Source organism: Triticum aestivum, chromosome 5A, assembly GCF_018294505.1.
Source record: "Triticum aestivum cultivar Chinese Spring chromosome 5A, IWGSC CS RefSeq v2.1, whole genome shotgun sequence".
NCBI classification, from domain to species: Eukaryota; Viridiplantae; Streptophyta; class Magnoliopsida; order Poales; family Poaceae; genus Triticum; species Triticum aestivum.
In genome coordinates, this window is record NC_057806.1 from 126,520,058 (window position 1) to 126,592,146 (window position 72,089).

General features: G+C 45.6%; 1 protein-coding gene and 1 pseudogene across 1 annotated transcript; one reads left to right on the forward strand and one right to left on the reverse strand.

Annotated features, from left to right (window-relative positions):
• Positions 1–31,675: 31,675 nt before the first annotated feature.
• On the reverse strand, positions 31,676–35,344 carry LOC123101251 (protein SOSEKI 5-like; annotated as a pseudogene).
• An 83-nt stretch (positions 35,345–35,427) lies between these two features.
• Positions 35,428–40,287, forward strand: LOC123101252 (uncharacterized). Its single transcript, XM_044522785.1, has 5 exons — positions 35,428–35,434; positions 37,451–38,070; positions 38,501–38,571; positions 39,021–39,131; positions 39,522–40,287. Coding segments are annotated over exons 1-5 (810 nt in total). The 3' UTR covers positions 39,523–40,287.
• Positions 40,288–72,089: the final 31,802 nt, after the last annotated feature.

A 72,089-nucleotide genomic window follows, 5' to 3' on the forward strand; every position in this document is an offset into this window, starting at 1 on the left:
CAAGAAACTAAAAGACTCGATTGCAAGATCTAAAGATATACCTTCAAGCGCTAACCTCCCCGGCAACGGCGCCAGAAAAGAGCTTGATGTCTACTACACAACCTTCTTCTTGTAGACGTTGTTGGGCCTACAAGTGCAGAGGTTTGTAGGACAGTAGCAAATTTCCCTCAAGTGGATGACCTAAGGTTTATCAATCCGTAGGAGGCGTAGGATGAAGATGGTCTCTCTCAAGCAACCCTGCAACCAAATAACAAAGAGTCTCTTGTGTCCCCAACACACCCAATACAATGGTAAATTGTATAGGTGCACTAGTTCGGCGAAGAGATGGTGATACAAGTGGTAATATGGATAGTAGATAATAGTTTTTGTAATCTGAAAATATAAAAACAGCAAGGTAACTAATGATAAAAGTGAGCGTAAACGGTATTGCAATGCTAGGAAACAGGCCTAGGGTTCATACTTTCACTAGTGTAAGTCCTCTCAACAATAACATAATTGGATCATAAAACTATCCCTCAACATGCAACAAAGAGTCACTCCAAAGTCACTAATAGCAGAGAACGAACGAAGAGATTATGGTAGGGTAGGAAACCACCTCAAAGTTATTCTTTCCAATCAATCCGTTGGGCTATTCCTATAAGTGTCACAAACACCCTAGAGTTCGTACTAGAATAACACCTTAAGACACAAATCAACCAAAACCCTAATGTCACCTAGATACTCCAATGTCACCTCAAGTATCCGTGGGCATGATTATATGATATGCATCACACAATCTCAGATTCATCTATTCAACCAACACAAAGGACCTCAAAGAGTGCCCCAAAGTTTCTACCGGAGAATCACGACGAAAACGTGTGCCAACCCCTATGCATAGGTTCCCAATGTCACGAAACCCGCAAGTTGATCACCTTAACATACATCAAGTGGCACGTGATATCCCATTGTCACCACAGATATTCACGGCAAGACATACATCAAGTGTTCTCAAGTCTTTAAAGACTCAATCCGATCAGATTACTTCAAAGGGGAAACTCGATTCATTACAAGAGAGTAGAGGGGGGAAGAAACATCATAGGATCCAAATATAATAGCAAAGCTCGCGATACATCAAGATCGTATCACCTCAAGAACACGAGAGAGAGAGAGAGAGAGAGAGAGATAGAGAGAGATCAAACACATAGCTACTGGTACATACCCTCAGCCCCGAGGGAGAACTACTCCCTCCTCGTCATGGAGAGCACCGGGATGAAGAAGATGGCCATCAGAGAAGGATTGCACCCTCCGGCAGGGTGCCGGAACGGGTCTAGATTGGTTTTCGGTGGCTACAGAGGCTTCTGGCGGCGGAACTCCCGATCTATTGTGGGTGCCTTGGGCATCCCCAAGCTTAGGCTCTTGCCACTCCTTATTCCATAGTCCATCGAATCCTTACCCAAAACTTGAAAACTTCACAACACAAAACTTAAAGTAGAAAACTCGTAAGCTCCGTTAGTGTAAGAAAATAAATCACCACTTCGAGGTACTGTAATGAACTCATTATTAATTTATATTGGTGTTGAACCTACTGTATTCCAACTTATCTATGGTTTATAAACTATTTTACTAGCCATAGATTCATCAAAATAAGTAAACAACACATGAAAAACAGAATCTGTCAAAAACAGAATAGTCTGTGGTAATCTGGATCAAACGTATACTTCTGGAACTCATAAAATTCTCAAATAAATTTCTGGACCTGAGGAATTTATCTATTAATAATCTTGAAAAAGAATTAACTAAATATCACTCTCCAAATAAAAATGGCAGCAATTCTTGTGAGCGCTAAAGTTTCTGTTTTTTACAGCATGATCAACAAGACTTTCCCCAAGTCTTCCCAAAGGTTCTACTTGGCACAAACACTAATTAAAAGCATAAAACCACATCTAAACAGAGGCTATATGAATTATTTATTACTAAACAGGAGCAAAAATCAAGTAATAAAAATAAAATTGGGTTGCCTCCCAACAAGCGCTATCGTTTAACGCCCCTAGCTAGGCATGATGATTTCAATGATGCTCACATAAAGGATAAGAACTGAAACATAAAGAGAGCATCATAAAGACTATTACTAGCACATTTAAGTCTAACATACTTCCTATGCATAGGGATTTTGTGAGAAACAACTTGTGGGAACAAGAATCAACTTGCATAGGAAGGTAAAACAAGCATAACTTCAAAACTTTAAGCACATAGAGAGGAATCTTGATATTATTGCAATTCCTACAAGCATATATTCCTCCCCCATAATAATTTTCAGTAGATTCATGAATGAATTCAACAATATAACCAGCACCTAAAGTATTCTTTTCATGATCTACAAGCATAGAAATTTTATTGCTCTCCACATAAGCAAAATTCTTCTCATTCGGGATAGTGGGAGTATCATAAGAGACTCGAATACTATAAATTGTTTCCACATTAAAAGAGTAATGTTCAGTGAAGGGGTAATCATACTCATGACAAGTTTTATAAATATAATCACTACTTTTTATAGCATAAGTATCATCACGATAATCATCATAGGTAGGAGGCATGCTATCATCATTATAAATTTGCATATCAAAACTTGGGAGACTAAAAATATCATCTTCATTAAGCGTAGCTTTCCCAAGCTTGGGACAAACATTAATTGCAGCAAATATATTCTCAAATATGTCATCCTCATCAAACATAGCTTCCCCAAGCTTGGGCCTTTTCATATCATAAGCATAATCACTCTCATCATTAATAGTATAGATAGCACCGATAGTATAGCAATTATTATATTCTTCCAAGCAAGTACCAAAAAGATTTTCAAGATCATAATAAGTATCATTATCTTCCCAATCAAAATCATCACAACAAACAATAGGCATAACGAGATCATCATCAAGTGTATCATCTTCATTTTCATGAGGCACAGCAATAATAGGAGCAACTTTATTTGGGAGAGATACCTTTTTACCTCTCTTCCTTTTTCTTTTCTTCTTCTTCACCACATCATGTGTGGGTTCAATCCTCTTTTTGGAGCTCCTTATTAATGAGATTGGTTGAGTAGAAGGCTCCTCCTCGTTACCTGATTCATCATAAGAAATAATAGGAGGATATTGGGAAGTCTCTTCCCTTTCATTAGTATTCTCTTCATCTTCTATTTGTTTTCTTTTCTTTATATAATTGGCAATATAAGGATTTTCAATGCAATTCACCACACAATACATATAAATATTCTCTAGATCAAAATCAAGAACTCTATCAAGATTAAACTTCGGAATACCCTCAGTTATACGTTTCATTTCTTCATAACCCAAAAGGAGGCTAAGCTCTTTATGATGCTCAAGGGTAATCAAATTATCACAATGTTTGGACACGACTTGATCATGAAACAAATAGTATTGGAGCTTTAAATGACCATGTTCATTGCAAAGTTCACAAGGGGCACGAAAAATATTGAATCTTTCAGCACATTCATCTAGCTCTTCTTGCAACAATTTGGTTTCTAAGTACTTATGCCTCTTGCAATATCTATCTTCCCTATTTGGTGTGTACTTGCAAACCCAGTCTACTCCACAAAAATTGACATGTTTATAGGAGGTATTTTCATCATAACTAGTGCAATCATCACTAGCATCATGGATATTCAAAGAATTCGTACTAACAACATTGCAGTCATGCTCATCATTCAAATATTTAGTGCCGAACATTTTAGAGATCTCTTCTTCTAGCACTTGAGCACAATTATCCTTTCCATCATACTCATGAAAGATATTAAAAAGATGAAGCGTATGAGACAAACTCAATTCCATTTTTTTGTAGTTTTTTTATAAACTAAACTAGTGATAAAACAAGAAACTAAAAGACTCGATTGCAAGATCTAAAGATATACCTTCAAGCGCTAACCTCCCCGGCAACGGCGCCAGAAAAGAGCTTGATGTCTACTACACAACCTTCTTCTTGTAGACGTTGTTGGGCCTACAAGTGCAGAGGTTTGTAGGACAGTAGCAAATTTCTCTCAAGTGGATGACCTAAGGTTTATCAATCCGCAGGAGGCGTAGGATGAAGATGGTCTCTCTCAAGCAACCCTGCAACCAAATAACAAAGAGTCTCTTGTGTCCCCAACACACCCAATACAATGGTAAATTGTATAGATGCACTAGTTCGGCGAAGAGATGGTGATACAAGTGCAATATGGATAGTAGATAATAGTTTTTGTAATCTGAAAATATAAAAACAGCAAGGTAACTAATAATAAAAGTGAGCGTAAACGGTATTGCAATGCTAGGAAACAGGGCCTGGGGTTCATACTTTCACTAGTGTAAGTCCTCTCAACAATAACATAATTGGATCATAAAACTATCCCTCAACATGCAACAAAGAGTCACTCCAAAGTCACTAATAGCAGAGAACGAACGAAGAGATTATGATAGGGTAGGAAACCACCTCAAAGTTATTCTTTCCAATCAATCCGTTGGGCTATTCCTATAAGTGTCACAAACATCCCTAGAGTTCGTACTAGAATAACACCTTAAGACACAAATCAACCAAAACCCTAATGTCGCCTAGATACTCCAATGTCACCTCAAGTATCCGTGGGCATGATTATATGATATGCATCACACAATCTCAGATTCATCTATTCAACCAACACAAAGGACCTCAAAGAGTGCCCCAAAGTTTCTACCGGAGAATCACGACGAAAACGTGTGCCAACCCCTATGCATAGGTTCCCAATGTCACGAAACCCGCAAGTTGATCACCTTAACATACATCAAGTGGCACGTGATATCCCATTGTCACCACAGATATTCACGGCAAGACATACATCAAGTGTTCTCAAGTCTTTAAAGACTCAATCCGATAAGATTACTTCAAAGGGGAAACTCGATTCATTACAAGAGAGTAGAGGGGGGAAGAAACATCATAGGATCCAAATATAATAGCAAAGCTCGCGATACATCAAGATCGTATCACCTCAAGAACACGAGAGAGAGAGAGAGAGAGAGAGAGAGAGAGAGAGAGAGAGATTAAACACATAGCTACTGGTACATACCCTCAGCCCCGAGGGAGAACTACTCCCTCCTCGTCATGGAGAGCACCGGGATGAAGAAGATGGCCATCGGAGAAGGATTGCACCCTCCGGCAGGGTGCCGGAACGGGTCTAGATTGGTTTTCGGTGGCTACGGAGGCTTCTGGCGGCGGAACTCCCGATCTATTGTGGGTGCCTTGGGCATCCCCAAGCTTAGGCTCTTGCCACTCCTTATTCCATAGTCCATCGAATCCTTACCCAAAACTTGAAAACTTCACAACACAAAACTTAAAGCAGAAAACTCGTAAGCTCCGTTAGTGTAAGAAAATAAATCACCACTTCGAGGTACTGTAATGAACTCATTCTTAATTTATATTGGTGTTAAACCTACTGTATTCCAACTTATCTATGGTTTATAAACTATTTTACTAGCCATAGATTCATCAAAATAAGTAAACAACACATGAAAAACAGAATCTGTCAAAAACAGAATAGTCTGTGCTAATCTGGATCAAACGTATACTTCTGGAACTCATAAAATTCTCAAATAAATTTCTGGACCTGAGGAATTTCTCTGTTAATAATCTCGAAAAAGAATTAACTAAATAGCACTCTCCAAATAAAAATGGAAGCAATTCTTGTGAGCGCTAAAGTTTCTGTTTTTTACAGCATGATCAACAAGACTTTCCCCAAGTCTTCCCAAAGGTTCTACTTGGCATAAACACTAATTAAAAGCATAAAACCACATCTAAACAGAGGCTATATGAATTATTTATTACTAAACAGGAGAAAAAAGCAAGAAATAAAAATAAAATTGGGTTGCCTCCCAACAAGCGCTATCGTTTAACGCCCCTAGCTAGGCATGATGATTTCAATGATGCTCACATAAAGGATAAGAATTGAAACATAAAGAGAGCATCATAAAGAATATGACTAGCACATTTAAGTCTAACATACTTCCTATGCATATGGATTTTGTGAGAAAACAACTTGTGGGAACAAGAATCAACTTGCATAGGAAGGTAAAACAAGCATAACTTCAAAACTTTAAGCACATAGAGAGGAATCTTGATATTATTGCAATTCCTACAAGCATATATTCCTCCCCCATAATAATTTTCAGTAGCATCATGAATGAATTCAACAATATAACCAGCACCTAAAGTATTCTTTTCATGATCTACAAGCATAGAAATTTTATTGCTCTCCACATAAGCAAAATTCTTCTCATTCGGGATAGTGGGAGTATCATAAGAGACTCGAATACTATAAATTGTTTCCACATTAAAAGAGTAATGTTCAGTGAAGGGGTAATCATACTCATGACAAGTTTTATAAATATCATCACTACTTTTAATAGCATAAGTATCATCACGATAATCATCATAGGTAGGAGGCATGCTATCATCATTATAAATTTGCATATCAAAACTTGGGAGACTAAAAATATCATCTTCATTAAGTGTAGCTTCCCCAGGCTTGGGACAAACATTAATTGCAGCAAATATATTCTCAAATATGTCATCCTCATCAAACATAGCTTCCCCAAGCTTGGGCCTTTTCATATCATAAGCATAATCACTCTCATCATTAATAGTATAGATAGCACCGATAGTATAGCAATTATTATATTCTTCCAAGCAAGTACCAAAAAGATTTTCAAGATCATAAGAAGTATCATTATCTTCCCAATCATAATCATCACAACAAACAATAGGCATAACGAGATCATTATCAAGTGTATCATCTTCATTTTCATGAGGCACAACAATAATAGGAGCAACTTTATTTGGGAGAGATACCTTTTTACCTCTCTTCCTTTTTCTTTTCTTCTTCTTCACCACATCATGTGTGGGTTCAATCCTCTTTTTGGAGCTCCTTATTAATGAGATTGGTTGAGTAGAAGGCTCCTCCTCATTACCTGATTCATCATAAAAAATAATAGGAGGATATTGGGAAGTCTCTTCCCTTTCATTAGTATTCTCTTCATCTTCTATTTGTTTTCTTTTCTTTATGTAATTGGCAATATAAGGATTTTCAATGCAATTCACCACACAATACATATAAATATTCTCTAGATCAAAATCAAGAACTCTATCAAGATTAAACTTCGGAATACCCTCAGTTATACGCTTCATTTCTTCATAACCCAAAAGGAGCTAAGCTCTTTATGATGCTCAAGGGTAATCAAATTATCACAATGTTTGGACACGACTTGATCATGAAACAAATAGCATTGGAGCTTTAAATGACCGTGTTCATTGCAAAGTTCACAAGGGGCACGAAAAATATTGAATCTTTCAACACATTCATCTAACTCTTCTTGCAACAATTTGGTTTCTAAGTACTTATGCCTCTTGCAATATCTATCTTCCCTATTTGGTGTGTACTTGCAAACCCAGTCTACTCCATAAAAATTGACATGTTTATAGGAGGTATTTTCATCATAACTAGTGCAATCATCACTAGCATCATGGATATTCAAAGAATTCGTACTAACAACATTGCAATCATGCTCATCATTCAAATATTTAGTGCCGAACATTTTAGAGATCTCTTCTTCTAGCACCTGAGCACAATTATCCTTTCCATCATACTCACGAAAGATATTAAAAAGATGAAGCGTATGAGACAAACTCAATTCCATTTTTTTGTAGTTTTTTTTATAAACTAAACTAGTGATAAAACAAGAAACTAAAAGACTCGATTGCAAGATCTAAAGATATACCTTCAAGCGCTAACCTCCCCGGCAACGGCGCCAGAAAAGAGCTTGATGTCTACTACACAACCTTCTTCTTGTAGACGTTGTTGGGCCTACAAGTGCAGAGGTTTGTAGGACAGTAGCAAATTTCCCTCAAGTGGATGACCTAAGGTTTATCAATCCGCAGGAGGCGTAGGATGAAGATGGTCTCTCTCAAGCAACCCTGCAACCAAATAACAAAGAGTCTCTTGTGTCCCCAACACACCCAATACAATGGTAAATTGTATAGATGCACTAGTTCGGCGAAGAGATGGTGATACAAGTGCAATATGGATAGTAGATAATAGTTTTTGTAATCTGAAAATATAAAAACAGCAAGGTAACTAATAATAAAAGTGAGCGTAAACGGTATTGCAATGCTAGGAAACAGGGCCTAGGGTTCATACTTTCACTAGTGTAAGTCCTCTCAACAATACTAACATAATTGGATCATAAAACTATCCCTCAACATGCAACAAAGAGTCACTCCAAAGTCACTAATAGCGGAGAACGAACAAAGAGATTATGGTAGGGTACGAAACCACCGCAAAGTTATTCTTTCCAATCAATCCGTTGGGCTATTCCTATAAGTGTCACAAACATCCCTAGAGTTCGTACTAGAATAACACCTTAAGACACAAATCAACCAAAACCCTAATGTCACCTAGATACTCCAATGTCACCTCAAGTATCCGTGGGCATGATTATACGATATGCATCACACAATCTCAGATTCATCTATTCAACCAACACAAAGGACCTCAAAGAGTGCCCCAAAGTTTCTACCGGAGAATCACGACGAAAACGTGTGCCAACCCCTATGCATAGATTCCCAATGTCACGAAACCTGCAAGTTGATCACCTTAACATACATCAAGTGGCACGTGATATACCATTGTCACCACATATATTCACGACAAGACATACATCAAGTGTTCTCAAGTCTTTAAAGACTCAATCCGATAAGATTACTTCAAAGGGGAAACTCGATTCATTACAAGAGAGTAGAGGGGGGAAGAAACATCATAGGATTCAAATATAATAGCAAAGCTCGCGATACATCAAGATCGTATCACCTCAAGAACACGAGAGAGAGAGAGAGAGATCAAACACATAGCTACTGGTACATACCCTCAGCCCCGAGGGAGAACTACTCCCTCCTCGTCATGGAGAGCACCGGGATGATGAAGATGGCCATCGGAGAAGGATTGCCCCCTCCGGCAGGGTGCCGGAACGGGTCTAGATTGGTTTTCGGTGGCTACGGAGGCTTCTGGCGGCGGAACTCCCGATCTATTATGCATTTTGGAAGTTTATGGTATATGGAGTTATATAGGCAGAAGAAGCACGTCAGGGGAGCCACGGGGGCCCCATGAGGCAGGGGGCGCGCCCTAGGGGGTGGGCGCGCCCCCCACCCTCGTGGGCAACTCCAGTATCTTCTGACGTGGGGTCCAAGTCCATCAGGTGTGTTTCCTTCCAAAAATAACTTCTCTAGTTGATTTCGTTCTATTTCAACTCTGTCTGATATTCCTTTTCTTCAAAACACTGAAATAGGCATAAAACAGCAAATCTGGGCTGGGCCTCCGGTTAATAGGTTAGTCCCAAAAATAATATAAAAGTGGATAATAAATCCCAATGTTGCCCAAAACAGTAGATAATATAGCATGGAGCAATCAAAAATTATAGATACGTTGGAGACATATCATTGTCAAGCCGGTCGATGATGACTTGGTCACCGAGTGCGTCGGCCACCCCCTCCAGGGTCCAGAGATGCATGGGCAGCTTCTCGAGGACGACGCGCACGTGCATCATCCAGGTGGCGTGCACCACGTGTGTGTCTTCCCGCCAAGGCTCCCGGAGGAACTGAACGCCGTCCACCGAGATCGCGCCCCGGTGCACAACCAGATCCTTGTGGGCGGGCAGGAGGAAGTGGACGAAGAAGTCTTCTGGGTCGTGGCTGGTGACGCCGAGGAGGTGCGCAAGGATCTGGAACTCCTTCCTGATTGCACGGCCGATGGAGAAAGGGCTGGCGGCGTGGACCTTGCTGACGGCGGCCACCACCACTGCATGCTGCTACAGGAGGAAGGCTTGCTGCTCCAGGGACGGCATGGAAGCGATCACCTTGTGGCTGGATCGGGGCCGGCGCATGTGGCCGACGCCGAGGGCATTGTCGTAGGCCATGGGTGGCGTGGCGAAACGGTCGGGGAAGACAAGCCGCTCGCGAACAGGGCGCGAGGCGGCGCCCGAGCCCAGGCGGTCGCGCACCGAGCCGTCGCCTCTCCCATTCCTATTGTTCTGGGGAACTCTCTACCGTAGTGGCCAGGCCTTCTACAGATGATGCAGTGGAGAGGGTCGTGGCAATCGACACGGCGGTGGCTGGAGCTCAGGTAGCGGAAACAGAGCGCTTAAATCTGCTCAGGAAGGCCTCGCGCCCCGGGGAGGAGCCGCGGCCGGACCACGGTCCGAGGGGGGCCCGCGGCGGGGGCGGCACATGGACCATTGAGGCTTTGAGGGCCTGCTTGCTCTTGCGGGAAAGGTGCAGCTCCCATCCCTCTTGATTGTCGTCGGTGGGTTCATCAATGTTGTTGGGGGCTAGATCTGGCAAGGGAGACGGCGCTACTATGATGGATCGAAGGCGTTGTTGCTCAGACGGTGGGCGGCAGGCATGGCCTCCTGGTCCGAAGGGGGGCGTCCTCGGGGACCGCCCCACGTTGCAGGATTTGCGGCGGTGAACCCTCCTCCTGCGCGGCCATGGGAGAGGGGGTGTCAGCCACCTCGGATTGGCCCGGCGAATAGATCCAGACCCGCAGGGGAGAGGCATTGATGTCTGGCCGGTGGGGACCCGGGATCCCGGGGAGAGGCGGGGGAAGGCATGGGAGGGGGAGGCATCCCCGGGGATGGGGGCAGCTGCGGCAGGTGGCCGCCGCAGCCGGAGTGGTCAGCGGCGCGGGCTTGGGGGAGGAGGCGCTCTCGCTCACGCTCTCGCTCTCCAAAGAGAAAGAAGTTCCCCGCGAATAATTGGAGATCGATTATACACATTGATGTCACACGTAAATAACAAATATTGGTACTAAAAATAGGTCTTGTTACATATTTTGTTTAAGTGCACAACTCCAACATTAGCTCTTTGCTTTCCATTGTGGATCCATATATGCTCCACAAGATCATTGAGTAGTTGCGCGTGCACCTGATGATCTCGAAGATTCTTATGCATCTGGAGAAAGTTTATAAGCTGAGCTACATCTTGATCTTTCGGAATTTGAACTTGTTCTTCAGGTGCTTGGAAATCATTGGTTTGGACAACACCATCACCCTCATCCTCGACAATCATAGTATGCAAAATAACACAACATGTCACGAGCTGCCACAAAGTTTCTGATTCCCACGTCATGGTAGCTCCACGAACAATTCCCTAACGAGCTTGTGGCACTTCGAATGCCCTCTCCACATCCTATCTAGTTGCTTCATGCATTGTTGCAAAGTGGATTTATTTGTTGCCCTGTGGTTCGGATATGGTCTTTCACAAACGCCGCCACTGAGGATAGATGCTGTCTGCAAGATAATATCCCATGTTGTACTCACGACTGTTGACAGTGTAGTTGCATGACGGCGATTCCCATTGCAAAGCCTCCTAAACACCGGAGATCGTTGAAGCATGTTGATGTCGTTGTGAGATCCTGACATCCCAAAGAAAACATGCCAAATTCATAAGTCATGTGATGTCATGATAACCCACAAGTATAGGGGATCACAACAGTTTTCGATAAGTAAGAGTGTCGAACCCAACGAGGAGCTAAAGGTAGAACAAATATTCCCTCAAGTTCTATCGACCACCGATACAACTCTACGCACGCCTGATGTTCGCTTTACCTAGAACAAGTATGAAACTAGAAGTACTTTGTAGGTGTTTTCGGAAAGGCTTGCACGAAAGTAAAGAGCACGAAAATAAAACTAGGGGCTGTTAAGGTAAAGAAGCAACTAAAGTAAATATAGCGAGTGTGGAAAAGTGGTGGTAGGACTTGCGAAATTGTCCCTTAAGCAATTGACTACTTTACTAGACTGATAGCAAGTATTATGTGGGGGAGGTCACTGCTAGCATGTCATCCCTTACTTGGAATTCTATTCACTTATGATTGGAACTATTAGCAAGCATCCGCAACTACTAATGTTCATTAAGGTAAAACCCAACCATAGCATTAAGATATATTGGTCCCCCTTCAATCCCGTATGCATCAATTTCTATGCTAGGTTGAAGCTTCTGTCACTCTTGCCCTCCAATACATAGTCCTATCAACATACAACTAACCCTATGGTGTGATCCGCGCGCGCGCTCATATGATGGGCACCAAAGGACATCAACATAACCACAAGCAAATTAAATCAATCATAGCAATTCATCAACCACCGATAGGACAATGAAAATCTACTCAGACATCATAGGATGGCAACACATCATTGAATAATACTATGAAGCATAAAGCACCATGTTCAAGTAGAGGGTACAGCGGGTTGCGGGAGAGTGGACCGCTGTAGATAGAGGGGGGAAGGTGATGGAGATGTTGGTGAAGATGGCGGAGGTGTTGGTGTAGATCACGGTGATGATGATGATGGCCACGGCGGCGTTCCGGCGCCACCGGAGGAGAGGGGGAGAGGGGCCCCCTTCTTCCTCTTCTTCCTTGACCTCCTCCCTAGATGGGAGAAGGGTTTCCCCTCTGGTCCTTGGCCTCCATGGCATGGGAGGGGCGAGAGCCCCTCCGAGATTGGATCTATCTCTCTGTTTCTCTCTGGTTCTGCGTTCTCTCCTGGCTCTGTTTCACCATTTCGTGTATATATGGAGATCTATAACTCCGATTGGCCTGAAACCTTTGCCGTGATTTTTTTCCGAATATTAGCTTTCTTGCGGCAAAAGAAGAGCGTCAACCTCCTTACGGTGGGCTCACGAGGGTAGGGGCGCGCCCTAGGGGAGGGGGGAGCCCCTTGCCTCATGACCACCTCGGGCACTGGTTCGCGTTGATTTTCCTTCCAAATTTTCCATATTTTCCAAAAATAAGCTCCGTCCGTTTTTATCCCGTTTGGACTCCGTTTGATATGGATATTTTGCGAAACCAAAAACATGCAACAGACAGGAACTGGCACTGGGCACTGGATCAATATGTTAGTCCCAAAAATAATATAAAAAGTTGCCAACAAGTATATGAAAGTTGAATAATATTGGCATGGAACAATCAAAAGTTATAGATACGACGGAGACGTATCAACATCCCCAAGCTTAATTCCTGCTCGTCCTCGAGTAGGTAAATGATAAAAAAGATAATTTTTGATGTGGAATGCTACCTAGCATAATCTTGATCATATGTCTAATCATGGCATGAATATTAAGACACGAGTGATTCAAAGCAATAATCTATCCTTTGACATAAAGACAATAATACTTCAAGCCTACTAATAAAGCAATCATGTCTTTTCAAAATAACATGGCCAAAGAAAGTTATCCCTACAAAATCATATAGTCTGGCTATGCTCCATCTTCACCACACAAAATATTCACATCATGCACAACCCCGATGACAAGCCAAGCAATTGTTTCATACTTTTGACGTTCTCAAACCTTTTCAACTTTCACGCAATACATGAGCGTGAGCCATGGACATAGCACTATAGGTGGAATAGAATATGATGGTGGAGAAGACAAAAAGGAGAAGATAGTCTCACATCAACTAGGCGTATCAACGGGCTATGGAGATGCCCATCAATAGATATCAATGTGAGTGAGTAGGGATTGCCATGCAACGGATGCACTAGAGCTATAAGTGTATGAAATCTCAACTGAAACTAAGTGGGTGTGCATCCAACTTGCTTGCTCATGAAGACCTCGGGCATTTGAGGAAGCCCATCATCGAAATATACAAGCCAAGTTCTATAATGAAAATTCCCACTAGTATATGAAAGTGATAACTCAAGAGACTCTCTATATGAAGAACATGGTGCTACTTTGAAGCACAAGTGTGGTAAAAGGATAGTAGCACTGCCCCTTCTCTCTTTTTCTCTTATTTTTTTTTGTTTTTTTTGTTATTTTTTTTTGGTGGGCTTCTTTGGCCTCTTTTTTATTTGGGCTTCTTTGGCCTCTTTTATTTTTTTGTAAAGTCCGGAGTCTCATCCCGAATTTATGGGGGAATCATAGTCTCCATCATCCTTTCCTCAGTGGGGCAATGCTCTAATAATGATGATCATCACACTTTTATTTACTTACAACTCAATATCTAGAACAAAGTATGACTCTATATGGATGCCTCCAGCGGTGTACCGGGATGTGCAATGATCTAGCGTAGCAATGACATCAAAAAATGGACAAGCCATGAAAACATCATGCTAGCTATCTTACGATCATGCAAAGCAATATGACAATGAATGCTCAAGTCATAAATATGATGATGATGGAAGTTGCATGGCAATATATCTCGGAAAGGCTATGAAAATGCCATGATAGGTAGGTATGGTGGCTGTTTTGAGGAAGGTATATGGTGGTTTTATGGTACCGGCGAAAGTTGCGCGGTACTAGAGAGGCTAGCAATGATGGAAGGGTGAGAGTGCGTATAATCCATGTACTCAACATTAGTCATAAAGAACTCACATACTTATTGCAAAAATCTATTAGTCATCGAAACAAAGTACTACGCGCATGCTCCTAGGGGGATAGATTGGTAGGAAAAGACCATCGCTCGTCCCCGACCGCCACTCATAAGGAAGACAATCAATAAATAAATCATGCTCCGACTTCGTTACATAACGGTTCACCATACGTGCATGCTACGGGAATCACAAACCTCAACACAAGTATTTCTACAATCCACAACTACCCACTAGCATGACTCTAATATCACCACCTTTATATCGCAAAACTATTGCAAGGAATCAAACATATCATATTCAGCGATCTACAAGTTTATGTAGGATTTTATGACTAACCATGTGAATGACCAGTTCCTGTCATCTCTCTAAATAGATATAAGTGAAGCAAGAGAGTTTAATTCTTTCTACAAAAGATATGCCCATGCTCTTACAAATATAAGTGAAGCAAAATAGCATTCTACAAATGGCGGTTGTCTAAGTGAAGAGAAACAGGCAATCCAAACTTCAAATGATATAAGTGAAGCACATGAAGCATTCTATAAAGCCATACTCAAAAAATATAAGTGAAGTGCAAAGAGCATTCTATAAATCAACCAAGGACTATCTTATACCAGCATGGTGCAAAAAAGAAACATGAAAACTAAAGCAAAGACGCTCCAAGATTGCACATATCGCATGAACGAAACGAATCCGAAAACATACCGATACTTGTTGAAGAAAGAGGGGATGCCTCCCCAGCATCCCCAAGCTTAGACGCTTGAGTCTCCTTGAATATTTACTTGGGGTGCCTCGGGCATCCCCAATCTTGAGCTCTTGCCTCTCTTCCTTCTTCTCACATCGAGACCTTCTCGATCATCGAACACTTCATCCACACAAAACTTCAACAGAAAACTCGGTAAGACCCGTTAGTATAATAAAGCAAATTACCACTATAAGTACTGTTGCAAACCAATTCATATTTTGTTTTTGCATTGTTTCTACTGTATTATAACTTTTTCATGGCTTAATCCACTGATATAAATTGATAGTTTCATCAAAACAAGCAAACTATGCATCAAAAACAGAATATGTCTAAAACAGAACTGTCTGTAGCAATCTGAACATTCACCATACTTATGATACTTGAAAAATTCTGCCAAAATTAGGAAAAATAAAAAATTTGTACATCAAGACAGTGCAAAAAGAATCAAAACCATTGACGTTCCAGTAAAAACTTAAAATTCATGCACTACAGCCAAAGTTTCTATCCTGCACCGCACAAACCAACAAGCATCGTAAACATCCTAAAGGCAAACCTTGGCACATTATTTTTATAATACAATGGAATTGTACAATGGGATAATTATTTTTGTTGAAAAGTTTCTGTAATCAAGATTCACCAAGTTGCCGTGAGCATGAACAAAGTTCAAGGAGCTCTCCCACTTCAACAGTGCTTGTCTTTCTCACTTTCACTTTCCTTTTTGAAAAGTTTTGGGTTCCCCTCTTTATTTTTGTTGTTTTTAAACTATATAAAGGCACTCAACATAAATAAATGACTCTCTAAAACTTCCGGGTTTTCTCCCTGGCAGCGCTTTCTTTAAAGCCATTAAGCTAGGCATATAGTGCTCAAGTAGTGAATCCACCCGGATCCCAAGGTATATCAAAGCCAATTTTAATTAACAATGATTTGTAATTTAGTAGTGAGCACAAAGCAACATATATCAAGCAATGATGAAGTCTAACTCTCTTCCTATGCATCGGCATGTCATAAAAGAACAATTCATGCACACCTAGTAAAGGCCAATGCATAGTATAAACAGTTTCTTGCAATTTTATCATGTTGGAAACATAGAGAGGTGGAGATATAGTTCCTCTCTCATAATAATTGCAAGTAGGAGCAGCAAGCACATGCATATTATATTTATCGAAATCATCATGTGCAACGGTAAAAGGCAACCCATCAATATAATCCTTAATAAGTGCAAACTTCTCCGATATAGTATAATCGGGAGAATTCAAAAAGATAATAGGACTATCATGCGTGGGTGCAATAGCAACAATTTCATGTTTAACATAAGGAACTATAGCAAGTTCATCTCCATAAGCATAATTCATATTGGCATCTTGGCCATAAGCATAGCAAGCATCATCAAAAAGGGATATTTCAAAAGAATCATAGGGATCATAACAGTCATCATAGCAATCATCCTTCGGTAAGCACGAAGGGGAATTAAACAATGTATGAGTTGAAGAGTTACTCTCATTAGAAGGTGGGCACGGGTGATCAATCCGCTCTTCCTCCTTTTGTTCTTCGCTCTCCTCCTCATCTTTTTCATCCAATGAGCTCACAGTGTCATCAACTTCTTCTTCCATAGATTCCTGCAAAATATTAGTCTCTTCTTGGACAGCGGAGACTTTCTTAATAAGTGCATTAATTTCATAATTGTATTCATAATTCTCATAGCAATATTTGAGGATAGCTAAATTTTCAGATCTATAACAAGCATCATCAATATCATCAAACTCTTTAAACATAGATTCAATTTCATAAGCACCCATAAAAGCAACAAATTCTTCTATTTGTTCCACATCATAGTAATCATATATACCTCTAGCATAAGAAGCCAAGGTTTCATTATCATTAAATTTGCATGAAAAGGGGAGGTGTGGAGAATTCATCCTAGAGCAACAAGTATAATCATATTCCGAGCATAGTTGTCTAGCATACCACTTCAATATATAAATTTGATCCCATAATAGTTTCCCTGTTTGTGTCAAGCGATAATCCCTAAAGTATTCATGTTGATCCAACGTTACTCCCATTACATAATTGAATGGGTTTTCTCAGGATTATTAAAGTAGTACATAATATCTTTCACATAACCAACATCGAGGGTTTTAGGAGGTTCCCCATCTCCATGAGCAGAAAGTACACCTATTTTTTTTGTATTTCGTGTTCCATATCCATAACTAAAGATAAAGAACAACTAAGAACAACAAATAAAAATTACTTAGTGATAAAGCAAACAAGCACACACGAGAATATTCACCCCACGCTATTGCTCCCCGGCAACGGCGCCAGAAAAAGGTCTTGATAACCCACAAGTATAGGGGATCGCAACAGTTTTCAATAAGTAAGAGTGTCGAACCCAATGAGGATCTAAAGGTAGAACAAATATTCCCTCAAGTTCTATCGACCACCGATACAACTCTACGCACGCCTGATGTCCGCTTTACCTAGAATAAGTATGAAACTAGAAGTACTTTGTAGGTGTTTCCGGAAAGGCTTGCATGAAAGTAAAGAGCACGAAAATAAAACTAGGGGCTGTTAAGGTAAAGAAGCAACTAAAGTAAATATAGCGAGTGTGGAAAAGTGGTGGTAGGACTTGCGAAATTGTCCCTTAAGCAATTGACTACTTGGAAATCTATGCACTTAGACCGGTAGCAAGTATTATTTGGGAGAGGCCACTGCTAGCATGTCATCCCTTACTTGGAATTCTATGCACTTATGATTGGAACTATTAGCAAGCATTCGCAACTACTAATGTTCATTAAGGTAAAACCCAACCATAGCATTAAGACATATTGGTCCCCCTTCAATCCCGTATGCATCAATTTCTATGCTAGGTTGAAGCTTCTGTCACTCTTGCCCTCCAATACATAGTCCTATCAACATACAACTAACCCTATGGTGTGATCCACGCGCGCGCTCATATGATGGGCACCAAAGGACAGCAACATAACCACAAGAAAATTAAACCAATCATAGCAATTCATCAACCACCGATAGGACAACGAAAATCTACTCAGACATCATAGGATGGCAACACATCATTGGATAATAATATGAAGCATAAAGCACCATGTTCAAGTAGAGGGTATAGCGGGTTGCGGGAGAGTGGACCGCTGTAGATAGAGGGGGGAAGGTGATGGGAGATGTTGGTGAAGATGGTGGAGGTGTTGGTGTAGATCGCGGTGGTGATGATGATGGCCACGGCGGCGTTCCGACGCCACCGGAGGAGAGGGGGAGAGGGGACCCCTTCTTCCTTGACCTCCTCCCTAGATGGGAGAAGGGTTTCCCCTCTGGTCCTTGGCCTCCATGGCATGGGACGGGCGAGAGCCCATCCGAGATTGAATCCATCTCTCTGTTTCTCTCTGGTTCTGCGTTCTCTCCTGGCTCTGTTTCACCGTTTCGTGTATATATGGAGATTCGTAACTCCGATTGGCCTGAAACCTTTGCCGTGATTTTTTTCCGAATATTAGCTTTCTTGCGGCAAAAGAAGAGCGCCAACCGCCTTACGGTGGGATCACGAGGGTAGGGGGCGCCCTAGGGGGGCGCCCCCTGCCTCATGACCACCTCGGGCACTGGTTCGCGTTGATTTTCCTTCCGAATTTTCCATATTTTCAAAAAATAAGCTCCGTCCAATTTTATCCCGTTTGGACTTTGTTTGATATGGATATTCTACGTAACCAAAAACATGCAACAGACAGGAACTAGCACTGGGCACTGGATCAATATGTTAGTCCCAAAAATAATATAAAAGTTGCCAAAAAGTATATGAAAGTTGAATAATATTGGCATGGAACAATCAAAAATTATAGATATGACGGAGACGTATCATGTCACCGCTTCAAGTATGATGGTATCCTCTTTGGTGTGACCTTGATACATTCCCCATGAACCTTTGGGGCAGTTCTTCCATTGCTAGTGCATGCAATCAATTGATCCGAGCATTCTTGGAACCTCTCTGGCCTCTCCAATAGCCAACAACCTTTTTGTGTCCTACGCATTTGGTTCTATCAGATACTCTACTCCAAACACCGGCACCACAAGCGAGCAAACTTGACATTAGTCTTCAGGCATGTTCTCTCCCCCATCCCGACCATCTCACAAACGACATCTGCTACAGTACCAAGTGCAAGCATCCTCAGAGTACTCGTGCACTTCTGCTTAGCAGAGAAAGGAAGTTGGCCACAACAATCCCTCTTGAGCTTGAAGTAGTCATCATGTGCCTCCACTCCCTCCACAATCCGCAAGAACAATGGTATCCACATGCGAAAACGGTGACAAAACCATGGATCATCCAGGAAAGTTGGGTTCAGAGCAAAGTAGTCCTTCTTCAATAGTCGTCCTCTGGACACCCTAGACCAATTGATCACTCTTCTCCCTTTGATTGATCCCTTGAAGTTGGAGTCCCTCGAACATCGATGATGATCCCGTGAACCGCCCTGAAACGATACCTCGAACAGAAGACCGAAATCACGGCCTCTCTACTTGGTTGCAAGCGTACGGTCTTCATGATCCGGCAACGCTTCACCGTCCAGAGCTAATCATTGTCGGAGAATTAGAGGGAGTAGATTAGAAACACACGGGGTTTATAATTATGGGGATTAGAGGTGGCTAGAGCTAGCTCTAATTAGTCAACTATGACCAACAAGAACTAGAACTAGATCAACTAGAGGAGACTCCAAAACTTGTATATACATAAGGTGAAAATCCTCTAGTATATATAGGTTAGAGGGGAGGGAGGGGCAGCCACCAAAGGGGGAAAGTCCCCCTTTGGGGCGCCGGCCATAGGGGGACGAGTAGGACTCCTCCCCAAATCCAATTCACCCCCCCCCCACACACACACACGGAAAGGGTGGGGCACCTTCCTACTTGGGCCCTTGTGGCCCAAGTTGCCTTCCACCTTTTGGCCTTTTAAGGCCATAGATATTTAAATTAAATGTAAAATATTCTAAATATTTTCAAACCATTATATATATATAATTTAACATCCCTGGAAACATTTTCCACTTGTATATATTAATCGGTAATACTCGGTATTACCCTATATTCACTGAAATCCTTCCGGTGACCCTAAAACGCTTCCGGAACCTCTCAGAACTATTCTGGATATTAATGGAACAATTCCACAAATATATTCTCATCACTCCCGTCCTACTAATACTCAGCAAATTGGGATTACCTTAAGCTTCTGACCACATAGGTTCGGTAAATCATATACATGAACGAAACCCCTTCGTTCAATGAAAGATAGCGGAACCGTGAACATTCATATCGGTCCCTATGATTACACGAATGATATCCAAGTGAACCTTTGGTTATAATGTGATGTTCCCTTTGCTTCGCGATACTTTACAAAACCCGATGTGCATCAATATCCTCCTGAGTCATCGCCATGCTCACTATATCGTTGCTTCCCTTACCGGTTTTGTTCTTCTTTCTCGTTGACGTGTTCCGGCATCCTAGTGAGATAGTCATCTGTGTCTGACCAGACGATGATTGATGCCGTCACACCGAGAGGGCCCCAAGAATATTTCTCCATCATCGGAGGAGCAAATCCCACTCTTGAGCTATCCGGGCACTTGTCAAACTTTCCGGTGAACCTGAAAGTTGTCGTTATGATCACCTTGTTATATATGACGTTTGAGCAACCCCAAAGCCCACCATCTGGTTAGAAGTGATCAAGATACTCTCATGGTCCGAGGAACTAAAACATGTTAACACTTCGTGTTATAATAGATGATTATAGACGATATACTCACAAAGTATAACAGACAAGTATTGGGTTGATTCAATATGACCGTTCTTCTAACGTCATACCCTCAATATTATTTTAGGTCTATCATTACACTTAATGATATCCTAAGATCTAGAAAACATGATCACCAACAACACTTGAGCCAGTCTTAGAGGCGAGACCGGGAACCTATTGTTATTGTTTATTACTTCACACGTGCATATGAGTTTTCCATTGAATCACATATTTTAGGAACATAGCAGTTATAGCATGAAATATAAACTCTTAATTATAAATAATACAAATATAATAATACAATATTATTGCCTCTAGGGCCAGCTGACGTCACCTGGCAGACGGCAAAGGAGCTTATCTCTTTGTCGTTAGCCACCTAACGGGGCTAACCTCATTGTTATGTCGTCCAATTACTTTGCCGTCTGTTTGGCCTGTATGGTAGACAACAAAGGTATTTTATGTCCTCTTTATTTATGCAGATGACAAAGTAGCCCTTTACCATGGTTTTCTGTGCTGGAAGTGGGGCCGTCTGCCAACAGATGGCAAAGGCTTTTTGTGACGCCCCCGATTCAATCGTACACTAATCATACACGCAAACATGTGCGATCAAGATCAGGGACTCACGGGAAGATATCACAACACAACTCTACAAATAAAATAAGTCATACAAGCATCATATTACAAGCCAAGGGCCTCGAGGGCTCGAATACAAGAGCTCGATCATAGACGAGTCAGCGGAAGCAACAATATCTGAGTACAGACATAAGTTAACAAGTTTGCCTTAAGAAGGCTAGCATATGTGGACTGAGCTGCAGAATGCCGGAATAAGTGGGGGATAGCTAGTCCTGTCGAAGACTACGCTTCTAGCAGCCTCCATCTTGCAGCAGAAGAAGATAGTAGATGGTAAGTTCACCAAGTAACATCGCATAGCATAACCCTACCCGGTGATCCTCCCCTTGTCACCCTGTGAGAGAGCGATCACCGGTTGTATCTGGCACTTGGAAGGGTGTATTTTATTCAGTATCCGGTTCTAGTTGTCATAAGGTCAAGGTACAACTCCGGGGCGTCGTTTTACCGAGGGACACGGCTATTCAAACAGATAAACTTCCCTGCAGGGGCGCACCACACTTCCCAACACGCTCGATCCCCTTTGTCCGGACACACTTTCCTGGGTCATGCCCGGCCTCGGAAGATCAACACGTCACAGCCCCACCTAGGCACAACAGAGAGGTCAGCACGCCGGTCTAAATCCTATGGCGCAGGGGTCTGGGCCCATCGCCCATTGCACACCTGCACGTTGCGAACGCGACCGGCGAGCAGACCTAGCCTCTCTTATACAAGAGCACGCGTTCCAGTCCAACCCGGGCATGCCGCCCAGTCGCTGACGTCACGAAGGCTTCGGCTGATACCACGACGTCGAGTGCCCATAACTGTTCCCGCGTAGTTGGTTAGTGCGTATAGGCTAGTGGCCAGACTCAGATCAAATACCCAGATCTCGTTAAACTTGTTAATTGAATTAACCATGGAGGCCGACCAGGGCTAGGCCCACCTCTCTCCTAGGTGGTCTCAACCTACCCTGTCGCTCTGCCACAAAGGTTCACTCAGAGGGCCGTCCGGACAAACGTCCTTTCGGACCCAATCCATGAATCACTCGCGGGTACTCTACGAGCCGACCCGACTTTAGTCACCACAAGTATCATATAATATGTATATAAGTATATGCCCATGATCACCTCCCGAGTGATCACGACCCGATAGTATAGCATGGCAGACGGACAAGAATGTAGGGCCACTGATGGAATACTAGCATCCTATACTAAGCATTTAGGATTGCAGGTAAAGGTAACAACAGTAGTAGCAAGGACAAGCTATGCATCAGAATAGGATTAACAGAAATTAGTAACATGCTACACTACTCTAATGAAAGCAGTATAGTGAAGAATAGGCGATATCTGGTGATCAAGGGCGGGGCTTGCCTGGTTGCTCTGGCGAGTAGGGATCGTCAACAACGTAGTCGGACGGGGCACCAGCAGCGGTGTCAGTCTCGTAGTCTATCGGAGAGAAGAGGGGAAAGAAACAATGAATATAATGCAAACAAATGCATAGAGATGCATGGCATGACAAGTAGCGGTGCTAGGGGTGCCCTAACGCGGTATGAGATGATACCGGTGAAGGGGGGAAACATCCGAGAAAATATCCCCGGTGTTCCGCGTTTTCGGACAGATGAATTAAAGGGGGAAAGTTGTGTGTTCGCCATGCTAGGGATGTGTGGCGGACGAACGGGCTGCGTATCCGGATTTGTCTCGTCGTTCTGAGCAACTTTCATGTACAAAGTTTTTCTATCTGAGCTACGGTTTATTTTATATTAATTTTAAAAGATTTAAATCATTTTTAGGATTTATTTAATTATTTTAAATCAACATTATCTAGAATAGTGTCTGCTGACGTCATCATGACGTCAACAGCCAACAGGGTTGACTGGTCAACCTGACCAGTGGGTCCCACTCATCAGTGACACAATTTAATTAACCAATTTTAATTAACCTAACCAGGATTAATTAGGGGTGGGCCCCACTGTCATTGACTAAGACTAAACATGATTAATTAGTTTAATTAGTTGCTTAGTTTAATTAATTAATTATTGCATAGTAGGGGCGGGGCCCAGCTGTCATGGGCCCATGTGGCCGATGCGGGTTACGAGCGCTGGGTGCGGGCGTGGTGCCCGTGCCCGAGGCCGAACGGGGCTGGCCCCGGACGCAGTCCGCGGCGTGGGCGCCGGCAGCCAAAACGCCGGCCAGTGGGGGGGACGAGCCGCGGTGGACGGGGCGAGGCTAGGGACGGCGACGAGCGAGGCGGGAGGCGAGCGCGTCGAGGGGGAAGCAGGGGATGGCCACGCGCGAGCCACGGACGGCGCGGGCGGCCGGTGGGCGAGCAGAGGCGGGGGTAGCAGCAGGGAGGGGCGCAACGGCAGGGGGGAGGCCGCGGGCGGCGCAGTGAGCGCGGGCCGCTGTGAGCGCGCCCGGGGCGTGTCTTGAGGCCAGAAGGGGCAGGCGCGGGCAGAGGCGTCGGGGGTGCGCGGATGCGGGTCGCTGCCGGCAAGGCCAGGCGGACCGGCGCAAGCAGCAGGCCGCGGGCGCTGGCGCAGGAGGCGAGCAGCGGCGAGTCAAGCGGCGAGCGTCGGCGGCAGGCATCGGTGGCCCGGTCGACCGTGGTGGGGCGCGCGCACGAGCGTCCCTGGTTGAGGGCGGGCGTGAGCAGGCAGGCGGCAGCAAGTAACGACAACAACGGCTATGGGCGCGTGCACGCGGACGGAGGTGAGCGCGGCCGGCGCATGTAAGGGTTGGTGGTCGGGCGCGGTCATGGACGGAGGGAGAGAGAGGGAGATGCCGGGGCTCATGGCGGTTGTAGGGTTCGGGGGCAGCGGTGCTCGGGAAGGAAGACGGGGATGTGACGCTGGCAAGGAGGAAATTCCGCGTGGGAGAGGAAGGTGACGGTGGCCGCGGCGTCGTGGACGTCGGAGTCGATGGCCGACGCGGTTGTTGTACTGGTGTGTTGGTCCTATGGAGTTTTAGCATGATGAATTCTCGACTGTCTACTACAACAAGTTTTATCCGGCTCCGGCAAGGGAGTAGTGATGACGACGACACGCCTTCGGCTTAATTCAGTGATTGTAGTCGTCACTAGGTGATCTACGGATCTGAATGTAATTATTATATTTTTATGTTGATTGTATTACTATGATTGAAGATGAATAGTTTGGAAGTTTTCTCAGCAAAATTAAAAGATATGGTACATTTTTTTTCAATGTGTGACATTTTTATTTTACACAACAAATTACACAACAAACGACATACTCTTGTAAATAATATCGGTCAAAGTATCACCTTGAAGACCATGTCATTGTTCTTTTCTTTTGAAACTATCACCGGGAGAGGGGGCGAGGGATATTGTAAAACTGCTTACGCTAGAAGAATGCTCGTGTGTTGCAACAGGGCCACATTAAATTTAAAAGTTCAATATTAATATTCTCATATATATCAAGTGACATTGGCGACCTTTTTTACCATCAAATCCTCACACACACACTCACTTTCCCTCCCTCTTCCTCACTCTTTCTTCCCCTCTCCCTCTCTCTCTTTAACACACACACATATCCATTTTATTGGGTATGGGACCATAATTCATCTATTTCACACACACAAGCTAGTGCATAATAATATAGATTATGTGTATTATATTTGCCACCACAACTAAGGGAATTAATTTCATGTAAATCGGCCAGCCACAGCTCCAAGAATATACGGAGGAGGTGACCCAGGTCGGCGTCGGCGCCGTCCGGCGTAGGCCACGTGCCCACTTCCAAGTGCGTCTGCGCGTCGGCCACCCACGCCGGGTCCTTCAAGGGCCGCTTCCACCGCACCAACTCCCAGGGTCACGGTCACGGCCAGGGCCAGGGAAGCCGCCATTCTTCGCCCCCTTCACCGGCCGCGGCCAACGTGGTGCCGCGGCACCTGGCCTCGCCATCCTCGTCCTCCGGCACCGTCACGACCCAGTGACGCAACCCAAGTATCGGCCTCGAGAATCAAGAACGCTCGACAACGGAGAGGGAAGGGAAGATCATATACATGTCATAAGAAAGGGAGTTTATTTACTGCTCCCTCACTGTATTATTTCCTTTGTTTGAAGATTGATTATCATCCGTGAGTTAAGGTAAGGTTAATGTTATTGAGCGATTTTTCTGAAAATCAATTATTTGTTTTCTAATTAATGTGATTGAGTGATTTAAGATAAGGTTAATTAATTTAGATTTGATTCTACATTACTAAATAACTTACGCCAGTATGAAAAGTTCTGATCTGTTCAGATTTCTTTCGTTGTGTGTAAGGGTGACGCGAAAATAAACCGATGAAATGAGGGAGGGGACAAAAAAATCTACGAAAAAACCAGCAAAGATGGGAGGAGGTGCCAAAAAAACCATGGAAGATGAGACGAAAAAAACCTGAAACCGAGACTACCAACTACTTCATTAGAAGTAGAGATTTTCTTTGAGCATCAGTACAGACATAAGCGCTCATATACACGCGCATACACTCACCCCTATGAACGCACACACACACCCTACCCCTATGAGCACCTCCGAGACACTGAGCCGGCATATCATTTTGAGATTTACGAAGTCACCGTAGGCGCCTCGTCGTCGACGGGAACGTCTCCTATCACTGAAAGCGCATCACCGAAAATCCTGAAATAAATCCAGGAATAATGCAAGTAACAGGATTTGAACCATGGTGGGTTGGAGTAGAGATTTTGATAAGTGCAATATGTTGATCTTTTTCATGTGGCAACTTTTCCTTTTTACATTTTTTTTCTGTTAAACCATGGGTGCAACGATATGCAACCTTGGTTCATCGCTGCACGTCAGGCGTCTGCGTTAACCAGTTGTATTCTCCGCAAAAATCAAAAAGCAGAATGCTTTGACCAGACCTACATGCATGCATGGTGACATGCGTGCAGTACACGTACGCTAATTGGGTATTGACAAGTCACATCCATCGTCTATACCGGCGGCGGCCGGCTGCTGCACCAACACGCTTAAAATTTCTGCTCCCGTTTGAGGTTTGACCATGCATGGATCGATCAGTCGTGCACGGGGAACCCCGTCGGTGCGACGGTCGGTGGCGCATGCATGCATGCGACTCACCCCGACACGACAGCGTCGGCAAGGGAAACGTGAAACTGAAATTCGATTTCGATCCTGTGCTTGCTTTGCTTTTGGCTACGAGTCAGAACTGGGAACAAAGGGGTATTCCTATTTGCTACGTACAAATAAGAATTTTTGAACTGGCGGGGAATCAGTCACCTGTCATTAACACGACGCCTTGTTTGACTCTTTTTGCCTTTTGCGGGGCAGGCAATATTTTTGTCGATCTTCACAAAGTCCTCCGGAAGATCATCCAAAACGAATTCCCCCTGACAAAAGAAGAGTAAATATATGTGACGCGCGCACGTATACATTGCCTCCGAAGTCCGAACCAGCCATGATCACATTACCGACCTTTAAAGGAACCAACATATATATAGAGCAATCAAGATTCAAGCCGGTCTGATGACCATGAAGAAGGTTTGTGGATTTCCCCGCAAAAGTAAAATATAAAACTGGTTCAGCGGTGGCAAAAGATACACTAGCTAGGATTGGACGACAGCCGACAGGAGTGAAGCACCTGAACTAAATTGAGCTCAATCGCCTGCAGTAGAAGGTCTTGTTGTTCGCTGGATATTTTCAACAAGGTAGTACGCGTTAAGGAATGGCCATCTCTAGAGGCTCCAGGACCAAAAGAAAGGCAACCGGTAGTCATGGATAGTTCCTGCTCAAGCAGCACGACAAACTAATATGTGTGCACCTGTAAACTAATACTTCATCTGTTCTAAAATAAGTGTCTTTTATTTACTACAAACGAGCCTAGGTGCGTCGAGTTCATCGTTAGGACTCCCGTGGTTGTCGGCGCTAGCGCTGGCGACAGAAGGGTATAAACAACTGAATTTGATGATAGGTTTGTAGGCTTTTCTTCAATCCGGTGCTCACAATTGGCAGTGATGATTTCAGTAACAAAAATGCAATAAGTTTATGTTTCAAACAAAATAAAACTAAAATTTACAATCAACAGGGAAGCATTATGCCCGCTTTCAAAGACTTTACCCTTCTTCTCGATTTTTTTCCTTACCAACACTTGCAACATCTTCAAAATGACACTTACAACATCAACCCCATAGGTGCTTGTCAGATATGTACGCTTGATGCAGCACAAGATGAACACTTCCAAGTTTATCTTTTGCGGAGTTTTTCTTTTTAAACAATCACCAAGAGGCAAAGGGGCCCATCTAAATATATTACTCAAATATATTCACGCGAGGAACCTCTTCCTCCTTGGTGATTGTTCAAAACAATAAAAACTTTGTGCAAGATAAACTTAACAAAGTGACAGAAACCTCAAGGGAATAAACTGAGCTCAATAGACAGCTACTGTAGATCAAAACAGTTCTGCATCAACTATCAATTTTTTATTTATTGCGTTAAAATTTGTTCACGCGTAGGAGAAAGTACCAGAATTCATATTCATGACCTGAAGGCAGATGCCAGTGTCACAGGCCCATATGGACACCTGAAACTTTTTAGCAAGATTATTTTATTGCAAATTTTAAAAAAAAACACATTTTTGCGACTTCAATTTCACACAATTGTTTCTCTTGAACTTTGAATTTACACCAGCTGTTAGCATGGTCTTGCCATCCGGTTCATCTCCATCAATTGCATTTTTTCTTTTCACCATCTCCATGCCAAAAGAATCTGCATCTAAAATAGTTCAGTCTTTGCAGGACCCTTTTTGGCAGTTGGAAAAAAGAGAGCATATAAAGAACCATATTTGTGAGGACAGAGTTAATCAAAATCAGCCGTCCTCCAACTGAGAGCAATTTGCCTTTCCAACTGTTCAAACGTTTCTCTAGCTGCTCCTCTACATGCTTCCACTCTGCAGTGGTGAGACGCCGATAATGAATCGATATTCCCAGATATTTAATTAGGAATTGGCCATGTGTGCAACCGAACAGGTCATCACAATCTGCTGCCGCCTCAACGACTTCTCCAAAGCAGAAAAATTTCACTTTTATGGAAATTAATTTTAAGACCCGACATTTGCTCAAATGCTAACAACAAGAGTTTCAGGTTTCGAGCCTTATCTAGGTCATGTTCTATAAAGAGAATTATGTCATCGGCGTATTACAGAATGGAGTGTGGTTTGTAGGCCAAAAGACCAAGGTGGCCTTTGTAATTCATGACCTGGAAGTCAAGAATGAGGCCCTATTTAGTAAGTGGTTGTTTAAACTTCTTACTGAGGATGGTGTTTGGCAAATCATGCTGCATAATAAGTATCTAGGTCAAAAGGTGGTGTCTCAGGCATATTGGAAACCTGGTGACTTGCACTTTTGAGCTGGCCTAATGGCAGCAAAGAAACATCTCTTTCGCTTTGGGTCTTTCGCGATAAAGGACGGGTCGGAGATTCGTTTTTAGGAAGACATCTGGCTAGGCAATGTCAGTCTCCGAGAACAATATCCAGCCTTGTACAACATCGCTCGCGATAAGAATAAAACTATTGCGCAGGTGCTCAGTTCATTCCCGCCCAATATTTCGTTTAGGCGGGACTTGATTGGTCCCCGTCTTACGTCATGGCATAATCTTTTATCCCGTCTGGATTTGATCAATTTGACACAAGGTCGGTATGTGTTTCACTCGAACCTTACTGCATCGGGGTCTTTCACAGTAGACTCTATGTACCGTGCGCTCACACATTCTGAGATACCAATAAGTACTAATAAGAAAATCTGGAAGTCAAAAATTTCACTAAAAGTTAAAATCTTCATGTGGTATCTTCGTAGGGGAGCTGTTCTAACCAAAGACAACCTCGCACGGCGCAACTGGCCAGGGAGTAAGAAATGATGTTTTTGCACTCATGAAGAAACAATCAAACACCTCTTTTTCCAATGCAAGTTTGCATGTTTTGCATGGTCAGTCATCATAACAACGTCAAATTTGTATTCCTCCACAAGTGTCGCCAATATTTTTGGTTATTGGTTAGATGGTATTCCAAATAGGTTGAAAACGCTAATAAGGGTGGGAGCGTATGCCTTACTATGGTCGCTTTGGCTATGTAGAAATGATTTGGTTTTCAATAACAAAAATGCTTCTCCTTTGCAGGTTATTTTCTGTTATACGCACTCGCTTCGTATGTGGTCTACGCTACAATGAGTGAAGTACAAACCGCTGTTCAAGACGATGTGTACGCGGTTGGAGCAGGTGACTACAGATGTTTTTACCTAACATGGATGGCAGTATAATCTCCGGATCGACCCACCACCCCTTTCGACATAGGCATAATGTTGGTCTATATGACTACTGTTACCCATTTGTTGTTTTTTTCTTTCTTTTTTCTTTTTTTTTATCAGACTTTAGGTGATTGGCTGTGTGTATCTTAGTTATGCAGAAGTTAAATGTTACTCATAATGCTTTGTATACTCTTGATGCTATTTTTTAAGATAATAAAAGCGCTCTTTATCGAAAAAATCTCCATCGATTGCGAAAGAGACACAACGTTCCTTGGTCGCGAACTTCCCTGTTCAATTTATGCATACAGTAGCCGGTTCACCGAGTCTACATGGACACTCATCCTGCCGAAACGCCATCAAGGAACTTGCCATCTCTGGGCACAAATAGCAACCCTTGATCCTCGGCATATACCTGGATCCCTTCCTTGATGAACTTTTCTTTTTAAAATTGATAAACTTTTTTCAAATTAATGATTTTTTTCAAGTCGATGATCTTTTTTCAATCCATTTTTCCATAACACCGAGAACTTTTTCCAAATCCGTGAACTTTTTTTTAAAATGATGATATCTTTTTAAAAATTCATGAACATTTTTAGAATTCGTGGACATTTATTTTAAAACCATGAACTTTTAATATTTTACAAACATTTTCAAAATCAGAAAAAACTGCTGGCCCGGTTATTTTTCTGAACCAGTAGCTCAGCACAGCCGAGCGAAAAAAAACTAGGAGTGAGCGAGCTGAGGCTGAGCGAAGGGAGCTCCTACTCGGAATTTCGTAACGGACGCTCTTTCCGTCAAGTTGTCGCTGCTTCGCACAAAGGCGAGCTACCTGGCGAATGAGATGGCCGGCCCAATTTTCTATCATACGCATGCACTACAATATCGGTTTGGAAGCTTCTAGAAGGTTCCTGTGTGTTTTAATTTTTTTCCCAAAATTAAAAAATGTTTGCAAATTGCAAATAACACTATTTCCTTAATTTGTTCATAATTTCAAAATTTGTTCACATATGCAAAAAATGTCCCTTTTTCATAAAATGTCCATGTTTTCAAAAATTGATCCGCTTTTAAAAACTTGTTCGCAGATTGAAAAAAAGTTTCCATTTTTTAAATTTTGTTCGCAGAATGAAAAATTGTTCCCATCTTTAAAACTTGTTCATGATTCTAAAAAAATGTTCCTGTTTTAAAAGAAAGCAACAATGCTAAAATTTTCCTGTTCTCAAAATTTGTTCAAAAATTCAAAAAAATCATTTTTTAAAAGTGTTCAAAAATTCAAAAATTGTTCGCTTTTGTCGAAACTTGCTCGTTATCGTCAAAAAAATTTGGATTTAAAAAATACTGCAAATTTTCGTTTTTAAAACTTTTTAAAAATATTGCAATTTCTAAAGTGCTCTGGTTTCGAATTTCGAATATTGCAATATTTTTAAAATCCGAAATTTTAAAGTGCTCCGGTTATGAATTTCGGATTTAAATGTGATCTGGTTACAAATTCGGAAAACTGCTAACATTTTTTTTAACTCCGGTGTGTTCTGTCAAAAACGTCCGTACTTGTCAAAAATATAATCAGAATTTACAAGAAAAGAACAAAAAAAGGAAAAATAATCCGTTCCGCCGGCATGACTAGTCTAAAGTATTCGCATTTCTTTTTCACCATCAAACTGAATCTGCCGTAGTGGCTAGCTATGCCTGTCTACAGGCTCGTGGTCGCGAGTTCCAATCCTTGCTGAAGCGCTGCGTTATTCATTCATTTTTGAGGAAAGTATCGTTTTCCCCCTGAAATCTTCTGCAATGGACCAATTTCCCCCTCAACTCTAATACTGGATCAATCAGCCCCTCAAATCTGTAAAACCGGATCATTTCTCCTCTAAGGTGGTTTCAGACTTGATTTGAAGTGGTTTTGACCCATACCATGCATTTCTCTGGATTGACCGTGCACTTCGCTTCATAAGAGTTGGGTGGAGATGACTGCTTCAGTGTGTCGAGCTCGCCTCCGTGGCCGGCATGCTCGCCGCTCGTCGTCTTCTTGGTCTCCACCAGGCTGCCGCTGATGTACTCCTGCTCGATACCTACAACGATGCTGATGCTCCTCGAGAAGCTGTCTGCCATCGTGCCGCTGCTCAGGTCCGACCGTCCGCAAGGGAACCGCTCTGTGTGCCTCGCACCACCCGGACCGGTGCCCCGCTTGGCTGCCGTAGAAGATGAGGTGCATCAGCACCGTGGACGCGCGCATCCGGCCGCCCGCGATCACGCCCTTGTGCTAGGCCTGCATCCTCTTCCTCCGGCAAGCGGCGATGGTGTTCGAGGTGGCAGCCTTGCGGGCATCATTTTGATGAGCGTCTCTAGCGTGTCGGGGCTGTTGGACGACGGCGGCGACGAGATCTTGTCGGCTCCGAGATCTGTCATAGGCTGTTGCGGCGGAGACGGCTCGGGGCCCCGGTGCCGGCCGCATTTCTCGCCGGTCTGCGTGGCCGCGTTCGCGTTCGCCCCAGCGCCGCTGCGCGCGGCGGCCACCCAGTACTGGTCGAGGTCGAAGGAGCTCTAGTTCTTGCGCCGGCCGTGAGCCTTGCTAATGGCCGCTTTGGGCAGCTTGTTCTCGTTCCCGGCCTGGCAGCTCGAGGTGGAGGAGGACGAGGATGAGCAGGCGAAGGCGTCGCGCGGGTAGGCTTGCGCGGGAAGGAGGCGGAGCAGCTCAGAGCCCTTGAGCACGTACTGGGCACCACTGGCAGGTGCACGGGATCGTCGGCGGTGAGTCGTGCCAGACGTAGTCGGTCTTGTAACTCTGCTTGGAGGACCAGGAGTAGTAGGCGTCCACCATGCCAGCGCCCCGGAGCACGGTCAGCCTAGTCAACGAGTTCAGTCAACGAGAAGTGCACGGTCTGGGTCCAAACCACTCAAAATCAAGTCCAAAACCACCATAGGGGGAAATTGATCCGGTTTTAAAGATTTGAGGGGCTGATTGATTCGATATTAGAGTTGAGGGGGAAACTGGTCCATTAGAAAGGATTTCAGGGGAAAAATGACACTTTCCTCTTCATTTTTTACACTGGTCGCTGCCTTCATGGGCCGGCCCAGTCGAGGGACTAACCTATGCGAAAGCTTGACATTCTGCTGCATTGCCGCAAAAAGTGGCCGATAGGAAGTACCCTCCTACTCCACGCCTTCAGCACCATCTTTTTCTTAACAACCTCACGAGACTTTTTATTTCAAACCGTCACAATATTTACATGGACGAACGAAATCCCGTTGGGCTGGCCAAACCAAACATGACAGCCAGGTCCTAAAGATAAAGCATGTCTCGCTAGGTTGTGAGCCTCAACATTTGAGCTTCTAAATTCATGAACAAAAAAACAGGAACTAAAAGTAGATTGTTGTTGCTTGATCTCCTTGATGATCGCCCCATAAGCAGCTCCACTTCCACTCTGAATTTCTTCTATCACTCCCTTGCAGTCGGATGCGAGTTGGATCTGCTGAATATGTAAATCTGCCGCCAAGTCCAGCCCCTCCCGGATGGCCATCGCCTCCAACGTAGCTGGATCACCATTGTTGTACACTATAGCAGACGCTCCAAGGAATAGGCCAGCTTGGTCGCGGCAAATAGCTCCCACAGCTCCAACATGTCCCTGACGATGCACTGAAGCATCTATATTCAGCTTTGCGTAGTTTTCCAGAGGTGCAAACCAGCCTGATGGCCGTACCCGCGCGCTTCTTGTGCTTCTGCTCTCGGGTCTTAACAGTTTTGTTTCATCCAAATAGGAATTGATTAAGCTATGGGTGGCATACGGACTTTTATGAATATCTTCGTAGATAGCTTTCCGTCGGGCTCCCCAGATGGCCCAAAGGGTGACTCCTAGTCTGGTAAATGCGTCATCAGATAGTGCCTCTTGCGCTTCAAAAAGCCACTTCTTTGCACACTCCTTCGTGTTTGAACTAAGATAATCGAAGATCACTTCCGATGATAGAGCCCAGGTGCTCCGTGACGAGGGGCAGTCGAAAAGTGCATGTCTCCACAAGTCACGAACTCCACATAGGTTACACGAGGATGATGTAGCCATGTGTCATCGGTGCAGAAGATCCATTGATGGCATGGAATGCCGGGCCAGCCGCCATAAGAACACTTTCACTTTGGACGGGATCTGGAGCTTCCACAATGCTTTCCATTCTTTTCCTTCCGCCTGAGTACTTGAAGACCCCTCTCGCTCCTCGAGCCAGTCTTCTCTGTTAAACTTAGTCCGTACTAGCATATGATATGCCGAACTAACTGTGAAGTTTCCCCTCGGCTCCTCACCCCATGCCCAAAAATCATCAACTCTTCGTGTGCACACCGGGATTTTGAGTATAGCTTCTGCATTGAAAGGAGTAAAGACCGAGCGTACGAACTGACCTCTCCATGAAGCAGTTGATGGTTCAATAAGCTCAGAAACTGTCTGGGACGGAGAGGGTACAAGTGAGGTGATCGGTCGTTTGTAGCTCTCTCGCGAAATGCCTTCAGCGCCATCTAATCCAACTAGCGTTCACAAACAACGCTTTGCTGGGCCGGCCCACGAACAAAAAATCCTACGAAAAGTTGTTGAGCCGAGGATTCGTCGGACTCACGCCTTCATCACTTTCTAAACCCGCTAAGCTAACCACCTCAAGATACATAGTACATGTATCTCTACTTCTAAGGCCTTGTACAATGGGACTTCTAAGGCCTTGTACAATGGGAGATACTTAGTAGGGGAGGTGTTTAGAGAAATAAATTGGGTGTTTCTTAAGCACTGATGCTTATTTGTACAGGATAGACGCTTAACTAAGCGTCTCTCATGTAGAAATAGACACCGGTGCTTCAGAAAAAACCTCGTGCTGAGGCCCCAACCTGCACCATGCACGTACGAGCGAAAAAAGACCTAATGGAGCAGTTGGTAGTCTCGCTTTCAGATTTTTTTAGTCCCACTTCCCATAGTTTTTTTTGGTACCTCCTCCCACCTTAGACTTAACCACCACGATTCGAAAAAGCTCGGTGCTGAGGCCCGAACCAGCACCATGCACGTACGAGCGAAAAAAGACCTACGATGGTTAACCAACGAAAAAAGACCTACGAAGATTAACCAGCGATAAAAAAAACCAAAACCTATCTCCCGGACGTAAGAGCGACCTCTCCTCTCGATCCATCCCCTCCTATGCGACCGCTCTCTTTCTCTCTCCTCGCGATGTGGCGCCGCCCCCATCTCTCGCTCCACCGCCACCGCCCCCCGCCTTCTCCTACCTCCCGCTCAGCCACGTCCACCACCCCCACCCTTCTCCCCATTGCCGGATCCATTTGCAGATCGTCAAGGTTAGGCAGCGGAGCTCCACATCCGTGACCCGTGCGTGCTTGTCAAGGAAGTTGCTCCTGGATTTGCGCTTGCGCGGCTGTGGCGGAAGGGACTCAGGGTGGCCGCCGTCACCGCGGAAGACCAATCCCCCACCTTGTCCAGAATCTCTTCTTCCGCCATGTTCCACCGAGGAAGGAGGGGGCGGCTCAAAGTCTCCCTCGTTGCCGCCAGCAGCTGCAGCCGCCGCCATGGGTGATCTCCTCCTACACGACCAGTTTTGATGGATTCGTGGGGACATGCATGTATAGCGGCCGGTGCGGCGTCTCGGCCCCAATGTCAAGTATGTTTCGTTTCCGTCTCCACCCTCTCATCTCTCTTAGTTTGATGCCCCGGCGTCTCTTTGTTGTGAGTCTCTTTGCTGATCTGAATTTGGATCGACTGAATCAACCAATAGCTAGAGATCTGAAATAGAATAGGTTCATTTTTTTAATAAGGTCTTTAAATCATAGTTCAGTAGAGGGAAATACCATGTCACCTGTAATGGAATTTCATTTGTTTCACTTGCATGAACCAAACATATATGTGTGCTGACTACATGCCCCTGCAAGTGTGTTGATTCCCATGTCAATTTAGTAATTGTAGCTATATTCCTGCTGGAGCAAGGAACAAATATCAGGTTCATTTACATCTGCAGACTCCAATTGTTTGTTCATAACTATGTTTTCCTCCTGCTGTGTCATTTAGGTCTATGTTTGTTTTCCTCCTGCTGTGCACTAACCTAGAAGCCTGTAACCATGTCCGTAGACTAAATTAATACTATCCCTGAGTGAAGGTAATGTTTCCAGCAAGAGAATTGACAGTGCTGACAGTGTCGTTATATTTTGTAGTATTGTCAATGTCAGGCATGTCGAATATTTGCTCTCTTTTTTACTTAGCCAACTTATTTTACTACATGGAGTGTTTTGGAGTTTTGTTTCTAAAAGAGATTGTGTGGAGTTTTGTTCTGGAGTGTTTGTACTGATGCATAAAACTATCTGCATCTAAAATGGCATGGTATTAGTATTTTTATTTTTAAAGGTGTGCCACTTTCCTTGAGCTTTCACTAAATCATAGTTATGTCCTGATGTTATCGTCACTTGAATATACATTATGATTTAATGCACGTTCAGGAAATAGTCAATGCATCACTATTTTCTGGAAACTCTCTCTTCCGTGTGAAGTTTTGATTTCATTTTGATATATTAATAATAATATTACATGTTTGTTGTAAATGTCTATTTACAAACTTTGCAGATAAATTGGTGCCTGTATATTATAGAAGTAAGACACTTGAAACTAGATTCAACATGGTTCCTGCACTCCCAACTTTTCATGGTTGACCTCACATCAGAAAACAATTATTCATCATGGGCAGTCATGGTTGTTTGCGACCCTGCAAGAAGATGATCGACGGTCGGCAGCTCGGCTGCTTCATTGCCATCTTCAACGAGCACCGCCCGACACGATTTTTTGCTGGCATGTACCATCGAATGTCACTGCTTTTATCATGGCATCCAACACTTGCAGTTGTGACTCAAAAGGGAGTTCTGAAGCTGATAAACTTGGATGGCCTGACAGTCTACCATACCAACAACCATCTCCAAGGACACGAACTTGCTAAGTTTCTAAGATTCATACACACCTTCAGATACAGATACCTACTTTGTTCTCTAGATTTCCTATGCATTTTAAGAGGATGAGCCGCCCATATATTCATGAGGAAATGATGGAGGTGACCCTATTTAAAATGAACTTTCACAATTTTTTTCCAAGAAAAGATCAGGGTGCCGATAGGGTTTCTATTATGTTTCAGGAGAAATTTGGATCTTTTTGGACAGTTATTGCAACCATCTTTCGGAATTTAGATATATTAAAACTAAGCACTTTTCCAGCCCTCTTAGAGCATCAGCATTCACAGCCGTCCGATCGTCAATTTCAAGCATTTTCAGCCGTCAGATTAGGTGGGAATCGCACTTAATCTTGGTTCTTTTGCTAATACCGATTGCACTCCGTCAGCATTTTTGGACGTTCCGTGTTAAATTGGGCCCAATGGGCCAAGTCTCCTCTCCCCACCCGAACCGGATCGAGACGTCGTCTCGCACAACCCCCTCCTCTCCCCGACCTCTGTGCTCTTTCTCCCAATCTAGGCGGCTGGGCGTATCCTTCCCGACAGCGCCGCCGACCACGACATCGACCTCCACCAGCGGCCCCCCCTCGCTCTTTCTCGATCTCTAGCGCCAGCGCGCATAGCGAAACGGCGTCACACTCTCTGTTGATTTGCCTACCACGACGATGTGCTCGGAGCCGTCCTTTTAAGGTGGAACGCAACCGCCGCTGTTATCAACTCCCGATCCCGATCGAAGCTCGCCCAATCCCGACCGAGGTCCACCCGCCCAATCCAGCGACCGGAGGAGAGGAGCAGCCGGTGCGGTCGAGGCCTCGAGGGGATTTAGCGGACGCCAGCCGCGCGTGGGATCCAGCATCGAGGGAGCCGACGCGACGCGCGCGAGGGAACCGGCGGTCCAGGGGAACCAGCCAAGGCGAGGCGCCCCGGCCGGTCGATGCGCTGCGGTTCGTCGCCTGGCTACAGGGCATGCTCCGCCACGCCGCCTTCTGGGAGAGAGAGGCTGCTGCCGGGCGCCGGCGCTGGCGTGCAGGACGGAGTCGCCGCTCCAAGTGCCAGTTGTTGTTCGCGCCGCCGGGAGCGCGTTCGCAGCGGGCCGTGCCAGCCGTCTCTCGCCGATGTTGTGCCTGAGGGCTTTGCTGGTTGGGTCGCTGGTGGAGGACGAGGCCAAGCTTGCTCCGCTCTTTCAGATCCAGGAGTGTAACAGAGTGCTGGGGCGAGATCTCAGCTTTCAGGCGCAAACACCCCAACCCGTGATATGTTTTTACGACGGATCTAAACTCCTCCGGCACGCTGCTGCCAGGTCCAGGAAGGTATGCGAACTTTGAGCAAGCAACGTTGGTTCGTTCTCGGTGGAGGTACAGTGGGTCACTGGATAGTGGATACTGGATACAATAGCAGCAGGTGGATGTGTACGTAATTGTACTTATCCTGTGCTTTCTTGTGATTGTAAACCTAATCACATTCTAGATCGATTGATTCATATTGCCTTTCATAATTAGAATAACTGGTGTTGTTTATGATGGTATGCATTATCTTCCCTCCAGTTTTATTCTAGCTGCTCAACTTGCATATTTTACAACAAGCCCAAAAGACACACACTATTTTATGGATATTTACATTAGCTTTTCATCCTTCAGTGGTGAAAACAGTTTCCCAAATTTTCTTTCCTTGTTCATTCTTATATTAATTTTGTTGTAATGATTTTCATGACAATCCACACACACACACACACACACACAGATGCAATATTTATTGAGTCTGATTTTTTGGTGGAAACAAACTGGAGGAAGTGATGTACAACTCAGAAAAAGGTAAGTGATGTGAAATTTCTAGGTGCATTGCTATTTACACTACCATGCAATGACATTCAAATACGTATTAAGCATGTCCTTAATAAAGTTTAACATGCCATTTTCTATTAGAGTACTCCGATCCAAGCTGGATATGTAGCTAGCCTCTCCTAATCTTCCTGTAAAAGACACTCTCCTAATCTTCCCATGCTTTCAGTTTCTTCGGTATCGGAGTTCTCATCTATTTTTTGAGATTTCAGCGATCAATGCCGAGCATATGTATTTTTTGTCTACCCCTGGGTTCTCTAATCCCCCCCCCCCCCCCCCCCGCCCCCCGCCCCCCGCCCCATTATTTCTTTTTTACATTGCATCTGATTAATACCCATGAGATCCCCTTTTCATTTCAAAAATTTGTGGCCTCCTTCCTGTTATGTCACTATTAAGTCTTCGGTTCAACGTGACACATGCAGGGCCACCTTAAGTGCTCAACTGCCACGTCTAGCGGGATATGGAGAGGGACACGAAGATTATATGTGTACCGATGGTTGCGGGTTGATGAAGACGGACCTGCTGGTGCAGTGGTGAGGACTATATAGCCCATGTACTTTACCATGAACAATCCAAGGTTGAATAATGAAATATTGATAGGATCTACCATTTATTACTTTCTCTTTTTAAAATGCGAATATGTTTCTAGACATTGAATAAATCTTGATAGGATCTGCCATTTACGGCTTTCTCTTTTTAAAATGTGATTATGTTTATAGACTTTGAAATAATAAAAACACCAATTTCTCAAGATGAATAAAACTTTTTATGTGGATTTCTGCTTTATTTATCTGCTGTGATCAGTGTTTTCTTCTTGCATGTGGCTTAGTAACACCAACCAATACATTTCTTTACGCATGTGATTTGTTTGTTCCTCTCATTCTATTATTAAACTTATTAATTTGATCTTTTTCGTTATACAGATCACTTCTGACATTGCCGGTTCCAGCACTCCTGGACTCCTCCTTTACCAACGACCCACATGCAAAATAATGTAAGCTGACAGGCTCCAACTTGATAATCTAGATGACATGGTCACTATACTGAGAACTGTCTTCCTTCAAAAGTAGAAAAAAATGTTGCTCAATCTGCTTTTTACAGAACAATGAGTAGCTGGCACTTGCTTCTATTAAATAGACAGTCAATTTGTAGTATGCATCAGTACCACAAAAAGCCTTTTAGGTTGCCTGCCAGTTTAAATGATCTCTATAATGGTAAATAGACAGTCAATTTGTAGTATGCATCAGTACCACAAAAAGCCTTTTAGGTTGCCTGTCAGTTTAAATTATTTCTATAATGGTGATTGGATATTGTGGGCTTTGCCTGTCATTTTAGCATGCTACAGATTTCTGCCTAAGGTGATTATCAGCTTGAATTTGAGCAGAAGGCTAAAGCTGTTCTTGGAACTTACAACGGTGTTGTCTTTCCAAATGAGAAAAGATGACAAAGCTTTGTTTTATTACAATGTTACCTTTTACTATGCCTGGTCAGAAACAAGCGAATCCTCTCGAGTTTGTCGAGTTGTTTGCAGTGATCATCTGCCATTTTCTATTTGTATAATGTTTGAAGTTTGTATGAATGGATTCAATGAAATTATAGGTGTCATACTACTTTGGTCGAGATTATGCTTCCAGATATTGAAGGAAATATGCCCTAGAGGCAATAATAAAGTTATTATTTATTTCTTTATATCATGATAAATGTTTATTATTCATGCTAGAATTGTATTAACCGGAAACATAATACATGTGTGAATACATATTCAAACAGAGTGTCACTAGTATGCCTCTAATTGACTAGCTCGTTAATCGAAGATGGTTATGTTTCCTAATCATGAACAACAGAGTTGTTATTTGATTAACATGATCCATTCCATTAGCTTAGCACCTGATCGTTTAGTATGTTGCTATTGCTTTCTTCATGACTTATACATGTTCCTATGACTATGAGATTATGCAACTCCTATTTGCCGGAGGAACACTTTTTGTGCTATCAAACATCACAACGTAGCTGGGTGATTATAAAGGAGCTCTACAGGTGTCTCCAAAGGTACATGTTGGGTTGGCGTATTTCGAGATTAGGATTTGTCACTCCGATTGTCGGAGAGGTATCTCTGGGCCCTCTCGGTAATGCACATCACTTAAGCCTTGCAAGCCTTGCAACTAATGAGTTAGTTGCGAGATGATGTATTACGAAACGAGTAAAGAGACTTGCCGGTAACGAGATTGAACTAGGTATTGAGATACCGACAATCGAATCTCGAGCAAGTAACATACCGATGACAAAGAGAACAACGTATGTTGTTATGCGGTCTGACCGATAAAGATCTTCGTAGAATATGTGGGAGCCGATATAAGCATCCAGGTTCCGTTATTGGTTATTGACCGGAGACATGTCTCGGTCATGTCTACATTGTTCTCGAACCCGTAGGGTCCGCACGTTTAAGGTTTCGATGACAGTTATATTATGAGTTTTGATGTACCGAAGTTAGTTCGGAGTCCCGGATGTGATCATGAACATGACGAGGAGTCTCGAAATGGTCGAGACATAAAGATTGATATATTGGACGGCTATATTCGGACACCAGAAGTGTTTCGGATGATTTCGGAGAAAACCGAAGAGCCGGAGGGTTACCGGAACCCCCCGGGAGAAGTAATGGGCCATATGGGCCTTAGTGGAGAGAGAGAGGGGCTGCCAGGGTGGGCCGCGCGCCTCCTCCCCCCTGGTCCGAATTGGACTAGGAGAGGGGGGGGGGGCGGCGCCCCCCTTTCCTTCTCCCTCCCCACTTCCTTCCCCGACACTTTGGTGGAGGACTCCTCCTTGCGCGCCAATAGGGCGGCCGGCCTCCTCCCTTGCTCCTTTATATACGGGGGCAGGGGGCACCCCTAGACACACAAGTTGATCCACGTGATCGTTTTCTTAGCCGTGTGCGGTGCTCCCTTTCACCATAATCCTCGATAATATTGTAGTGGTGCTTAGGTGAAGTCCTGCGACAGTTGAACATCAAGATCGTCACCACGCCGTCGTGCTGACGGAACTCTTCCCCGACACTTTGCTGGATCGGAGTCCAGGAATCGTCATCGAGCTGAACGTGTGCTAGAACTCGGAGGTGCCGTACGTTCGGTGCTTGGATCGGTCGGATCGGAAAGACGTACGACTACTTCCTCTACGTTGTGTCAACACTTCCGTTGCCAGTCTACGAGGGTATGTAGACAACACTCTCTCCTCTCGTTGCTATGCATCATCATGATCTTGCGTGTGCGTAGGAATTTTTTTGAAATTACTACGTTCCCAACAGTGGCAACCGAGCCTAGGTTTTATGTGTTGATGTTATATGCACGAGTAGAACACAAGTGAGTTGTGGGTGATATAAGTCATACTGCTTACCAGCATGTCATACTTTGGTTCGGCGGTATTGTTGTACGAAGCGGCTCGGACCAACATTACGCGTACGCTTATGCGAGACCGGTTCTCCCGACGTGCTTTGCACAAAGGTGGCTAGCGGGTGTCAGTTTCTCCAACTTTAGTTGAACCAAGTGTGGCTACGCCCGGTCCTTGCGAAGGTTAAAACGACGCCAACTTGACAAACTATCGTTGTGGTTTTGATGCGTAGGTAAGATTGGTTCTTGCTTAAGCCCGTAGCAGCCACGTAAAACTTGCAACAACAAAGTAGAGGACATCTAACTTGTTTTTGCAGGGCATGTTGTAATGTGATATGGTCAAGACATGATGCTAAATTTTATTGTATGAGATGATCATGTTTTGTAACCGAGTTATCGGCAACTGGCAGGATCCATATGGTTGTCGCTTTATTGTATGCAATGCAATTGCGCTGTAATGCTTTACTTTATCACTAAGCGGTAGCGATAGTCGTGGAAGCATAAGTTTGGCGAGACGACAACGATGCTACGATGGTGATCAAGGTGTCGCACCGGTAACGATGGTGATCATGACGGTGCTTCGAAGATGGAGATCACAAGCACAAAATGATGATGGCCATATCATATCACTTATATTGATTGCATGTGATATTTATCTTTTATGCATCTTATCTTGCTTTGTTTGACGGTAGCATTTTAAGATGATCTCTCACTAATTATCAAGAAGTGTTCTCCCTGAGTATGCACCGTTGCGAAAGTTCTTCGTGCTGAGACACCACGTGATGATCGGGTGTGATAGGCTCTACGTTCAAATACAACGGGTGCAAAACAGTTGCACACGCGGAATACTCAGGTTATACTTGACGAGCCAAGCATATACAGATATGGCCTCGGAACACGGAGACCGAAAGGTCGAGCGTGAATCATATAGTAGATATGATCAACATAGTGATGTTCACCATTGAAACTACTCCATCTCACGTGATGATCGGACATGGTTTAGTTGATTTGGATCACGTGATCACTTAGAGGATTAGAGGGATGTCTATCTAAGTGGGAGTTCTTAAGTAATATAATTAATTGAACTTTAATTTATCATAAACTTAGTCCTGGTAGTATTAGCATATCTATGTTGTAGATCAATAGCTCGCGTTGTTGCTTCCCTTTATTTTTGATATGTTCCTAGAGAAAATTGTGTTGAAAGATGTTAGTAGCAATGATGCGGATTGGATCCGTGATCTGAGGTTTATCCTCATTGCTGCATAGAAAAATTATGTCCTTGATGCACCGCTAGATGACAGACCTATTGCAGGAGCAGATACAGACGTTATGAACGTTTGGCTAGCTCAATATGATGACTACTTGATAGTTTAGTGCACCATGCTTAACGGCTTAGAATCGGGACTTCAAAGACGTTTTGAACGTCATGGAACATATGAGATGTTCCATGAGTTGAAGTTAATATTTCAAGCAAATACCCGAGTTGAGAGATATGAAGTCTCCAACAAGTTCTATAGCTAAAAGATGGAGGAGAATCGCTCAACTAGTGAGCATGTGCTCAGATTGTCTGGGTACTACAATCGCTTGAATCAAGTGGGAATTAATCTTCCAGATAAGATAGTGATTGACATAATTCTCTAGTCACCATCACCAAATTAGTAGAACTTTGTGATGAACTATAATATGCAAGGGATAATGGAAACAATTCCCAAGCTTTTCATGATGATGAAATCGATGAAGGTAGAGATCAAGAAAGAGCATCAAGTGTTGATGGTTGACAAGATCACTAGTTTCAAGAAAAGGCCAAAGGAAAAAAGGGGAACTTCAAGAAGAACGGCAAGCAAGTAGCTACTCAAGTAAAGAATCCCAAATCTGATCCTAAGCCTGAGACTAAGTGTTTCTACTGCAAAGGGACTAGTCACTGGAAGCGGAACTACTCCAAGTATTTGACGGATAAGAAGGATGGCAAAGTGAACATAAGTATATTTGATATACATGTTATTGATGTATGCTTTACTAGTGTTTATAGTAACCCCTCAGTATTTGATACTAGTTCAGTTGCTAAGATTAGTAACTTGAAACGGGAGTTGCAGAATAAACAGAGACTAGTTAAGGATGAAGTGACGATGTGTGTTGGAAGTGGTTCCAAGATTGATATGATCATCATCGCACACTCCCTATAATTTCGGGATTAGTGTTGAACCTAAATAAGTGTTATTTGGTGTTTGCGTTGAGCATGAATATGATTTGATCATGTTTATTGTAATACGATTATTCATTTAAATAAGAGAATAAATTGTTGTTTTGTTTACATGAATAAAACCTTATATGGTTACACATCCAATGAAAATAGTTTGTTGGATCTCGATCGTAGTGATACACATAATCATAATATTGAAACCAAAAGATGCAAAGTTAATAATGATAGTGCAACTTATTTGTGGCACTGCCGTTTAGGTCATATTGGTGTAAAGCGCATGAAGAAACTCCATGCTGATGGGCTTTTGGAATCACTTGATTATGAATCAGTTGATGCTTGCGAACCATGCCTCATGGGCAAGATGACTAAGGCTCCGTTCTTTGAAACGATGGAGCGAGCAACAGATTTGTTGGAAATCATACATACTGATGTATGTGGTCCGATGAATATTGAGGCTCGCGACAGATATCATTATTTTCTGATCTTCACAGATGATTTGAGCAGATATGAGTATATTTACTTGATGAAACATAAGTCTGAAACATTTGAAAAGTTCAAAGAATTTCAAAGTGAAGTGGAAAATCATCGTAACAAGAAAATAAAGTTTCTATGATCTGATCGTGGAGAAGAGTATTTGAGTTACGAGTTTGGTTTTCAGTTAAAACAATGTGAAATAGTTTCACTACTCACGCCACCTGGAACACCACAGCATAATGGTGTGTTCGAACGTCATAACCGTACTTTATTGGATATAGTGCAATCTATGATGTTTCTTACAGATTTACCAACATCGTTTTGGGGTTATGCATTAAAGACAGCTGCATTCACGTTTAAAAGGGCACCATCTGAGTTACCATCTAAGTCCGTTGAGACGACACAATCTGAACTGTGGTTTGGCAAGAAACCAAAGTTGTCGTTTCTTAAAGTTTGGGGTTGTGATGCTTATATGAAAAAGTTTCATCCTGATAAGCTCAAACCCAAATCGAAGAAATATGTCTTCATAGGATACCCAAAGGAGACTGTTGGGTACACCTTCTATCACAGATCCGAAGGCAAGTTATTCATTGCTGAGAATGGATCCTTTCTAGAGAAGAAGTTTCTCTCGAAAGAAGTGAGTGGGAGGAAAGTATAACTTGATGAGGTAACTGTACCTGCTCCCTTATTGGAAAGTAGTACATCACAGAAACCGGTTTCTGTGACACCTACACCAATTAGTGAGGAAGCTAATGATGATGATCATGAAACTTCAGAACAAGTTACTACTGAACCTCGTAGATCAACCAGAGTAAAATCCGCACCAGAGTGGTACGGTAATCCTGTTTTGGAAGTCATGCTACTAGATCATGATAAACCTACGAAGTATGAAGAAGTGATGGTGAGCCCAGATTCCGCAAAATGGCTTGAGGCCATGAAATCTGAGATGAGATCCATGTATGAGAAGAAAGTATGGACTTTGATTGACTTGCCGATTGATTAGCGAGACGGACGCTGATAGTAGTGTTACTATCTACAAAGCTAGAATTGTCGCAAAAAGGTTTTCGACAAGTTCAAGGTGTTGACTACGATGAGAGTTTCTCACTCGTATCTATGCTTAAGTCTGTCCGAATCATGTTAGCAATTGCCGCATTTTATGAAATCTGGCAAATGGATAAACAAAACTGCATTCCTTAATGGATTTATTAAAGAAGAGTTGTATATGATGCAGCCAGAAGGTTTTGTCAATCCAAAAGGTACTAACAAAATATGCAAGCTCCAGCGATCCATCTATGGACTGGTGCAAACATCTCGGAGATGGAATATACGCTTTGATGAGATGATCAAAGTATATAGTTTTATACAGACTTGTGGTGAAGTCTGTATTTACAAGAAAGTGAGTGGGAGCACTACAACATTTTTGACAAGTATATGTGAATGACATATTATTGATCGGAAATAATGTAGAATTATTCTGCAAAGCATAAAGGAGTGTTTGAAAGAAGTTTTTCAAAGAAAGACCTCGGCGAAGCTGCTTACATATTAAGCATCAAGATCTATAGAGATAGATCAAGACGCCTGATAAGTTTTCTCAATGAGTACATACCTTGACAATATTTTGAAGTAGTTCAAAATGGAATAGTCAAAGAAAAGAGTTCTTGGCTGTGTTACAAGGTGTGAAATTGAGTAAGATTCAAAGCCCGACCACGGCAGAAGATAGAAAGAGAATGAAAGTCATTTCCCATGCCTCAGCCATAGGTTCTATAAAGTATGCCATGCTGTATACCAGATCTATTGTATACCCTACACTGTTTTTGGCAAGGGAGTACAATAGTGATCTAGGAGTAGATCACTGGACAGCGGTCAAAATTATCCTTAGTGGAATAAGGATATGTTTCTCGATTATGGAGGTGACAAAAAGGATCGTCGTAAAGGGTTACGTCGATGCAAGTTTTGACACTGATCCAGATGACTCTAAGTCTTAATCTGGATACATATTGAAAGTGGGAGCAATTAGCTAGAGTAGCTCCGTGCAGAGCATTGTAGACATAGAATTCGCAAAATACTTACGGATTTGTATGTGACAGACCCGTTGACTAAAATTATCTCACAAGCAAAACATGATCACACCTTAGTACTCTTTGGGTGTTAATCACATAAAAGATGTGAACTAGATTACCGACTCTAGTAAATCCTTTGGGTATAGGTCACATGACAATGTGAACTATGGGTGTTAATCACATGGTGATGTGAACTATTAGTGTTGAATCACATGGCGATGTGAACTAGATTATTGACTCTAGTGCAAGTGGGAGACTGAAGGAAATATGCCCTAGAGGCAATAATAAAGTTATTATTTATTTCCTTATATCATGATAAATGTTTATTATTCATGCTAGAATTGTATTAACCGGAAACATAATACATGTGTGAATACATAGACAAACAGAGTGTCACTAGTATGCCTCTACTTGACTAGCTCGTTAATCGAAGATGGTTATGTTTCCTAACCATGAACAAAAGAGTTGTTATTTGATTAACGGGATCACATCATTAGAAGAATGATGTGATTGACATGACCCATTCCATTAGTTTAGCACCCGATCGTTTAGTATGTTGCTATTGCTTTCTTCATGACTTATACATGTTCCTATGACTATGAGATTATGCAACTCCCGTTTGCGGAGGAACACTTTGTGTGCTACCAAACGTCACAACGTAACTGGGTGATTATAAAGGAGCTCTACAGGTGTCTCCAAAGGTACATGTTGGGTTGGCGTATTTCGAGATTAGGATTTGTCACTCCGATTGTCGGAGAGGTATCTCTGGGCCCTCTCGGTAATGCACATCACTTAAGCCTTGCAAGCATTGCAACTAATGAGTTAGTTGCGAGATGATGTATTATGAAACGAGTAAAGAGACTTACCGGTAACGAGATTGAACTAGGTATTGAGATACCGACGATCGAATCTCGGGCAAGTAACATACCGATGACAAAGGGAACAACGTATGTTGTTATGCGGTCTGACCGATAAAGATCTTCGTAGAATATGTGGGAGCCAATATGAGCATCCAGGTTCCGCTATTGGTTATTGACCGGAGACATGTCTCGGTCATGTCTACATTGTTCTCGAACCCGTAGGGTCCGCACGCTTAAGGTTTCGATGATAGTTATATTATGAGTTTATGAGTTTTGATGTACCGAAGTTAGTTCGGAGTCCCGGATGTGATCATGGACATGACGAGGAGTCTCGAAATGGTCGAGACATAAAGATTGATATATTGAACGGCTATATTCAGACACCGGAAGTGTTCCGGGTGATTTCGGAGAAAATCGGAGAGCCGGAGGGTTACCGGAACCCCCCCGGGAGAAGTAATGGGCCATATGGGCCTTAGTGGAGAGAGAGAGGGGCTGCCAGGGTGGGCCGCGCGCCTCCTCCCCCCTGGCCCGAATTGGACTAGGAGAGGGGGGCGGCGCCCCCCTTTCCTTCTCCCTCCCCACTTCCTCCCCCCTCCTAGTAGGAGTCCTATTCCTACTAGGAGGATGACTCCTCCTTGGTGTGCCAATAGGGCCGGCCTGCCTCCTCCCCTTGCTCCTTTATATACGGGGGCAGGGGGCACCCCTAGACACACAAGTTGATCCACGTGATCGTTTTCTTAGCCGTGTGCGGTGCTCCCTTTCACCATAATCCTCGATAATATTGTAGTGGTGCTTAGGTGAAGTCCTGCGACAGTTGAACATCAAGATCGTCACCACGCCGTCGTGCTGACGGAACTCTTCCCCGACACTTTGCTGGATCGGAGTCCAGGAATCGTCATCGAGCTGAACGTGTGCTAGAACTCGGAGGTGCCGTACGTTCGGTGCTTGGATCGGTCGGATCGGAAAGACGTACGACTACTTTCTCTACGTTGTGTCAACACTTCCGTTGCCGGTCTACGAGGGTACGTAGACAACACTCTCCCCTCTCGTTGCTATGCATCACCATAATCTTGCGTGTGCGTAGGAATTTTTTTAAAATTACTACGTTCCCCAACAGATATTTATAGAAATCACTATCATTCTATTGAAAATAGGACGAGCGCGGCAACGTGCGCCATCCATGATCTAGTGAGTAGAAAAACAACGCTATGGGGTAAACATAATGGATGTTGACCTTTTGATCTTGATCTCTCAATTTTTATCTAAAAAAATCTTGCTCTCTTGATTTTTATCTAATTTTTTGGCTCTCTCGACCAGTATGATGTAATCTGTGGAGGTGTCTTCAGGATCGGTGGTGCATCGGAAAAGATGACATGAAGGAGTTGTGCATGGTGAGTTAAAAAGATTTAGATCCGGTCTTTTTACCCACCCCTCTGTGGTTTTCCTCATGCTGCTTCTCATGCAATTTTCAGTTTTACCTTCGACTACATACTACATATGGTTGCAACCAACCTTAACAGCATAACCTCGCTACATCAATCGTTGAGTTCCACTTAAAGAAATGGTAACCATAGATGTGAGTATGTGCATCCTATTTTACATATCGGTTCACTCTCCGTAGTGATCTCTGCACCCCAATTCTGGTTAAAACTGGATTTTATAATCCTTACTTTGCAATACATATCTAGGCAAACCTACTGTATTTCTGACTAAGGGTGATTATATGATAGTTTGATAAGGGTGCCTCACAAGGGGCAAGAGCGATATATTTGTGAGGTTCCTGATCCACATAGTCTATTTCCTATGGACTATGAAACCTGATTTTTAATTCACAAAGCCCAGTCTTGCAAAAAGAAAAACGGGCATAGATGCGAGAAGATGACATATATCTTGTTAACCTTGTTGTAATTTGTGTGCTAAGTTGGCCAGAGTTTTCCTATCTTGTAGTTCACGTTGTTGTAAAGATTTGGCACAATATTTATCAAATTTCTGGTCTATATTTTTGCCTAACTAGCAAAAATGCCCGTGCGTTGCACCGGGAGAAAAAAAAATCATCACACCCCGTAAGCATAGCCTATTACACGAGTAATTGTTTGATTTATGACCTAGTGCTTAATAGCCTGTTGATGCACAATTAGCTACTCCCTCTGTTCACTTTTATAAGTCTTTGTAGATGTTTCAGACAGTGTGCAAAACAACTCAATTTCATTTGTCTGAAACAACTTATAAAAGTGAACAGAGGAAGTACATCAAACAAAATTCAGATATCAGTTGCTATTGCCAACTTTTCTATAACAACAAAACTTTCTCCATTTCATATGTTGCCAAAAGAAACATAGTTTAAGCAACGCCATATACTTCTAAAAGGCTAAAACTGCAACTACATGTGAACGCAAACGCAAGGCAAACTCTTTAGGGCTACTATAATCATAGTGATCAGCGACCACTCCTGGCAGATATACTTTTGAAGTGTCCATGTTAAAACGATATGGCACACCATTTATATACAAACTGCTTGTGCGATTCAGAAGTCTGAATGCTTGTATGGCATCTTTGTACCAAGAAAAAGAGATGACCACTCTTTCTTCTGTGGCTTGATGTATTGTTCGTTCAGATGTAAATTCAAACTTCTGACTAATGGCCCTGAGAATTGCTTGAACTGATTGCTGACCAAAATGTGATAGTGGCTCAATGACAAAAGGGTAGTGCCATACGGTGCACATTCTTATGGATCCCTGTATATCTCCCATGAATATTTCTTTGCTTGACTGATTGTTGATATCCATGGCTGTGTCAGAAAAGGAAAATTTTAAATTAAGGACTGTGAAAATCATATACTGTACTGTGATATATATATGTGCCAAAGAAGCGCAAATCTTTTGCTGATCAAGCATGACAACTTTGTACTCGATAAGTTTGACAGAGAAGGGCAGTTTATTACTGTTTTATCTATGACCATGATACTGTGAGCGAAATCCGACGCTAAAATAAGCAGATAATATATATTTTTCCGTTCTAGTGAGCATAGAGCAGGAGTGGATCTTACTAAAATAGCATGACCGATTTATGCTACGGCAGAAAGTAGCTAAAAGAAATACCACTAACGGAAGAATAAAAAAATCCAGGAAATGGAGAGATTATACTTGCGAGTGCAGGAAAAAGTGGCAAATTCAAAGAATGTACTTTCATTTAGCCAACAGATAGAATGTTTCTGTTCTCGTGAGCAAACGGCTAGAATGAACCTCATTAAAATAGTATGAGTGATTTATCCAAGGGCAAATAGTAGCTAAAAGAAATACTACTGACGGAAGAATAAAAAATAAGGAAATGGAGAGATTATACTACTTGTGTGTGCACGAAAGATTATTCCAAAGGAAGTACTTTCGTTTAGCCAATCGCCCAAAGCAAAAGATTAGTGCAATGGGTAGAAAGTACACACCTTGACAGAATAGCTAAAAGGAATCGCGGGTTGGATTCTTATAAACGCAGGGTTTTTTCTATAAAAAATGAAACATTTTCTTAGATCGACTTAAAGAGGGACGACGTGTTAATTCCCCAAAAGCACATGGACCTTTGTGTAAAAATGCCGCGACAGTGAACCCGGAGACTCAATTCGTGCTTTATTATTAGGGAAAGACATGAGCACTCTATTTTCCCTGTACATCCAACTCAGCCTCGTTTGATTATGGTTCTTTCCTACACTCACAGCTAAAACTTGACAATTTGAACCCTTGATTGATGCAAGAGATTGAAGATACAACTCATGGAATCTGAAGAATTAGAAAAAAGGTCAAAATTCATTTTTATTTCGAAAGTGGACAGTTGACTTTTTTTTTAACTGACTCTGAACGTCCAAGGTATTTGTTTTATTCTACTATGGACTTTATTGCCGCATTGGCATTTTTTTGCGAGATGCTGCATTATCATTTATGTTCTTGCATATTCTGTTGGTCCTTAATGCTGTCACTGACGACCAAGTGCTGCATATTTATTTCTCTTTATAGGAAAATGTAACACATACAACTATGATTAACACATTCTTTTTAGTATTTACATTGGCATTATTTTGTCACTGGACAATTTTTTGTCACATATAATGATGTTTATGAATCTGTTCATGTATTTTCGAGCTTTAGATGAGTATATATACTACCAACCCTTGCTTGTCCTTTCATACTAGGCCTACCAGGCTACCACAGGGTCACCTCAGTTGATTTCAGACTAGGCGAGCTCCTGGATAGCCTTTGCAATTCGATGCTCGGTAATGCCTTGTGTACTATACTTTTACCCTGATGGTTGTACGACTCAATGTGGCTAGCAGATTCAGTTGATTCTTTACTTGATCTTTCATCTCCTGGGATAACCATGGCCCATGGGCATGGATGCTTGTGTCGCTGGTATCAGACGACATAATGTCTTATGTATATCACTGCTCTTTGTAGGGATGCAGTGGCATGTGAGAGGACAAGCAGTCGTGGGGCTATTTATGGTTGTCCGATCATTGTACTTTGGGACATTGTACTTTTAGGACGTAATGTGCACTTCTGGTTGTTATTTTAAATTGCCCATGTCTTCACATGTCTTTCAAATTCTTGACATCTGCACTAATAGCCTAAACCTCCATGGCATGATCCATCGGAGTATTTTGTTTGTTGTACAATTTTCAAGTGCGACCTTCCAATTTATGTTGTAACTGATAGGTTTGGCACCTCAGATAAGTTCTTGAAATACCAATGTCATATTTGGATTAGAAAAATAAGATTTAGTTCGATCATGCATGCAATTGCAATAACCCTACTCTGAGCTTTTATATACTGGTTAAAATAGTTAAATCTTCTAGATTCTTTTGCATATTTTCTTGGAATTATATTGGTCTATGAGAGCACCTTAGTTTTCACTAAGCGATAAAATATAGTTTCTATTTCCGTAATACAGGTCATTAGTGGTCACTTGGGATGGGTGTGATCTGTAGCATTTGATCCAGGGAACAAATGGTTTTGTCTTGGTTCTGCTGATAGGGCAATAACGGTAAGCCCCATAACCTGCATTCCTTTCTTAGAAATATAAGTTGAATTCATGTATACATGCAAGTAGTTGATACAACAACCTATTAGTTACTCAAAGGCTTTCTGTATTGGTGTCTGCATTTTTTAATGTTACATGCATCTATTTTTATTACATAACTGTTTTTCAGCTTTGGGACTCCATGTTGATGCGTTTTTACCTTAACATCTTATCATCTATTTTTCTTTAGGCAAGGAAGAAGGTTGTAGAGTGCGGGTGGATGTGAAAAGGAAGAGGATGGATGCGAGAAGAGAGAAGAGGGGTGAAAGAGGATATGGCTAGAAAGAGGGAGAAGGACAGGGTGGAGGCGCTTCTTGAGGATTTTTGTCTGACTGATTTCATACTCTCTTATAAATCATGGTTAGCTAGGTAAACCTTTTGTACGACAGCTCTTCTTCAAAAGGAAGTTTGATCTTTCGGCTTCTTATTTTAGGTCAATATCAAGTACAGTTTAGTTAATTTATATTAATGTTTATGTTTGAAATTGACGATTACCATTCTGGTTGAATGGGGGCATGGATAGAAGAGATTGCGAGTCGGGTATGGTGATGCCAACATTGTATTGGTGGCAGATAGATTTAAGTAACGTCACTGTTAAATCACCAGAATAAGTCTGCTCCCGTTGCAATGCACGGGTGTAAGTGAATCTAGTGCCACCCCTAATTGGTTTTGGAGTATTGACGACAAACCTGGTTGAGGGACTAATGTGTTTGTGAGAATTGCAGGATAACACAGGTAGAAGTCCCTCATTGATTCGGTTTTCCTACCAGAGATGACCCCTAAAAATGTATGAAGACATTGAAGTCAAAGGTGGTATGTGAAGACATTCACATTGAAGTCTATGACAAGAGAAGACATCGCATGGAGACTATGGAGTGCGAAGACTTAGTTGTTTCGTCGTTCTTTTTCTTCTTTGTTGAGTCATAGGAACCACCGTACTATTAAGTGGGGTCCAAGTGAACCAGTCAGAATGACTGAAGTGATGCTTAACCAAATCCTATGTCTTTGAGTGAAGACTATGAGAGCAAATCTTGTCCAGAGTTGGATAAGTCAGCTTTGCTTGTAGCCCAAGTAAAGTTGCCGTGTGTGTTTGAAATCTGACCGTTGGAACACGTGTCAGTTCCTTAGTGACCAAGGGTCATTTCAGACAAATCAGGCCGGGTTGCCTAGTGGCTATAAATAGCCCACCCCCTACAATCATAAACGGTTGGCTGCTCAGAGTTAGTGCATGGCTTTTGTCGTTTGAGAGCAACCCACGTCGAAGCCTTTGAGAGAGAATTCCTTGCGAGGATAAAGCCCTAAACACCCAGAGCCAAAGAGTGTTAGGCATCACTTAAGTCTTCCTGTCTGTGTGATCTAAAGACTTATTACACTTGAGGACTGTGAATCCTCCAGCCGGTTAGGCATCGCGTTCTGAGCATCCAAAAGTCATTGTGGATCGCCGGTGAACGAAGTCTGTGAAGGTTTGGAAGTCTACCTTGAAGACTTACCAGAGTGATTGGGCGAGGACTGGGTGTCCTTAGCTCAAGGAGAATAAGGTGAAGACGAGGTCTTCTGAGTTGAATCTCAGCCTCCCTAACCAGACGTACAATTGTCAGAGCAACTGGAACTGGTCCAACAAATCATTGTCTTCAACGAGTCACTGGTTTCATCATTCCCTTCCCTTTACTTACTATTGGTCCTTGTGAAGTCATTCAATGATTGCTTTATCTTTTGTCTTCACTGAGTGTCTGCTTGTTCTGATTGGCTTCACAATATCTTCCTACCTAATCTTTACTGCCTAGCTGCTATTAGTCATTGTGCTTTCACTCCATTGAATACTTGACTATGGTTTGCCTAGTGTAGTCTACCTTCTGCTGCATGGTAACAGGCTTATTTCTATCGTTTGTCTTCAAAACTTCCATGTTTTGAAGACTTTCATAAAAATCACCTATTCACCCCCTCTAGTCGATCACTAGCACTTTCAATTGGTATTAGAGCAAGGCACTCCCTTATTCTGTGTGATTCGTTTTAACCACCTGGAGTTTTAGCTATGTCGACTGCAGGGATAATTAAAGTCTCCGCTGCGTGCCCCGTCTTTGATGGAACTGAATATCCCTACTGGAAGAATAAGATGCGCATGCATCTTGAAGCCATTGATGTCGACCTATGGTATGTCGTCAAGAATGGCGTTCCCAAGGCTGGTGAAGGTGTCACCACTGCTGATGTCAAGAAGTTCGTTCAACTGGACTCCACTGCCAAGAACATCATCTGTGGTCATCTGACCAAAGGACAGTATGGCCGCGTGAGTGCTTTGAAAACATTTAATCTAGTCTGGGACTGGCTCTCCAAGGTCAACAAAGGCGTCTCAACCCAGAGAGATCAGAGAATCAGTGTCCTTCGCAACCTCTTCAACCGCTTCAAGAGAAATGACAATGAGAATGTTCAGCTCATGTTTGATCGACTCACTGACATCACAAATGAGCTTCAAGCCCTCGGCGCCACTGAGATCACCAAGCATGAAGTCGTTAAGACACTCTTGAGATCACTTGACAGCTCGTTTGACACCCTAGCCCTGATGATTCAAGAACGTCCTGACTTCAAAACACTCGATCCGTCTGACATACTTGAGAGGCTCAACACACACGAGTTTCAGCTTTCTGAGAAAAGAGACATCTACGGTCCCAACTATGGGCGAACTCGTGCCTTGAAGGCAAAAGCTGTCTCCTCATCTGAAGAAGAATCTGACAGCAGTTCTGATGATCCTGAAGACATTGGAAAGGAGCTTGCTATGCTTGTGAAGAAGTTCCAAAAATTCACCAAGAAGAAAGGCTTCAGAAAGTCTTCACGATCAAGCTCAAGGAATGATGAAGCTTATGCTCATGACTACAAGAAGAGAACATGCCACAAGTGCAAGAAACCTGGCCACTACATCTCTGAGTGTCCGAAGTGGGACAATGAGAACAAGAAGAAGAAGAGCAAGGAGTACGACTCTGACGACAAGAAGAAGAAGAAATACTCAAAGTCTTCTTCCAAGCCTTCCTCAAAATCTTCATCACACAAGAAGAGCTCATCTGGCAAGGCACGTGCGTTTGTTGGCAAGGAAATGGATTCAGAGGAGTCCGCTTCTGAGGAGGCGGAGGTGGAGTCTGAGGAGGAGTCCGATTCTGGCGTTGCGAGTCTGGCTACATCATACGTTGCCAAGTCCATCTTCAACACTGAAGACAATGACTTCATCACAGACACCGATGCAAATGACAAGGTCTACTCCGCTCCTACCTACTGCTTCATGGCACGCAGTGCCAAGGTAAACACACGCACTACTCACTATCAAACATCTAGTGAAGATGACTCTGATTGTGGTTCCAAACCCAGCTACAAAACACTTGCTAAAATTGCAACTGAACAACAGAAAGCTATGGAACATATTCAAAAACTGTTAGACAAAAGCGATGACCTATTAGACGCCGAAATGACTCGATCTCAGTCCTTGATTGAAGACATAAAAAATCTTCATGTTAAGTATGAGGAACTTGAAAGTCGTCATGAAACGCTCTCAACAACTAATGAAAAAGATTTCCTATGATTATCTTCAAAGGAAACAAGATCTTGAGAAATTGAGAGCGGCTCATGAAGATCTACAAAAAGAAAATGAGTCACTTCGCGCCAAACAGATCAGTTCCGCTCAGGAAGAATTTGAACCACCATGTCTTAAATGTATTGAGCGTGACAACACTACTTCTGTTGCTGGTTGTTCTACTGCTGCTACTATTGCAATATCTTCAACTGCTGATGTGCCAACTAACCCCTCTGCTGAGGATGCCACTGCTATTGCTGATGAGAATGCTAGGTTGAAGAAATTGCTTGAAACAGGGATGTTCAAAAGTCTCAAAGGGCATCAGACACTATGTGATGTCCTCAAAAGGCAGATCCTGAACCGAAACCCTAGGAAAGAGGGTGTTGGGTTCGAAAGGAAAATGAATGCTGATGGCTCTTACTGGAAACCTGAGCAGTACCCCAAAACCACATGGGTTGCTGCAAAGGGACCTTCAGTGGATCCATCCACCCTATTTGGCTTCACTTGTGCTAATCCCATTGTTATTGATGAATCCTTTGATGCAAACTATAAACTGTTTAAGAATCAGGATGGTGAAGTGTTTGCCAGGTATATTGGTACTAACTGCAGGAATGGGCCGCCTATGAAGAAGGTCTGGGTGCCGAAAAGGTGTTTGGAGAATCTTCCTGTGAATGTCGTCATGACACCACAAGTGAAGAAGACAAACCCCAGACCACAGCTTCATATGGTCCAAAGGCTTCATACAGACAGAGGACTCACCTGAGTCACACTAACGCAAATGTTTTGCAGGGAAACCTTACTCAGGCCTATGAATATGAGCGCGTTTCATCAAACCGCCATGTTCATAAGACCAACAACCATTCTGCCTATTCTTATGAGTACTATTGTTCACCTGTAAGACTTTTTGCTAGGGCTCCAAAGCCAAAGTTCTCAGATGCTGCACTTAGGCTCATTGCTTCGAAGCCACCCTTGAAGATGTGGGTGGCTAAGAAAGCTTAACTCTCTTTTGCAGGGAAAGGTCTCCAGCCGAAAACCAAAATCGTCTGAAGCTATTGCTGGGGACCTTAAACATCTTGTAGGGCGCAAGATCAAATGCCCAAATGGTCTTATTATGTATTTTGTTCCTGAGTCGCTTGCTACTTGCCCTATCAGTCCTAACCTCGATCTAAACTTTCATAATCCACTTGCTCGTCAAATGTTTTTGCTTCACAACTCTCTTCATGAAGCCTATCACCCTAACTGCACTGTAGGGTACGACACCAGCTGCTTCAGAATGGATTATTGATAGTGGGTGTACTAATCACATGACTGGCAAGCGAAGCCTTCTTATGGACTCAACCTTACGTCCATCTGACAAAAGTCACATCACATTTGCTGACACTGGTAAAAGTAAGGTATTGGGTCTAGGTAGAGTTGCAATCTCAAAGGATCAACACATGAATAAAGTCATGCTTGTTGAATCCCTTGGTTTCAACTTAATGTCTGTCTCAATGCTTTGCAATTTAAACATGATTGTGATGTTTGGAAAATATCGTTGCCTTGTTCTAATGGAATCTGACAAGTCTCTAGTGTTTGAAGGGTATCGGAAAGATGATTTGTACGTGGTAGATTTCTCAGCAGGACCACAGCTTGCCGTATGTCTTCTAGCAAAAGCTTCAGAATGCTGGCTCTGGCATTGGAGGCTAGGGCATGCTGGCATGAGGAACTTGCACACTCTTGCAAGAAAGAAGCATGTCATAGACATCGAGGGCGTCAAGTTCAAGAAGGATCACTTATGCGGTGCCTGTGAAGCAGGAAAGATGACGAGGGCCAAGCATCCCTCGAAGACAATCATGACAACGACTCAACCCTTCGAACTGCTCCACATGGACCTTTTCGGTCCCACTCATTACTCAACTCTTACTACTACTGCTTGTCTCTATTGCTTTGTCATTGTTGATGATTATTCAAGATATACTTGGGTGCATATAATCCTATACAAGACTGAAGTGCAGGATGTCTTCAGACGCTTCGCCAGTCGAGCAATGAACAACTATGGCATCAAGATAAAGCACATCAGAAGTGACAATGGCACTGAATTCAAGAACACTGGCCTAGATACGTATCTTGATACTTTGGGCATCACACATGAATTCTCAGCTCCGTACACGCCACAGCAGAATGGCGTCGTCGAACGCAAGAACAAAACACTTATTGAGATGGCCCGGACGATGCTTGATGAATACAAGACTCCAAGAAAATTCTGGCCTGAAGCCATTGATACTGCATGCCATATCATCAACTGTGTTTATCTTCACAAGCTTCTGAACAAGACATCCTATGAGCTCCTTACTGGCAAGAAGCCAAATGTCAGTTACTTCAGAGTATTTGGTGCCAGGTGCTGGATCAAGGATCCACATCACACTTCAAAATTTGCACCAAAAGCACATGAAGGTTTTATGCTTGGATATGGAAAGGATTCGCACTCCTACAGAGTCTTCAACCTCTTTCATTATAAAGTGGTTGAAACTGTGGATGTGCGGTTCGATGAGACTAACGACTCGCAAAGAGAGCACCTGCCAAATGTGCCAGATGAAGTTCCATCCAGTGAATCAATCAAACTTATGGGAACTGGAGAAATCATACCATCTGAAGCTCAGCCTGAAGAGGAACTTATAATTTCCGCACCTGATCAACCTGAAGACAATGCTCAGCCTGAAGACAATCCTTCTAATGATGACAATGATCAGCAAGAGCAAAATTTTCGTCCTGTACATCCTCGTGTTGCAAATGAAGTACAGATTGAGAGAATAATTGATAGCATCAATGCACCAGGTCCACTCACTCGTTCAAGGGCAACACAGCTAGCAAATTTCTGTGGGCACTTCGCATTTGTCTCAATATTTGAACCCAAGAAAGTTGATGAAGCCTTTATGGAACCTGAATGGATTCAAGCTACGCAAGAAGAGCTTCAACAGTTTGAGCTGAATAATGTATGGGAACTGGTTAAGCATCCTGATCCTCGCAAGCACAATATAATAGGCACCAAATGGATATATCGCAACAAGCAAGATGAGCATGGTCAAGTTGTCAAAAACAAAGCTCGTCTCGTTGCTCAAGGATACACTCAAGTTAAAGGGATTGACTTCGATGAAACATTTGCTCCTGTGGCTAGGCTTGAAGCCATACGCATACTGCTGGCCTATGCAAATCATCATAACATTCTTCTGTATCAAATGGATGTGAAGAGCGCTTTTCTCAATGGCAAGATTGACGAAGAAGTGTATGTTGCACAACCGCCTGACTTTGAAGATCCAAAACATCCTGATATGGTGTACAAGCTCAACAAGGCACTGTATGGCCTCAAACAAGCCCCTAGGGCTTGGTATGACACACTCAAAGACTTCCTGAAGAGCAAAGGCTTCAAACCTGGTTCCCTCGACCCCACTCTCTTCACAAAGACATATGATGGTGAACTGTTTGTGTGCCAAATATATGTGGATGACATTATCTTCGGCTGCACCAATCAGAAATACACTGATGAGTTTGGATATATGATGCCAGAGCAATATCAGATGTCCATGATGGGAGAGCTGAAGTTCTTCCTTGGTCTTCAAATACGTCAGCAACGCAATGGAATCTTTATATCTCAAGAGAAATACCTCAAAGATTGCCTGAAGAAATTTGGAATGCAAGATTGCAAAGGCTACACAACGCCAATGCCAGCCAAACATCATCTGGGTCCCGACAACAATGGTAAAGAGTTCGATCAAAAGGTATATTGCTCCATGATTGGTTCCTTGCTTTATTTATGTGCATCTAGGCCAGATATCATGCTTAGTGTTTGCATGTGTGCCTGGTTCCAAGCGGCACTAAAGGAATCGCATCACTTAGCTGTGAAGCGAATTCTCAGATATTTGGCTCACACCCCAACACTAGGATTATGGTATCCAAAGGGCTCAGAGTTTGATCTAGTTGGATTCTCGGATGCTGATTATGCTGATGACAAGGTGGATCGCAAGTCTACATCAGGCACATGTCATTTTCTGGGACGATCACTTGTATGTTGGTCTTCAAAGAAGCAGAACTGTGTATCTCTCTCCACTGCTAAGTCTGAATACATTGCTGCTAGATCTTGCTGCGCTCAGCTTCTATGGATGAAGCAAACACTCAAAGACTATATCATTCACCTGAAGCAAGTGCCACTCTACTGCGACAACGAAAGCGCCATCAAGATTGCCAACAACCCAGTTCAGCACTTGAAGACAAAGCACATTGAAATTCGTCATCACTTTCTCAGAGATCATGTTGTGAAGGAAGATATTGATATCATACACATCAACACTGAAGAGCAATTGGCAGATATCTTCACCAAGCCCTTGGATGAGAAGAGGTTTTGCAAGTTACGGTGTGAGCTAAATATCTTGGAATCCTCAAATGTCCTGTGATCAGGCACACATCCTAACACTTATGCATGTTGATGACTTAGATGTGCAACACACGAAGTAAAGTATATCTTCAATAAATGAAGACTTACATTCTGAGTGTGAATACATTAACGTGGAATTTGACTTCGGAGCGCCGCGATAATTGTGCGCTGTGTCTGGGTCTAATACTTCCTATACGGTGGGTAACGCCACCACCAAAATTCTTCTGTTGAAGTGTTTTACCCATGGCGTTACATTTGCTATGTCTTCACATTTGGTTTGTCTTGAATTTCAACTTGTCTTCATGATTATCTTCACTATGTTGACTTGATTGTCTTCTCATATATACTTACCAGTGTTCTGTCCTCTACATCATTCACTTATAGCTACGTCTTCCTTGTTGAATCTTTTGAACTAAGTGAATGTGATCGGACCCTAATCTCTCTATGCTTTCTATCTCAAACTCTATCTATCCAAATCATATGCATTCTATTAAAACTGTCGAATGTCTTCTCCGCGTCCTTGTCAGCAGAAGATACAGAGACAAACATTAAGTCCGTTTTCAATGCTAATTCCTTCACCTGAAACCCGCAGAAGTGGGAACAACCACCCGACAATCCAGGCGTGCGTGGGAACGTGGAACAACCTCCGATATGTTGCATGATAGCCACGTGTCCTTTAGATGTGAATCGCCAGGGGCACCTGTGTAATAACACTATGCCGTCCCTATCCCTATAAATACACGCCTCACCACAGTCATTATCCCTTCTTCCACTCTCGCACAAACCCTAGCGCCACCTCTAGCCCTCGACAATGCCGGCGACGAAGCGCTTAGCTGCCGCGACCTCACCGACGTCGTCTTCACGCCGGCCACGGACATCGTCTTCTCCGCGTCGCCGTAGGTGTCCTCCGTCACCAAGTTAGGGCACAGACGATCGAACTGCTCGGCCTCCTCTCCCACTCCGTCTAGCAGTTCTTCATGTGGTAAATAAAACTTCCTTTTTACGGCCCTTTAATCCTATAGATTCATCACTTTCTACCACAAGCAGTTTCTGTTCACACAAGTTGGATCTATTTCATACTGCATCTCATAATATGCCTAGTATGTTCACTTATGCTTCACAAAGTAGTTAGATTCCTCACTTGTACTTATTCATGGATTCGTACAAATCTGGAACCAACTCACTATCTATGAGTGAATGTCTTCGCACTATGAGGTCAATGTCTTCTAAACTGATTTATCTTCAAAATCTCCTGAGAATGCATATGACCTCTTCCCCTTCCCTCGCACCTTAATGCTGTCACAGGTACATGTCCGTGGGAGAATCCCTTGGTTCTCATAGTCTGCATTCGTTTGCAGAATTCTTACAACATCACATTAACTCTCCCGAAGCCAGTTCCTGTTTGACCAGAAAGCGGAAGCCCTTGAAGCCATTAAGGCCTCCTTTGGTTTGTAGGATTTTTGTAGGAGTTCTATAGGATAGGATTTGCAAAGGAAAAATTCCTATGAAGCCCTTTGGTTTGTAGGAATGGATTCCTATTCCTATGTAGGATAGGAATCAATCCTTCACGTTTTGGAGGAAAAAAAACATTAGTCTAGACTCAATGGAAAAAATCCTATCCTATGCACCAAATGACATATCTTTCTCTATAGGAATTGACATGCATGTCATCTCACTTCCTATGATTTTCCTATTCCTATAAAATTCATATCCTATGAACCAAAGAAGGCCTAAACGTGTTGAAGCCCTTCAGTTTAAGCTTCATGGCACCAGAGAAACCTACAAGAAAGGGTGGCAGACAGCGTCGCGGCAATACCTCAAGAGATTTGCCTCCTGACCTCTATGAGCTATACAAGACAGATCCAGAGGAGGACTACAATCAGCGAAAAACTCGAATCCAATGGATTCGAAGATATTGGGCAGAACAATGGTTCAAGTACAGGTCCGTGACCTAGCAGTATGCTGAGAAGAATGCCATCAAACGACCATGGGGAGACATTCTATACAGAAATCTTCAACCCAAGTCTAGAGCTGAAGCACCATTGAACAAGGATTCTATCCTTGCATGGTCCGTGGACCACAGCCTGCGGATGCAGACCCATCTTCATTATTATGGTGCCGCGATGATAAGATGTTCAAGCGCAATCTTCAGTGCCAGGAACTCAGCCAAAGAGAACAAGAAGTCACGAGGCTTAGACTTGAATCCAGGCCCCTCTGCTCCTCGTGCTGATGGCACACGCGAAGCTGAACCCAATCTTGTTGGGCCCTTCTACAACCTGGAAGGTCTCATCACTCATATCATGGTTCAAGGGACAGCCGTGGATGAGCTTGCAGATGACGCTAAAACTTGTCGGTGTTCTGAGAACGGGGGTCCCCAGACTTGCCTGCCTACGGCCTGCGGCGTGGCTCAAAGGGGGGCCCAGCACGGCCCATCTTCACCAACACAGACTCAAGACCCTCGTGAGGGGGCCAAGCCTCGCGGGGCGGACGACGCGGAGCTTCCTCAGGCACGGCCTCATCAGGCTGGCTCGCGAGGAGGTGGAGAGATCAAGGCGGGGTACCTCACGAGGTGCCCGTGACGCAAGCCATGACGACCAAGGGCGCCAGGCGGGCGCAAGCCCGCGCAGTGTCCTCCTTTCTCCTTTGGTGCAAAGGGGGCAAGCGCAGCCGCGGAGTACCGAGGCATCAGGCAAAGGTTTCCATTTCGGTGCAACAAGACCAAGACCAGGAGGACTACAAGACGAAGGTCATTGTGGAGCCCAAGACGGTGTCACCACTAGAGCTTTGTGCAGACGAAGACTACTTTTGTCAGGATAACTGGTACTAGCTGTCCCCTTTCAAATTAGCCCGCCATTGTTGGCTCCCTTCCCGCTCGATATTTGGGAAGAGGACCAGGGCCTCTATAAATAGGACCAGCCACCCGTAGAATCGAGAAAGAAGGGGACAATCGAGAAGAGAGAGGACGATCGAGAAGAGAGAGAGAGAGAAGGGTGACTGAACTCCTCCCAGCAGTTCATCCCCCCCAGCCAAGAACAGACCCTCGCGAGGCTGTTCTTCCTTGTATTGTTCATCATCATCAGCCCAACAGGCAATCCACCATACCACACACTGGAGTAGGGTATTACACCACAACGGTGGCCCGAACCAGTATAAACCCTGTGTCTCTCGCGTTGTTCTTTCCATAGCTTAGATCTTTGCGCGGCGGAGGGGTGTAGGTAGGTAGGAGGCGAAATCTCCGTGTGCACCCCAGTGTTCGAACCTCAAGGGTCTGCCGGAACCCGAAATCTGACATTTGGCGCGCCAGGTAGGGGTGCGCCGGAATTCATCTTCCACCACCCCGTTCTCCTCCGACCATCACGCCCATGTCTGACGCTCGTCGGGCCCGCGCTGAGCGCCGGACCGCTCTCGCTTCCCGCGTCGCCCAGACGGCCCCTGTCGGCGGGCGTCCTCGCCGTTCCCCGTCACCTGCCGTCAACGCCGCCACCGGCCCGGCGGGGGATGCGCAGCAAGCATCGTCTCAGCATCCGTCCGTGCGGCAAGACGGCCACACCGCGACTCCCTCGCTCACCCCAGCTGGTTCTTCGTCCCGCGCGCTCCGCGCGCCCATGGAGGCTCGAGCTGCGCTCATCGCGGCAAACGAGCTCCTGCGCTACCATCCCATTGAAGACGTCTACGAAGAATGGCTCGACTGCGTCGCCGAGCTCGTCCGTGCCGCAGGGGGCTCTCCTGCTTCGTCTGTTCCGCTGCACGCACCCCGCCCCGTGCGGGCGACAAAGCTCCGGCGGCGCCCCGGCCGCCTCCTCCTCAGGAAGGCGCCATGGCTCCAAGGCGCGTGGCCCCTGGGCGGAACCCGCTCCCGTCAGGTGCCAGCACGGCAAGAGCAGAGCTGCCAAGAAGTCCCTCGCCCGCAAGAAGCTGCCCGGGCGCTCCCTGCTCCAGCACGTCGCGACCATGCTCCTGCTCCCGCACGTCAAGACCCCGCACTGCTCCCAGCTGCAGTGTGAGGGGACATGCAAGACCAAGCTCTCCGCCACCCAAGGCCTCCTGTGGCCACAGCAGGCTGCCGCGCCTTCACCACCGAGCTACACAACGTCGCATGGCCCGACAAGTTCTAGCCAGACCTGCCTCCTCGTTACGACGGCACCGCTGACCCCGCGGAGTTCCTCCAGCTCTACGAGCTGTGCATCGAAGTTGCCAATGGAGACGAGAAGGTCATGGCGAACTGGTTCCCCATGGCGCTCAAGGACGGGGCTCACACCTGGCTCCTGAACCTGGCTCCAGGCACGATCTCCTCCTGGGACGAGATGCGCACCCGCTTCATCGCCAACTTCCAAGGTACTCGCGACCGGCCACCCGCCGTGAGCGACATGGGCCGCATCAAGCAACAACCCGGGGAGACCCTGCAGAAGTACATCCATCGCTTCAACAACGCACGCCTCAAGATTCCCAAGGTGACTGAGGAGGCCAGCAACTCAGCCTTCTCCGACGGCGTGCGCGATGTCAAGATGAAGGAGGAGCTGGCGATGCATGAAGACCTGTGCACTTCCTTGGAGCTGTTCAACTTGGCAACCAAGTGTGCCAGGGCTGAGGAAGGGCGTCTCTCCCTCCTCGAGCTGCCTGCCGCAGACCCAGAAGAGAAGAAGCCCAAGGCCAAGGATGTGAAGCGCAAGGGGGCTGCCGTGCTCATGGCAGAACCAGACACCAAGCGGGGCAGAGATCAGCCCGAACCTTCTAAGGGCAGCCGGTACTGTGTGTACCACGACCTCCACACCCACAACACCAACGAATGTCAAGAGCTCCGAGCCGTGCGAGAAGGAAGGATCGGCCGTCGCCCTGACCGTGGTGACCGGGGCTACGGTTGAGGAGGAGGAAGGAACGCAGGACGCTGGGAAGACCATGGCTCGCGCCAAGGGTGGCGCGATCAACATCGCGAGGATCGCTGGCAAGACCCGCCTCGCGAGGGAGATTGGAGGGATCAGCCTCGCGAGGATCGCCCGCAAGGCAACGCAGGCCTCCCTCCGCTGCCGCCGCAGCCAAGGAGAAACGAGGACCGCCACCAGGACGAGGGGCTGGGGGCTTCCAGGAGCCGCGCGCGATCGCCTGCATCCTGGGCGGGGCTCAAGCCCCAGCCTCTCAACGCATCTTCAAGCAGTTCGCCCGCGAAGTGAATGCAGTCCTCCCTAGGCTCGAAGCCACGCGCCCTCTCAGGTGGTCGGCGTGCGCCATCACGTTCAGCTCAGCAGATCAGCTCAAGTGTGCGGCTACAGCCGGAGTCCTCCCGATGCTTTATTCCCCAATCGTTAGCAACGTGGTGGTCACCAGGACCCTCATCGATGGCGGGGCAGGGCTCAACGTCCTGTCCGTGGAAACATTCAACAATCTCCAAATGCCCTACAGCTAGCTTCAGCCAACCAAGCCTTTCTCCGGAATCACCGACGGCTCCACGGTCCCGATTGGGCAGGTCCGCCTCCCTGTCACCTTTGAGGCACGCGACAACTACCGCACCGAGCTCATCGACTTCGACGTCTCTCACATTCGCCTGCTGTACAACGCCATCCTTGGGTACCCAGCACTGGCCAAGTTCATGGCCGTAACTCACCACGGCTACAACGTCCTCAAGATGCCAGGAAGTGGCGGAGTCATCACGGTGCCCTGTGAAGAGAAGGACGCGGTGTGTTCCCTGGAACGAACCTTTCAGGCCGCGTCACTGGAAGACCCGGATCGCGGAAGCAGGAGGCCTCCCGAGACCGCCCCCAAGAAGAAGAAGACATCGTCCGGCCCGACCACTCAGGAGGAAGGCCCCTCTGGGCCCGCGCCTGTCCAGGGGGAACCTCCTTCCATCACATAGGAAAGCGTGCCCTGCGCCCTCCTCAGGCAGGGCCCGGGGGCTCTCCCCTGGAGGGCCACCGACCTAGCTAGGGTCACGAGGGAGGCGCTTGGGCACCACATGGAGGCGTGTTTTGAAGCACGTTTCCCTCAAGAAGGAGCAAGGCAAGGAGAGCCAGACCCTCAGGAGTTCATCAGCAAGGCCATTCAAGAGCTACAGGAGTCAAGAGTCATGAAAGGCGGCCGCCGCCTACCAGTAGTGGCTCCCCATCCAGGCGAGGATGGTGGGCTGCGCATCTGCATCGACATACCAGGGCTCAACCGAATCGCCTCTCTGGAGCGCCTCTGGCCCTCGCGAGTGGGGCGCTGCGGAGGTCTACCCCACAGCTACGTTCGCATGCCTTACGGCTTGCCGAACACGGCTGCCGCGTACCAGCGCCTCATGAGGGGCATCACGGGGGCACAAGAGGCCAGGCGTTCCGCAGCCCTGGCAGGGATGGAGATGGTCCGCGAGGAGCCGCCAGCGCCTCCGGAACCTCCTAAGGCCCCTGGGCCTGGGGGCTCGTGAGGATCGGCTTCCGCAGCCCACCAAGTCTGCTACACCAACACCCCTTCGTCCTCAACGTCATCAGGTAACATCTTTCAAGTTTCACTTCCAGCTGGGAGCGCCCCCCAGGGCTGCATTATTCCCAGGCCGCGTGGGTCCGTCCCTGCGGCGTGTATCCCTTTTATTTCATGTTGTTAGCTTACCTTGTTGGGGGCGCCCCTCGGGCTGCATGATCGCCAAGTCGCTCGGGCCAGGCCCAGCGGCATGTATTCCATTTGCGTTTATTTTCGGTTAGACATTAGACCCGCCATGCTTGATTATTTGATGCCGGTCCACGGCACCTCTTCTTCTCCATGCCGACCACTTGCACATTAAAGGGGGGGTACCTGAGCATCGCGACTCAGGGCTCTTACTGGCTCTCCAGCCCTCACCCTCTGGCCTTGTCCACGGCATCGCGACCTGGCATACCAGCGACGGCTGAGACCAGCTCGAGGGCCGGGACCCGAGGACGTAGAGTGCCAACATCTAACCAAATTTGCAGGGACACATCACAAGATAAGGCCCAGTGCCAGGCGCAACCCGCCTAGAGGTAGGGCCCCGTGAGTCCCGCGCTGGCTCATGGGTGCCCAGATACACCTCGCCAGGCCCTACCGTGCCAGCCACGTGTTAGGGCGGGGCTGTACACGCCCCGGGGGCTCCTCCTAGAGGGGTCCCCCCTCCCACGTACCAGTGGAAGCACCATGCTCCGTGCTGGCTGACGACACTGTCGAGGAGCGGCTATGCCCGTACACATACGGAAGCGCTATGCTCCGCGCTGGTGATAAACAACTGAGGGTGCCCCCCGAGCCGCATCAACCTCAGGGAGCCCAGAGCTCAGTGTCTAGCCTCATCGTAACGCCTCCCCTCGGGAGTGCCGCGCGAGGGGGCTGGGCACGGGGGCTGCGCCTGGGTCACACCCAGACGCACGTCGCCCAGCCAGGTCCCCCCGGGCCTGGTTCGTCGCGCGTCTCTCCCCGAGCGGAGCCAAGGTACGGAGGCCGTTTGAGCGTCAAAGGGGACTCTTGAGCATCGCGACTCAGGAGCCTAACTGGTCACATAGCCCCTCACTCCTTAGTTCCGAAAGGCTAACGGCGGTTGAGGTATGCGCGCGGCCGGGCTCTGCAGACGTAGAACGGTAGATCCACCCACATCACACCTCCCTACTCGCTGTTCATGCGCCAAGGGGGACTCCTGAGCATCGCGACTCAGGAGCCTAACTTGTCATGTAGCCCCTCACTCCTTGGGCCCGTCCTGGTTTCCGGTCGGGACCAACGCTGGGTGAGGCATGCGCGGGGCCGGGCTCTGCCGACGTAGAACATAAGCAAGTAGGAAGGAAAAGCGCCAATTTCAAGGAATTCAAAAGCAAATATTACAGTCCACACTGTTATCTCAATGCCAAACACAAGTTTAAACGCCTCCCCGAGGCATGATACATGTGCAGGAATTAAAGGCAGGACAGGAGCCACAACAGAGTCACTTATCGGTGGTGGAGCAGCGCGGAGTGGGTTCGCCTCATGGAGCAGTGGGGTCGGCAGCGCCTTGCTTTGGCTTGGTGCTGAAGGCTCGGAACTTCCCCAGCAGAGCCTCCGCGTGACCCTTCACGGCCTCGGCAGCAGCAGCGGCATGCTCGCCGCTTACTGGCTCCAGCAAGCTGTCGAGGTCGACGCCGGGATCGCGAAGGTAGATGTGGGTGAGGACCCGTGTCAGTGCTGCAGAAGACAGGACACGCGCCTCGGCCTCGGCCGTGGGGCCAAGGCCAAGGGCGACATCTTCAAGAGCGCGAACCAGGAAGGGAAGCAGCTTGGCGGGGCCGTCCTCGGCGCCAGCGAGCGGGCTCTCCAGGCCGCTATCGTAAAGCGTCCTCAGCGAGGAGCGAGCCTTCGCCTCCATCTTCGTGAAGGCCACGCGGTCCTCGGCAAGAACCAGGGCCTTGTCGTCCAACTCGGCCTTCCTCGCCCCCAACTCCTGCTCCAGCGCGCCTAGGCGGTCGCGGCGTTTCCTGAGCTTGACCTCCCTCTCCTTGACGGCCGCCTCGCGAGCCTTCACGCCTCCTTCCTTTTCTTGGCAAAGGCGGACCTCTTTCGCGAGCTGGTCCCGCAGGCCTTGCAGCTCGTCCTCCAGTGCCTTGCAACGACCACGGACGTCGACCACCTCCCCCAGGGCTGCGTCACGAGTAGCCTTCACCTCAAGGACGGCCTGCTTCTCCTCGTCGCAAGCCGTCGAGGCCTGGACCAGCGCCGCCCAAATCGAAGCGTCGGAGTGAACCCATCCTGAAGCCAGCTCCAAGCGCCAGACCACCAAGCGAGGCTCAGCGCCAAGAAGATCCTGCCGCAGTCGGTCCAGCTCAGCAACAACACGATCCAGAACGGCAGAAGGAGTCAGAGAGACAGCAGCCGGTGGAGTAGGAGGAGAAGGCGGCAGCGCGGCCACAGCATCCTGAGGCGGAGTCTGCCGCGCCCCAACGGCTGTAGTGGCGGCGGCAGGCAAGGACACCTCGAGAGTCACTTGGGCCATGGGGGCTGAGCTCGCCCCAACCGGCTCAGCCAGGCCTCGCAAGGACGACCGGGCAGGAGAAGCCTGTGCATCGCGGTCACCCTCCTTCGCGGGCAGAGGCGCTGCCGCGGATGGAACCTCAGGAGCTCCCTTTGACTTCTTTGCTGCGGGCGCCAGCCTATCCAAGAGATGCGGACGTCAAGCCTCAGAAGCAGAGTAAGAAATAAAGACAAGAATCAAATGCTTACGGGTCGTCGCCAATGAGCTGGCTGGAAGGGTCAACCTCGGGAAGCTTGGAAGCGGAAGGTGCGTCTGCGGTCCGCCTCGGGGCCGGGGCAGACCCGCGGGAGATCAGCCCGGTCCTGTCCTTCTTCGGGATTGGGGCAAGCTCCTGCCGTCTTGCTCGTCGTCATCCTCGTCGTCATCCTCGTCGCCATCGCTTGGAGAGAGGCGGAGAACGCGGGACCTGTGCCGGGGGAGGGGAGCCCTCGACTCTCCGTCAGTCGCCTCGGAGTCAGGCCCTTTTTCCCGCTCCCCTCCTTCCTCCTCCGCTGGAGTCGTCGGAGGGCATGTCCACCGGTTCCTCGGGAGTTTCCATGGGCACGGGCCCATCCTCGTTGAAGACGGGCATGGACTCCACTACCTACTCCCAGTCGTCGCGGAGGAACAAGGGCGTAGGAGCGCCCACCAACCTCGCCACATCGCCCCGACCAGAGATTGGAGGACCGCAGCCAGATCTCCGTCGGCCAAGGCCGCGGGGCTCGGACGGGGCCTCCACATCGGAAGTGAGTACTGCCGAAGCGGAGCCAGCTGGTGCTCCAAGAATTCCCTCAGCAGCGATGCGCCGGTCAGCTTCGCCGCCGCCATGTTGGCCGGCCTCAGATCCGCGTCCATCTTTCTCCAACACCAGCTTCGCGCGGGGGTCCGCGAGCTCCGCTCGACCCCAATCGCTGGAGCTCGTGGGCTACTCCGTGGGCAAGATCAGCCGAGGGTGGATGCGCCCAGCATCCACCAAGACCCACTTGCTCCTGAAGCCCTCAATCCTTTTCCCGGGGTTCGAAATGGTAATGGCGCCACCGTACGCGATGAAGCTCGCGCACGCGGAAGCAGGACCACGAGAGGTCCGGAGGTAGAAGTAGTGGCGCAGCAAGGCCACTGAGGGCTGCACCCCTATGTGAGCCTCATAGTAATAGGCGAAGATTGCCAGGAGAAGGACGGAGTTGGGGTGGAGATGCAGAGCCTGTAGCTTATAATGGCGCAGGATAGAGAAGAAGAACTCGGAGAAGGGAGGCACCAGGCCAGCAGCAATGGCACTTACAAAGAACGGATAAAAGGTGCTCCCTTGACCCTCAGGGGTGGCGGAGCCGGCCTTGAACACCTTTGCCCCGTTGATGCCCCGCGCCGTCGCCATCCGGCGCAACCGGGCAAGGCTCGCCTCTGACACGTTCGGCGAGTCTAGGGCAGACGAGTACCAAGCTACGGCCGGGGGCTGACGAGGCGCCATGGCTTCCTAGGTCACACAGTCGAAGTAGATTTGGAAATTTTGGAGGAAGGAAGAAGAGGCGCAAGAAAGGGGATCTGAGCAGCAACCGGGGAAAGCAAGAAGCAAAGCCTAGGCGGATGCCGCTCCTTTATCAACTCGCGCGGTTGCTAAGGCGCCCACATCCAATCAACCGCCACGCGGCGCCCGAGGCCGCAGGCTGTTAGGGCCCGCGGCGCTTTGCTCTTGCCCTTCCGCCTCCCTGCACGGCCAAGTCCGGGCGCGCCTTGGGCCCAGGGGCTACTATTGGCGTTCTGGGAACGGGGGTCCCCAGACTTGCCTGCCTGCGGCCTGCGGCGTGGCTCAAAGGGGGCTCCAGCACGGCCCATCTTCACCAACACAGACTCAAGACCCTCGCGAGGGGCCAAGCCTCACGGGGCGGACCACGCGAAGCTTCCTCAGGCACGGCCTCATCAGGCTGGCTCGCGAGGAGGCAGAGAGATCAAGGCGGGGTACCTCACGAGGTGCCCGTGACGCAAGCCATGACGACCAAGGGCGCCAGCCCGCGCAGTGTCCTCCTTTCTCCTTTGGTGCAAAGGGGGCAAGTGCAGCCGCGGAGTACCGAGGCATCAGGCAAAGGTTGCCATTTCGGTACAACAAGACCAAGACCAGGATGACTGCAAGACGGAGGTCATTGTGGAGCCCAAGACGGCGTCACCACCAGAGCTTTGTGCAGGCGAAGACTACTTTTGTCAGGATAACTGGTACTAGCTGTCCCCTTTCAAATTAGCCCGCCATTGTTGGCTCCCTTCCCGCTCGATATTTGGGAAGAGGACCAGGGCCTCTATAAATAGGACCAGCCACCCGCAGAATCGAGAAAGAAGGGGACAATCGAGAAGAGAGAGGACGATCGAGAAGAGAGAGAGAGATAGAAGGGTGACTGAACTCCTCCCAGCAGTTCATCCCCCCAGCCAAGAACAGACCCTCGCGAGGCTGTTCTTCCTTGTATTGTTCATCATCATCAGCCTAAGAGGCAATCCACCATACCACACACTGGAGTAGGGTATTATACCACAACAGTGGCCCGAACCAGTATAAACCCAG

What these genes read in the sequence shown, in the direction of transcription:
- LOC123101252 (XM_044522785.1), top strand. An exon ending in CTGCTGCCAGGTCCAGGAAG is followed by an intron (nt 38,071 to 38,500) that starts GTATGCGAACTT and finishes ACACACACACAG; the next exon opens with ATGCAATATTTATTGAGTCT. An exon ending in GATGTACAACTCAGAAAAAG is followed by an intron (nt 38,572 to 39,020) that starts GTAAGTGATGTG and finishes TGACACATGCAG; the next exon opens with GGCCACCTTAAGTGCTCAAC.